This window comes from Triticum urartu, chromosome 2 (assembly GCF_003073215.2).
Source record: "Triticum urartu cultivar G1812 chromosome 2, Tu2.1, whole genome shotgun sequence".
Classification (NCBI taxonomy): domain Eukaryota; kingdom Viridiplantae; phylum Streptophyta; class Magnoliopsida; order Poales; family Poaceae; genus Triticum; species Triticum urartu.
In genome coordinates, this window is record NC_053023.1 from 2,993,564 (window position 1) to 3,058,969 (window position 65,406).

A 65,406-nucleotide genomic window follows, 5' to 3' on the forward strand; every position below is an offset into this window, starting at 1 on the left:
GGTTCATGTCAATCCTTAGTAGAAAACTTCGTCTTCAACATCTTCTTGTAATTTTGTAAACCATCGTGACATCATCTTCTCAGATCGTGGTGAACCGGCGTGATGTCATCTGTTATAAAGAAACTGTATATGACCTATCCTCATTAATGAGTCTCCAACAATCGAGGCGACAGTTGTGCCTCACTTCCAAATTCGCGGCCCCTCGATTTTCGCGCCTGACACATATCCACTGTCCTTATAAATAGGGCCGAGGGGTCATTTTATTTTCCCCTTCGTGCCCTTCCACGTCGTCCTCCTTGTGCCGCTCAGCTTTCGGAGCTCCGCCACCGCCGTCGACTTCTGCTCCGACCTTGGCCGCTGCATCACCCTGAACGTACCAGAACACCGCGGCAGCCTTCCGCTTCTTCCTCAGCTCCGGTAAGCCTTCGGCCCTTTCCGCCATAGATCTGTTCTAGGGTTTCCAGGTTCTTCAGAGTTCATCATTCATTTTTTTATTCATATGATGGTTCTCAGATGAACTCCTGAATCCTTGCTCTGTTGTAGTGGTAGCCTTTAACCTCCGTTTTCACTTGCGCATCTCAAAACCATAGATCTTATTTGCATCCTTGCTCATTGGCTCGGTACTGCTTCGTTAAGCCTTGAATATTTTTCCCTTTTCTGACCTGCCCCAGATCCAAAACTGTAACATAACCTTGTGAAATCTGTTTTTGATTACTTACTCATCTGCAATCTTGACTCTTCAATGCTTGACTCGGCGGTTTAACGTTGTAGAGGAAATGACAATCCGGTATATACCATTAGTCCCCTTGTTGAACCGCCAAAATCCTTTATTAGGACATTGTTGCATTGTAGAACTCCGGTTTATAGATAGCTACCTTCGGTTTAGCAAATATGCATCAGTACATATCTTTCCAACATATTCTTGAACCGGCAATTACTGGATTGTAGATCTTGCCATGGCCAAACAAGTGTATGAGTGCAACTGGGTCCCTTCTCGGGTGACCGAAAACCAACTGAACAATCTGGTCAAAACGGGCGCTTTAAATAAGAAAGACGATATTCACTGGAGGGTCCCTGGCCCGGAATGTCCTCCCACGCCCAAAGACAGCGAAGTTGTTGTTTTTGCTGATCACTTAGCCCGGGGCTTCAAGCCTCCCGGTTCAAAATTTTACCGGGATGTCCTAGCCAACTTCCAACTGCGTCCACAAGATACCGGTCCCAACTCCGTAACCAACATCTGTCACTTTCAAGTGTTCTGTGAGGTGTACTTTCAAGAGGAACCAACAGTGGACCTATTCCGGGATTGCTTTCACTTGAACCGCCGTACTGAGTTCATAGACGGACCCAATACAGAACTGGGTGGTATGACGATTCAAAAAAGGAAAGAAGTCACCTTTCCCCACACCAAGCTTCATAGCCACCCCAAAGAGTGGAACCAAACCTGGTTTTACTGCAAGGACACCTCTCCTTCTGAAGAAAATCCCCTGCTGGGTTATCGTCCGGAACGTCTGAGCAAGAAACACCCTTTTCCTCAAAGGCTGACTCCTAAGGAGAGAAGCAAATATGCTCCTCAATATTCCAAGCTTAGGGCCTTCATGGCAAACGGGTTGACAGGGGTTGACTTTGCTCGCTGCTAGATCTCTTGGAGCATACTGCCCCTAAGCCAGCGCCCCGGTTTGATGTGCGACTATACAGGAGATGTAACAGATGCTCAACGGCACATTGATATCCAGCTTACAGATGACGAAGTTACTGAGGCTGTGAAGAAGATATTGAATCAACCGGAATGCGTTTGTGCTCAAACCGGCCTACCCCCTTTCTGTGCCATTAATAAACCGCCAGCTGTAAGATTCACACCTGATGCTTTTTTGAAACTGCCTTTGTCCCAATACTCTCTGAAAATGCTGTTATTATTCTTAACAGGGCGATGACCCGTTCTGGAGCAGGAAGCCTCCGCAAGATAAACCGGAGAAGCCAACCCGGCCAAAAACCAGAGTTGTAAAGAAACCTGCTATTAGGAAAAGAACCACCGCATCCTCCGATCCACCAGTTGACGATGATGTGGGTAACCCGGATCTTGAGGTAGAACTTGACTCACTTGGTTTATTTTTAATACGCCTTATTGAAGATGATCATTGCCAGGACGACGCCGAAGTCAGTCACGCTGATGTTGTAGAGGTAATCGCTCTTTCCTCTCATTCAAATCCTTTGCCTTTGATGTCTACTACGCAACCTTCTCCTTGTAGACGTTGTTGGGCCTCAAAGTGCAGAGGTTTGTAGGACAGTAGCAAATTTCCCTCAAGTGGATGACCTAAGGTTTATCAATCCGTGGGAGGCGTAGGTTGAAGATGGTCTCTCTCAAACAACCCTACAACCAAATAACAAAGAGTCTCTTGTGTCCCCAACACACCCAATACAATGGTAAATTGTATAGGTGCACTAGTTCGGCGAAGAGATGGTGATACAAGTGCAATATGGATGGTAGATATAGGTTTTTGTAAACTGAAAATATAAAAACAGCAAGGTAACAAGTGGTAAAAGTGAGCGTAAACGGTATTGCAATGATAGGAAACAAGGCCTAGGGTTCATACTTTCACTAGTGCAAGTTCTCTCAACAATAATAACATAATTGGATCACATAACTATCCCTCAACATGCAAGAAAGAGTCACTCCAAAGTCACTAATAGCGGAGAACAAATGAAGAGATTATGGTAGGGTACGAAACCACCTCAAAGTTATTCTTTCCAATCAATCCGTTGGGCTATTCCTATAAGTGTCACAAACAACCCTAGAGTTTGTACTAGAATAACACCTTAAGACACAAATCAACCAAAACCCTAATGTCACCTAGATACTCCATTGTCACCTCAAGTATCCGTGGGTATGATTATACGATATGCATCACACAATCTCAGATTCATCTATTCAACCAACACATAGAACCTCAAAGAGTGCCCCAAAGTTTCTACCGGAGAATCACGACGAAAACGTGTGCCAACCCCTATGCATAGGTTCATGGACGGAACCCGCAAGTTGATCACCAAAACATACAACAACTGAATCACGTGATATCCCATTGTCACCACAGATACGCACGGCAAGACATACATCAAGTGTTCTCAAATCTTTAAAGACTCAATCTGATAAGATTACTTCAAGGGGAAAACTCAATCCATTACAAGAGAGCAGAGGGGCAGAAGAAACATAAGATCCAACTATAATAGCAAAGCTTGCGATACATCAAGATCGTGCCAAATCAAGAACACAAGAGAGAGAGAGAGATCAAACACATAGCTACTGGTACATACCCTCAACCTCGAGGGTGAACTACTCCCTCCTCGTCATGGAGAGCGCCGGGATGATGAAGATGTCCACCGGTGAGGGATCCCCCCTCCGGCAGGGTGCCGAAACAGGGTCCCGAGAGGTTTTTGGTGGCTACAGAGGCTTGCGGCGGCGGAACTCCCGATCTAATCTCTGTTCTGGAAGTTTTAGGGTACGTGTAGTTATATAGGCGGAAGAAGTACGTCAGGGGAGCCACGAGGGCCCCACAAGGCAGGGGGCGCGCTCTAGGGGGGTGGGCGGCCCCCCACCCTCATGGCTTCCTTGTTCCTTCCTTGATGTGGGGTCCAAGTCCATCGGGTGGCTTTCGTTCCAAAAATAACTTCTCTAGTTGATTTCGTTCCGTTTCGACTCCGTCTGATATTCCTTTTCTTCAAAACACTGAAATAGGCATAAAACAGCAAATCTGGGCTGGGCCTCCGGTTAATAAAGCCCAATATTGCCCAAAACAATAGATAATATAGCATGGAGCAATCAAAAATTATAGATACGTTGGAGATGTATCAAGCATCCCAAGCTTAATTCATGCTCGTCCTCGAGTAGGTAAATGATAAAAAAGATAATTTTTTATGTGGAATGCTAGTTGGCATAATTTCATTGTAATTCTTCTTAACTGTGGTATGAATATTCAAATTCGAAAGATTCAAGGCAAAAGTTCATATTGACATAAAAAATAATAATACTTCAAGCATACTAACAAAGCAATCATGTCTTTTCAAAATAACATGGCCAAAGAAAGTTATCCCTACAAAATCATATAGTCTGGCTATGCTCTATCTTCACCACACAAAGTATTTAAATCATGCACAACCCCGATGACAAGCCAAGCAATTGTTTCATACTTTAACATTTTCAATACTTTTTCGATCTTCACGCAATACATGAGCGTGAGCCATGGATATAGCACTATATGTGGAATAGAATGGTGGTTGTGGAGAAGACAAAAAGGAGAAGATAGTCTCACATCAACTAGGCGTATCAACGGGCTATGGAGATGCCCATCAATAGATATCAATGTGAGTGAGTAGGGATTGCCATGCAACGGATGCACTAGAGCTATAAGTATATGAAAGCTCGATAAAAGAAACTAAGTGGGTGTGCATCCAACTCTCTTGCTCACGAAGACCTAGGGCATTTTGAGGAAGCCCATCATTGGAATATACAAGCCAAGTTCTACAATCTAAAATTCCCACTAGTATATGAAAGTGACATCATAGGAGACTCTCTATCATGAAGATCATGGTGCTACTTTGAAGCACAAGTGTGGTAAAAGGATAGTAGCATTGTCCCTTCTCTCTTTTTCTCTCTTTTTTTATTTTCTTTTATATTTTTTTGTTTGGGCCTTTTCTCTTTTTTTATGGCCTCTTTTTTTCTTTTTTTCTTTTTTTTCGTCCGGAGTCTCATCCCGACTTGTGGGGGAATCATAGTCTCCATCATCCTTTCCTCACTTGGGACAATGCTCTAAAAATGATGATCATCACACTTTTATTTTTCTTACAACTCAATAATTACAACTCGATACTTAGAACAAAATATGACTCTATATGAATGCCTCCGGCGGTGTACCGGGATATGCAATGAATCAAGAGTGACATGTATGAAAGAATTATGAATGGTGGCTTTGCCACAAATACGATGTCAACTACATGATCATGCTAGCAATATGACAATTATGGAGCGTGTCATAATAAACGGGACGGTGGAAAGTTGCATGGCAATATATCTCGGAATGGCTATGGAAATGCCATGATAGGTAGGTATGGTGGCTGTTTTGAGGAAGGTATACGATGGGTGTATGATACCGGCGAAAAGTGTGCGGTATTAGAGAGGCTAGCAATGGTGGAAGGAAGAAAGTGCGTATAATCCATGGCCTCAACATTAGTCATAAAGAACTCATATACTTATTGCAAAAATCTATAAGTTATCAAAGCAAAGTATTACGTGCATGCTCCTAGGGGGGTAGACTGGTAGGAAAAGACCATCGCTCGTCCCCGACCGCCACTCATAAGGAAGACAATCAATAAATAAATCATGCTCTGACTTCATCACATAACGGTTCACCATACGTGCATGCTACGGGAATCACAAACTTTAACTCAAGTATTTCTCAAATTCACAACTACTCAACTAGCATGACTCTAATATTATTACCTCCATATCTCAAAACAATCATCAAGTATCAAACTTCTCTTAGTATTCAACACACTCATAAGAAAGTTTTTACTAGTCTTGAATACCTAGCATATTAGAATTAAGCTCATTACCATGCTATTTAAGACTATCAAAATAATCTAAGTGAAGCATGAGAGTTCATCTATTTCTTCAAAATAAAACTACCACCATGCTCTAAAAGATATAAGTGAAGTACTAGAGCAAATGACAAACTACTCCGAAAGATATAAGTGAAGATCAATGAGTAGTCGAGTAATTATGCAACTATGTGAAGACTCTCCCATTTAAGAATTTCAGATCTTGGTACTTTATTCAAACAGCAAGCAAAGCTAAAGAAAACGGCATTTCAAGGATAGCACACAACATGTGAAGAAGCAAAAACTTAGGTTCAACCGATACTAACTGATAATTGTTGAAGAACAAAGGTGGGATGCCTACCAGGGCATCCCCAAGCTTAGATGCTTGAGACTTCTTGAAATATTATCTTGGGGTGCCTTGTGCATCCCCAAGCTTGAGCTTTTGTGTCTCCTTAATTCCTCTCATATCATGGTTTCCTAAATCTCAAAAGCTTCCTCCACACCAAACTCAACAAGAACTCGTGAGATAGGTTAGTATAAACCAATGCAAAACCTTATCATTTTCTACTGTAACAAATCACTAAAATTATTATTCAACATTGCATACTAAATGCCTCTACATATTTAATACTCATATCATCAAATAGAATCATTAAACAAGCAAACATATGCAAACAATGCAAACATAACAGCAATCTGCCAAAACAGTACAGTCTATAAAGAATGCAAGATTCGTCATACTTCACTAACTCCAAAAATTATAAAAGAAAATTCCCACTATAGTAAATTTATCAGAGCTTATTATGCAAAAGGTTTCAACATTTTATCACATTCTGACTTTTCTAGGGAATTTTTTGCAACAGCGGTAAACTTTCTGTTTTCAAACAGCAACATGCATACTTGCAAAATAAGCATGGCAAAAGCTATCCTAGACACTTTTATTGAAACTAGAGATGCAAAACACTAATATAAAAGACAGCAAGCAAAAACTAACAAAAGGAAATGACGCTCCAAGAAAAACACATATCATGTGGTGAATAAAAATATAGCTCCAAGTAAAGTTACCGATGAACGAAGACGAAAGAGGGGATGCCACCAGGGGCATCCCAAGCTTAGACGCTTGGTTGTCCTTGAATATTACCTTGGGGTGCCTTGGGAATCCCCAAGCTTAGGCTCTTGCCACTCCTTATTCCATAGTCAATCGAATCTTTACCCAAAACTTGAAAACTTCACAACACAAAACTTAACAGAAAATTCGTGAGCTCCGTTAGCGAAAGAATACAAAATACCACTTCAAGGTACTGTAATGAACTCATTCTTTATTTATATTGGTGTTAAACCTACTGTATTCCAACTTCTCTATGGTTTATAAACTATTTTACTAGCCATAGAGTCATCAAAATAAGCAAACAACACACGAAAAACAGAATCTGTCAAAAACAGAACAGTCTGTAGTAATCTGTAACTAACGCAGACTTCTGGAACTCAAAAAAATTCTACCAAAATAGGAAGTCCTAGATAATTTGTTTATTGATCAGCAGCAATTGGAATCACTATTTTATTACATTCTGGTGATTTTTAACAGTTCGGGCACTGAGCGCAAAGTTTCTGGAAATTACAGCAAGATCAAATAACTATCATCCAAGAAGATCCTATAGGTCTAACTTGGCACAAACACTAATTAAAACATAAAACCACATCTAAACAGAATCTAGATGGATTATTTATTCCTAAACATAACCAAAAAGAAAGAAACTAAAATAAAATTGGGTTGCCTCCCAACAAGCGCTATCGTTTAATGCCCCTAGCTAGGCATGGTGATTTCAATGATGCTCACATAAAGGATAAGAATTGAAACATAAAGAGAGCATCATGAAGAATATGACTAGCACATTTAAGTCTAACCCACTTCCTATGCATAGGGATTTTGTGAGCAAACAACTTATGGGAACAAGAATCAACTTGCATAGGAAGGTAGAACAAGCATAACTTCAAGATTTTAAGCACATAGAGAGGAAACTTGATATTATTGCAATATGTAGAAGCATATGATCCTCTCTCATAATAATTTTCAGTAGCATCATGAATGAATTCAACAATATAACCAACATCTAAAGCATTCTTTTCATGATCTACTAGCATAGAGATTTTATTACTCTCCACATAAGCAAAATTCTTCTCATTCAGAATAGTGGGAGTATAGGAGACTTGAATACTATAAATTGTTTCCACATTAAAGGAGTAATGTTCAGAGAAAGGGTACTCACAATCATGACAAATTTTATAAATATAATTATCACTACTCTTTATAGCATAAGTGTTATCACAATAATCATCATAAGTAGCAACTTTGTTCTCATCATAATCGATTGAAACCTCTTCCGAAATAGTGGATACAACACTAAATAAAGTCCCAAATCCACTTTCATAAATATTATTATCATAGGTAGAAGGAATGCTATCATCATAACAACTTTGCATATCGAAACTTGGGAGGCTAAAAATATCATCATTATTAAACATAGCATCCCCGAGCTTGGGACAAACATTAATTGCAGCAAATATATTCTCAAATATGTCATCCTCATCAAACATAGCTTCCCCAAGCTTGGGCCTTTTCATATCATAAGCATACTCACTCTCATCATTAATAGTATGGATAGCACCAATATTATAGCAAACATTATTATCATATTCTTCCAAGCAAGTGCCAAAAAGATTTTCAATATCATAAGGAGTATCATTATCTTCCCAATCATAATCATCACAACAAGCAATAGGCATAACGAGATCATCATCAAGTGAATCATCTTCATTTTCATGAGGCACAGCAATAATAGGAGCAACTTTATTTGGGAGAGATACCTTTTTACCTCTCTTCCTTTTTCTTTTCTTATTCTTCACCACATCATGTGTGGGTTCAATCCTCTTTTTGGAGCTCCTTATTAATGAGATTGGTTGAATAGAAGGCTCCTCCTCATTACCTGATTCATTATAATAAATAATAGGAGAATATTGGGAAGTCTCTTCCCTTTCGTTAATATTCGCTTCATCCTCTATTTGTTTTCTTTTCTTTATGTAATTGGCAATATAAGGATTTTCAATGCAATTCACCGCACAATACATATAAATCTTCTCTAGATCAAAATCAAGAATTTTATCAAGATTAAATTTTGGAATACCCTCAGTTATATGTTTCATTTCTTCATAGCCCAAAAGAAGGCTAAGCTCTTTATGATGCTCAAGGGTAATCAAATCATCACTATATTTGGACACAACTTGATCATGAAACAAATAGCATTGGAGATTTAAATGACCATGTTCATTGAAAAGTTCACATGGGGTACTGTAAATATTGAATCTTTCAGCGCATTCATCTAGCTCTTCTTGCAACAATTTGGTTTCTAAGCACTTATGCCTCTTGCAATATCTATCTTCCCTATTTGGTGTGTACTTACAAACCCAATGCACTCCACAAAAATTGACATGTTTATAGGAGACATTTTCATCATAACTAGTGCAATCATCATTAGCATCATGGATATTCATAGAATTCGTACTAACAACGTTGCAATCATGCTCATCATTCAAAGATTTAGTGCCAAACATTTTAATGCATTCTTCTTCTAACACTTTGGCACAATTTTCCTTTCCATCATACTCACGAAAGATATTAAAAAGATGAAGCGTATGAGACAAAGTCAATTCCATTTTTTTGGTAGTTTTCTTTTATAAACTAAACTAGTGCTAAAACAAGAAACAAAAAGATTCGATTGCAAGATCTAAAGATATACCTTCAAGCACTAACCTCCCCGGCAACGGCGCCAGAAAAGAGCTTGATGTCTACTACGCAACCTTCTCCTTGTAGACGTTGTTGGGCCTCCAAGTGCAGAGGTTTGTAGGACAGTAGCAAATTTCCCTCAAGTGGATGACCTAAGGTTTATCAATCCATGGGAGGCGTAGGTTGAAGATGGTCTCTCTCAAACAACCCTGCAACCAAATAACAAAGAGTTTCTTGTGTCCCCAACACACCCAATACAATGGTAAATTGTATAGGTGCACTAGTTCGGCGAAGAGATGGTGATACAAGTGCAATATGGATGGTAGATATAGGTTTTTGTAAACTGAAAATATAAAAACAGCAAGGTAACAAGTGGTAAAAGTGAGCGTAAACGGTATTGCAATGATAGGAAACAAGGCCTAGGGTTCATACTTTCACTAGTGCAAGTTCTCTCAACAATAATAACATAATTGGATCACATAACTATCCCTCAACATGCAACAAAGAGTCACTCCAAAGTCACTAATAGCGGAGAACAAACGAAGAGATTATGGTAGGATACGAAACCACCTCAAAGTTATTCTTTCCAATCAATCCGTTGGGCTATTCCTATAAGTGTCACAAAGAGCCTAGAGTTCGTACTAGAAAAACACCTTAAGACACAAATCAACCAAAACCCTAATGTCACCTAGATACTCCATTGTCACCTCAAGTATCCGTGGGTATGATTATACGATATGCATCACACAATCTCAGATTCATCTATTCAACCCACACATAGAACCTCAAAGAGTGCCCCAAAGTTTCTACCGGAGAATCACGACAAAAACGTGTGCCAACCCCTATGCATAGGTTCATGGGCGGAACCCGCAAGTTGATCACCAAAACATACATCAAGTGAATCATGTGATATCCCATTGTCACCACAGATACGCACGGCAAGACATACATCAAGTGTTCTCAAATCATTAAAGACTCAATTCGATAAGATTACTTCAACGGGAAAACTCAATCCATTACAAGAGAGTAGAGGGGGAGAAGAAACATAAGATCCAACTATAATAGCAAAGCTCGCGATACATCAAGATCGTGCCAAATCAAGAACACGAGAGAGAGAGAGATCAAACACATAGCTACTGGTAGATACCCTCAGCCCCGAGGGTGAACTACTCCCTCCTCGTCATGGAGAGCGTCGGGATGATGAAGATGGCCACCGGTGAGGTATCCCCCTCCGACAGGGTGCCGAAACAGGGTCCCGAGAGGTTTTTGGTGGCTACAGAGGCTTGCGGCGGCGGAACTCCCGATCTAATCTCCGTTCTGGAAGTTTTAGGGTATGTGGAGTTATATAGGCGGAAGAAGTACGTCAGGGGAGCCACGAGGCCCCCACGAGGCAGGGGGCGCGCCCCCCACCCTCGTGGCTTCCTCATTCCTTCCTTGACATGGGGTCCAAGTCCATCGGGTGGCTTTCGTTCAAAAAATAACTTCTCTAGTTGATTTCGTTCCGTTTCGACTCCGTCTGATATTCCTTTTCTTCAAAACACTGAAATAGGCATAAAACAGCAAATCTGGGCTGGGCCTCTGGTTAATAGGTTAGTCCCAAAAATAATATAAAAGTGGATAATAAAGCCCAATATTGCCCAAAATAGTAGATAATATAGCATGGAGCAATCAAAAATTATAGATACCTTGGAGACGTATCAGCCTTCTCTAAAAATCCGTCGGGCAAACCGGAAAGTTAAATTTTCTCATCCTCTTGCTTATTTGGACCCAAACTTTCTTGTGAAGACACAACAGCACGAGGCTCGCCGCACAACCCGGCATAGCGGCCAGGTAGTTACCTCCGCCGGTTTACCGAACAGTCCGGTTCGGAAACGCCGTTCAGAGGTCTCTAACTCTCTTGTCACTGCATGCCCTAAAGCGGGTTGTTTTCGTCAACCTCTTAATCCGTCTGACTCCAATTATCAGGGCACTTCTCATTCATCCTCCGGCGAGTCATCAGCCACCGAGCTTCCACCGCTTAAAACGGTCATTGGGTAAGTCATATTCCTTCTTATATCTTTGATATATTACTTTAACATATGATGTACTTATCCTTCTTAATTTTTCCTCAGGGCCAAACCCAGACCAAGCAAAAAGCTCGCCTGAACAAACCGGCAGAGGAAAACACCGCTGCTGAACCAGAAGAAATACCAGATCCTAAAGCGGCCAACCTTGATGATGTGCTGAATGACCTGCCGCCACAAGACCATGACATTATCGTTGAACAGGCAGATGTTGATACCATAGGCCCTGTTGATCAGCCGACAAGCCCTATCCGGACTGATAAACCGGCTAGTCCTGCAAAAAATACTGACAAACCGGCGACCCCAATACGTGCCGTGGACGAAAAAGATGACGATGTGCTTATCACTGGCTTTGGCCGTACTGAACCGAGCAACCCTGTTGCCTTGTCAAAACATACTGCTAAGGAAGAATTCTCTGCATTGGCAGAGGCAAGTGGAATGCCGATTTGTCAACATATGCTGCTCTGAACGCTCAAGATCTCCATTCTGGCTATCTGAACCGGCTATACACCAGCCGTGACTATGAAGCCGGTCTGGTCAATATGATGAAGGACAAATATGAGGTAACTTCTTATATGTTTCTCTGCTTTTATTTCATAACTTATCAACTCCAATAGCCCCCAAGTGACGGTTTAAGATATCAACTGAAACCGGGACTTGAGTAAATAGTCAATGTGAACCTCAATTCATCTGAACTTTGCTGAAGTAGCCCCCAAGGGCCGGTTCAACTTTACGTAGTTAAACCGGGACTTCAGAGAATAAAAATTCATGTATTAGTGGTCCTTGAACAAATAGCCATTAGCCCCCAAGTGCCAAGTTGAATACTTGTATTGAGCTTAGGACTTTGTAGAAACTGTTCGATGAAGAGCAAATATGCATTAGACCCAAGTACCAAGGGCATAACTTGTTATGTGATTGGTACTTCAAATTTGTACTGTCAATTCATCATATAAATATCTCTGTGCAGGCTGAGCTGAGCAAAAGGGAAAGTCAAACCGCCGACTTGCAAGAGAACCTTAAGTCGCAACAGGCGGAAACCTCCAAGGCAAAAGAGGAGCTGAACAGTGCATTAAGTGCCATGGAAAAGCTGAAAGAGGGCTTCAACAAAGAGCGGGCGGATTGGGCGATTGAGAAAGCCGCTTTAACGCAAAGAGCTGAAAAAGCAGAAGCTGCCCTTAAACCGGTAGTTGACGAATTAACCAGCGTGAAGCGACAAGTTCATGCCATGACCGCCGCTGTCTTTGGTAAGCATCCCTGTTTTCTGAATTAAAAAGGCCTTTTCATGTAGCTGCCGGTTTACTAACCCTTGCCATGACACAGGAACTCACATTGGTCACTTGGGGTCGGATGTGCGGAAGAAGTTGAAAGCTGCCTATACTTTGATAGAGCAATTGTACACGGGTGCACAACGGATCATCTTCACTGCTTCCCACAACAATCTGCCACCCACCTTGATCCAAGACACTATTAAAAGGTTGTCGATGCTCCCTGCCCGGGTTGAAGAGCTGAAGAAATCCGCTGCTAGAACCGGTGCTTTGAACGCCTTAATCCGGGCCAAAGTGTGGGTGCCTGACTTTGATCCCATTGAAGCGGCCCAAGGTTATCCGAGCTTGAAGGAATACGGGACAGAATTTGATGAAGAGGATCTCCGAACTATAAACCGGGAAGTGCGCCCTCTGGCTTGTCAATTGGTTGAAGAGGCAGATCTGTCCTACTATCAAGCCCAATATGACGCTCAAAACAAGCGGGTTGCTGCCCCAATTCCTGAAGCAGAGAACCTTATACCCCCAATCCATAAGCATACTTACGCTCCTGACATTGACCCATCGTTGCTGATCAGTGATGAAGCTGTGTTTCAAGCGTTAACTGGAATCGACTGGGCAACTGTTGATTTCCAGCCACTGGGTAGGGAGGAAGAAGCTGAACCGGTGCGCGATGATCCACAACCATCAGGTCAAGCTGGTGACCAAGCGTGAACCGGAAGCCGGTTTGGACCACTGCATGTTGTGACATGTAAAAAACAATGATCCTTTTTTGGGCACTGTAATGCCTTGTAATAGGCTAGTTGATACACTTGGTCTTGGTATGCCTTCGTGCATATTTATCTTCAACTGACGCTTGTTTGAATCATATTTTTCCAAACTGTTTTCTGCAGTAAAGAAGCTTAAAAGGCCCTGGCGGTTTACCGCCGGGCGGGTCATGGTATCCATGTATGTAAAACCAAAGATGATAACTGAGGTTAGAATATAGAACCAAATATGGAAATATATAATACCTGCCACCCTTAGGCATGATGTTGGCTGGCCAACCTTGAAGCGGGGTTGATAACCCAAACTTTGGAGGAGAAAAATAGCTCCTGTTAATATAAGGTTGGTTTACAATGTAAACCGTTCCGGGTTATGATAAACACCGGTTTACTCCATAATAGGATGGTAACAAAAAATCAAACCGGGCAAATAGTCTCCGGATTTAAGATTGGACCGTGTTCCGTCAATTTGCAACTGACAGTCGAACCGGTTTAAGAATATCGGTTTGAAAATGCAACAAGAAAATTGTTTAAAAAAAAAAGAAAACAGAATTCAAGCAAAGGCAGAGGTAAAACCAGTGCAAATGAGGCTTTGAGCCGATCAAGAGGTATTACCATGGTCGGACAAGACCATGCCCCCGAAAGGCGTAGCTATGGTTCAAGTCAGCCAGGTCCCCAAATGATGCTTTGGCATTACGCCGATCAAGAGGTGTAGCTATGGTTCGGGTTCGACCAAGCCCCCAAGTGATGCTATGGCACTAGGCCGATCAAGAGGTGTGACTGGTTCAGACGTGACCAAGTCCCGAAGTGATGCTATGGCTTTTCGCCTATCAAAAGGTGTTGCTATGGTTCGGACACGACCAAGCCCCCAAGTGATATAATATAAATCTTTTTAGAAGCTAACTCAAGGGGTAAACCGCACGCCGCTTTAAGGGCAGAAGCTCCGTGTAACCACACATGATGTAAAAATAACAGATACCCCGCTTTAGCTGAGGTTCCGGTTTATTGTATTGATCATATACATTGTCATAATATGTACATAACTAGAGCCTATGGCTCAAGTATAGTAAGGCCGAAGATGAGCTATGTTCCATGGCCGGTTGGCCTCTTCCTCCGATGTACGTGAGTCTTTGCGCTCCCGAATATCGATTAGGTAGTATGACCCGTTGTGCAGATTCTTGCTGACCACAAAAGGTCCTTCCCAAGGTGGGGATAACTTGTGCATATCCGTCTGATCTTGGATGAGCCGAAGCACCAAATCTCCTTCTTGAAAGGTTCTGGTTCTAACTCGGCGACTGTGATAGCGACGTAGATCTTGCTGATAAATCGCCGAACGGGCAGCCGCTATGTCACGCTCCTCATCCAACAGGTCCAGAGCGTCTTGTCGTGCTATCTCGTTGTCCGCTTCAACATATGCCGCTACACGAGGCGAGTCATGACGGATGTCGCTGGGGAGAACCGCCTCCGCTCCATAAACCATGAAGAACGGGGTGTAGCCTGTCGATCTGTTGGGTGTGGTGTTGATGATCCATAATACATACGGTAGCTCCTCAACCCAACAACCCGGCGTCCGCTGCAAAGGAACCATAAGCCGGGGCTTGATACCTTGCAAGATCTCTTGATTGGCCCTCTCCGCTTGACCATTGGACTGTGGGTGAGCCACTGATGATATGTCAAGTCGGATGTGCTCACGTTGACAGAACTCCTTCATGGCACCCTTGGACAGATTGGTACCATTGTCAGTGATAATGATATGTGGAAAGCCAAACCGGAAAATCACCTTTTTGATGAATTGAACCGCCGTGGCTGCGTCACACTTGCTAACAGGTTCTGCCTCTACCCACTTTGTAAACTTATCAACCGCCACCAAGAGGCGGGTCTTCTTGTCTTTGTACCTCGTGAAAGGCCCAACCATATCCAGCCCCCAAGTCGCAAACGGCCAAGTAATTGGAATCATCCTCAATTCTTGAGCCGGCACATGAGCACGTCTTGAGAACTTCTGACAGCCATCACATCGTCTAACCAGGTCCTCTGCATCAGCATGAGCAGTCAACCAATAAAAACCATGGCAAAATGCCTTAGCCACCAAAGACTTTGAACCGGCATGGTGACCACAATCTCCTTCGTGGATCTCGCGCAAAATTTCACAGCCTTCCTCAGGAGACACACAGCATTGAAACGCTCCTGACACACTGCAATGATGCAGCTCTCCATTGACAATAGTCATGGACTTGGATCTCTAGATTATCTGCCTGGCCAGAGTCTCGTCCTCTGGTAACTCGCCCCGGTTCATGTATGCGAGATAAGGCACCGTCCAATCCGGGATAACATGAAGAGCCACCACCAATTGAGCTTCCGAATCAGGAATAGCCAGATCCTGAGCTTGACAGATGGATTATGCAGAATATCCAAGAAAACATTAGGCAGGACCGGTTTACGTTGAGAACCCAATCGGCTCAAAGTGTCCGCCGCTTCGTTCTTCCGTCGGTCCACGTGATCCACCTGATAACCTTTGAAGTGACCTGCAACATTATCCACCTCACGACGATATGCTGCCATGAGCAAATCCTTGGAATCCCAAGTGCCAGACACTTGTTGAGCCACCAAGTCCGAGTCACCGAAGCACTTAACTCGGCTCAGATTCATCTCCTTAGCCACCCGAAGACCATGGAGTAAAGCTTCATACTCAGCTGCATTGTTAGTACACGGGAACATTAAATGGAGAACATAACAAAACTTGTCACCTCATGGGGAAGTTAATACGACTCCAGCCCCCGATCCCTCCAATTGCCTGGACCCATCAAAATGAATAGTCCAATAAGTGTGATCCGGCTTCTCTTCAGGTGCTTGTAATTCTGTCCAATCATTGATGAAATCCACAAGTGCCTGAGATTTGATCGCCGTTCGAGGTATGTATTGCAACCCATGAGGCCCAAGCTCTATAGCCCACTTGGCAATCCGGCCAGTTACTTCCCTGTTCTGGATTATATCCCCCAAAGGAGCAGAACTGACCACTATGATAGGATGACCTTGGAAGTATTGCTTGAGCTTCCGGCTTGCCATGAACACCCCATATACCAGCTTCTGCCAATGTGGGTACCTTTGCTTGGACTCAATAAGTACCTCGCTGATATAGTAAACCGGACGTTGAACCGGATATTCCTTGCCTGCCTCTTTGCGCTCCACCACAATAGCCACACGGACAGCCCGAGCATTAGCTGCCACGTATAACAACAATGGTTCCTTGTCAACCGGAGCAGCGAGAACGGGCGGATTAGCCAGTTGCCGCTTTAAGTCCTCAAATGCCTCGTCCGCAGCCTTACTCCAGACGAAGTTGTCGGTCTTCTTCAGCATCTGATACAAAGGAATCGCCTTCTCACCGAGGTGGCTGATAAACCGGCTCAACGCGGCAATCCGGCCTGCCAAGCGTTGAACGTCATTGATACACTTCGGTTTAGCCAAGGAGGTGATAGCTGTGATCTTATCCGGATTAGCCTCAATGCCCCTGTTAGATACCAGAAAGCCCAATAACTTGCCTGCCGGTACACCAAAAACGCACTTGGCCGGATTGAGCATCATCTTGTATGTCCGCAAGTTATCAAAGGTTTCCCTCAAATCGTCAACCAGGGTCTCCTTCTTCCTTGACTTAACCACAATATCATCCACATAGGCATGAACATTACGGCCAATTTGCTTATGAAGACAATTCTGCACACACCGTTGATAAGTCGCCTGGGCACTCTTGAGCCCAAAGCGCATAGACACATAGCAGAAGGCTCCAAAGGGAGTTATGAAGGCCGTCTTCTCCTGGTCCTTAACTGCCATTTTGATCTAATGATAACCAGAATATGCATCCAGAAAGCTCAAACGCTCACAACCCGCCGTAGCATCAATAATTTGATCGATATGGGGGAGGGCAAAAGGATCTGCTGGACAAGCTTTGTTGAGATCTATATAATCCACACACATACGCCATGTGCCATTTTTCTTAAGGACCAGCACCGGATTAGCTAACCATTCAGGATGGAAAACTTCAACGATAAACCCAGCCGCTAAGAGCCTGGCCACTTCTTCTCCAATAGCTTTACGTCTTTCTTCATTGAACCGGCGGAGAAACTGCTTCACCGGTTTGTACTTGGGATCAACATTAAGAGTGTGCTCAGCGAGTTCCCTCGGTACACCTGGCATGACAGAAGGCTTCCACGCAAAGATGTCCCGATTCTCACGGATGAACTCGATGAGCGCGCTTTCCTATTTCAGATCCAGGTTTGCACTGATACTGAACTGCTTGGACGAATCACCAGGCACGAAGTCAACAAGCTTAGTCTCAGCAGCCGATTTAAATTTTAGGGCCGGATCATGCTCCGTAGTTGGCTTTTTCAACGGAGTCATGTCTGCCGGATCAACATTATCCTTGAAAAATTTCAACTCCTCCGTGGCACAAACCGACTCAGCATAGGCCGCATCACCTTCTTCACACTCCAAAGCGATCTTGCGGCTTCCATGGACCGTTATTGTTCCCTTGTGACCCGGCATCTTGAGTTGCAAATAGACATAGCAGGGCCGTGCCATAAACTTGGCATAAGCCGGCCGCCCAAACAAGGCGTGATACAGACTCTGGATTTTCACCACCTCAAAGGTCAATATCTCTGATCTGGAGTCATGATAATCTCCAAAAGCCACCTCCAGAGCTATTTTGCCAACAGGATATGCTGACTTGCCCGGTACCACGCCGTGGAACACCGTATTGGACGGTTTAAGATTTTTATCTGTTAACCCCATACGACGGAAGGTTTCATAATAGAGGATGTTGATGCTGCTTCCTCCATCCATGAGTACCTTGGTGAAATTATAACCTCCCACCTGAGGTGCCACCACCAAAGCCAGTTGACCCGGATTGTCAACCCGGGGGGGGGGATGATCCTCTCTGCTCCACATGATTGGCTGCTCAGACCAACGTAAGTAACGGGGCACTGCCGGTTCAACAGAGTTCACTGCCCACTTATGAACCTTTCTGTCACGCTTGTCCAAACTAGTGGTGAAGACATGATATTGCCCACTATTTAACTGCTTCGGGTTGCTCTGATAACCCGATTGCTGCTGCGGATGATTGTAACCCCCCTGGCTACTCTGATTACCTTGATTGTTATGTCCGCCCTGATTACCATTGAAGCCTGAACCGGAATTTCCTCCACCATAACCCGGCCCATGAGATCCGGATCCTGAACCGCCACCTGATCCATGATCATACCGGAAAGCGTTAGAATTTTTGAACTCCTGCATGACGTAACAGTCCTTCCAAAGGTGGTTGGCCGGGTTTTGGGCAGGGCTGGTTCAACAGGTAAGACAGGCGGTCAGGGTTAGGATTAGGTGCTCCGCTGCGATTCGGCGGTTTACCCTTTCGTCGCTGGCCCTTGTCCTGTGCGCTGGTATTAGCCACGAAGTCCATGCTGCTATCCGCTTTACGCTTGCCGCCGTTCCCTTGACCTGCCGAGTTGTGGTGCTGCCCCTTGGCGTTGCCGCTCTTCTTTCCCTTCCCTGTCTTGTCATCATCAGACTCGGGATCCTTGGTACTATTAGAGTCAGCATATTTCACTAAAGCAGCCATGAGGGTTCCCATATCGTTGCAATGGCGCTCTAGCCGTCCCAATTTCAACTTCAGAGGTTCAAACCGGCAGTTGCCTTCCAAAGTTATAACTGTTGATGCGATCTGACGAATGCAAAATTTTCGAAACCCGGCGTACCCAGCGGGTCGTCGACTCTCCTTCCTCCTAGACACAGGCCGCTAAGTCCACTATCGACATAGGCTGCTTGCATGTATCCTTAAAATTCTGGATAAACCGGGCTCTCAACTCGGCCCATGAACTAATAGAGTTGGCCGGTAAACTTTTTAACCAAGTACGGGTCGTCCCTTCTGTCGTGGTTTTTTCACAGCAGATGTCCTCATGAAAGGACTTAGTCGTGGAGCCATCGCTACGGGTTAGCTTGAAGGGGTTAAAGCGGACAAGGGACGCAAGAGAGTTTATACTAATTCGGCCCCTTCTAGCATCATGGTGAAATACTTCGCACACGCCGCATCATCCACATCAAGCATCTCCATGGCCATCTCATAGCTCTCCACCCATGTTTCTGGAGACAAATCGGCAGTGTAATTCGGCACCCTGCGCGGGCCCTTGAAGTCCTTGGGCAGGCGCACATTACGTAAAGTGGGGACAAGGCATGGTACCCCCAAAGAACTAGAGGTAACTCCTGGCTCAACTGAGGTGGTCGGACGAACCGGCGTAAGCTGACGACCTTCATACTGCGTCGCTAACTCGGCCTCCCTGCGCGCTCGGCCCCGGTCTACCACTTCCTGAGCATCACCAACACCACCTACCGGGTTGTTGCCACAGGGCACTTCACGGTTTTGTGCATTGCTTGACACGGCTGGCTCCTCCATACGCCTGCTGTAACTCCGGCTCGGACGAGGAGTGGAGTGAATTCGATCACGGCTATATGAATATGCTTCCTGTTGAATCAAGGCTGTCCGAAGAAGCTCCTTAACCCGGCGCGTTTCCACCGCTGCCGGAGAATCACCTTCAATTGGGATGGCCTCCAGTCGTGAAGCGGCAGCAACAAGATTGTCCATCGGATTAGAATAATGACCCGGAGGCGTCGGGACGGGCTGAGGTACAACATTTTTCTGACGAGGTGGATCCATCAAACGTGGCTGAACCGGCGCGCCTGCTCCAGGTGCTTCCGCCCGGTTTACCACCGGCGGGTTACTTGTCCCTGCTCCTAGGGTGTTAAAGAGGTCCCTAGCTTCGTATACCGGATGTAGGCGAGACCGGTGTTTCCTCTTCAGGACTTCATGCGATGCGTTCTGATCCAGCATAAGCCGATAAGCCTGTGCGTCCAAAGCGGCCCGTTCTGCGGTCATCCTGGCATTCTCAGCCGCTAGATCGGCCTTGGCCTGAGTAATCTGATCCTTCACCTTCGCGATTTCCGCATTGTGGGTATCCTGATCTGCCGAGTTAGCCTCTGCCATGAGCGTGGCCAACGCATCGAATAGATCGGATAAAACTTGAGCCTGCGGGCGCACAGGGCCTCCTGCCCCGGCTGCCATCGCCGTTACTGACCCGGAGATCATTGCTGCTGCATTCGAAGAGTGGATCGCCGCCTGTGTAACGGCCATGAATATTCCAACCCGGTTTGGCAGATCAGAGGGGTCAGGAATACTGTCGCCATCGGGACAGCCCCCAATCCGGCCATCTTGTAATTGATATAACGACTCGGTGTCTCCGGTCGATGACTCGTCGCCGGAATAAACGACGGTCTCACCACTAGATTCTGATCCATCCTCGTATTCCCCTTCATGGATGACTCCCATGAAGGCACGCTTCATGGCCGGTTTGACCCGGGCAGATCATGCACACTGAGCCGTTTCGACGAGGTTGGTGCAAATGTCCGGCTCAGGGCCCGTTTCACCGATCTTGCCGATGAAGATGTGTATGCCACCAAAGGGGACCTGGTACCCGTACTCAATTGAGCCGGCCTCGGGGCCATATCCTGCATCGTCAATGTAGAGCTTGCCGCGACGACTCTTGGTCATCCGGCCCATGGCGTAACCCTTGAGTCCTTCGAAGTTGCCCTCCAAGAACTCGAAACCATCGTGCGATAGCCCCACGGTGGGCGCCAACTGTCGTGGTTTTGTCATGGCAGATGTCCTCATGAAAGGACTTAGTCGTGGAGCCATCGCTGCGGGTTAGCTTGAAGGGGTTAAAGTGGACAAGGGACGCAAGAGACTTTATACTAGTTCGGCCCCTTCGATGAAGGTAAAAGCCTACGTCTAGTTGTGATGGAATTGATGGGGTTTCGATGACCAGGGAGCGAATATACTTCGCCTAGTCCTCGAGTTGTTGTCTGTTGTCCATGAACCGCCGCCGGGTTGTCCCCTTATATACATGGGTGACGCCCGTCGGTTTACAGAATCCCGATACCGGCTCATAAACGTGTCTGGTTCGGTCTCCACTATTTCTATCTTACAATACAAGTTACATACCGACGCCGGTTTACGGCTATAGGCCTTAACCCGATACTAGGCCTTGGGCCTTTATATATCATCCTCATCTGTCATCATGGGCTTTAAGCATACTTAACTACTGATGAAGTTAATCCGGCCTATCCTGGCCGATTTACGCCCAGTAGTAATATCCCCAACAGTAGGCTTGTAGTTTTTTTTCAACCGGGCTCGCACCCCTTTCCATTAATTGCTTAACGGAAATACATCAGTCTCGGTTGTTTTTTAGCCACAGCACACTGAACTACTAGAGAACGACTAAGCAAAAGGAGACCGAAAGGGGAGAGCGAGTTGGGGCATCAACAGGAAACCCGCATCAAATGACTCTAAAACGAGTCATCCACCACGGGGCAAAAACCTGTTGAGACCAACCACCCCATCCTCGAAACAAACAACACAACGAACACCCCGCGCACCAGGAGTAAAGTACGAGACGCTAACACCAAAAGGAGCCACAGAACATCTCAGCAGGCATCAAACCCCAGTGAGATCATAGACATCTAATACTACTAGCCAGAACAACTTCAAGCTTCCGCACCACTCCCCAGCATAAGCCTCCCCCTGGGAGCAGAGCGATCCACCAATGACGCAGCCACGCGCACCATCTTCTGCACTCCAGCCTGGACGCTTTCCTTGTCAATCCATTTCAGAAGACCTAACCAATACATCATAAAGGAGCATGCAGTGAAAACAGCCTCCAACGGAGAGTGAATGACACATTTTTCAAAGGTTGCCTTATTGCGAGTGCACCAAATATCCCAACAGATAGCAGCAACAATAGTCATGTAATGTTTTTTACCCCCAGAAAGATATTTATAAAGTCATGCCCAACTCTGCCAAATAGTTTTAGGACTATAGGATGCTCCCAAGGCTGCCCCAATCGCCCCCCAAACAGAGCGAGCAAACACACACCCAAAGAAAAGATGATCAGCAGTTTCAATATTATGGCAAAATGAGCAAGTTGGATTCCCAGGCCAGTTTCTCTTGCACAGGTTGTCCCTAGTAGGGATGGCATTCTGGAACAGTTGCCAAAGGAAGATTTTTATCTTCAGGGGAATTTTAGCTTTCCAGATCAACTTATAATTAGGTCCCAATAAATCTTTTTCTAACCACTCATAAACAGATTTTGTGGTGAAACCCCCTTTGCTTAAGCTTCCAAATAACTTGATCAGGTGAACCATTCAAAGAAAGCTTTTTAGCCCCATCTACCACATTAGCCCACTAATCAGAAAGCTCAGCAAAGAGATTACGCTGGAATGTCATCACGAAATTATTAGTAGCAAAATTCGCTAAGGTGCAATTTTTCTCTTGACAGATATCAAACGGAGCAGGGTAACAGGCTTTCAAAGGAGTCTCAGATAGCCAGGGGTCGTGCCAGACCCGAGCCAGGTCACCCATATTAATGCGAATTCCTCTGCCCTCCATATACACCTCTTTAACCTTCATAATAGCTTTCCAACAAGGGGAGTCATTAAATCGGATCTGTACATTAGCCACCGTCTTGCGTTTTAAGTACCGGGCCCGTACAATCTTTTACCACAGCCCATCACCAGACTCCAATTTCCACCACCATTTAACAAGGAGACTAATATTCTGCTTATGAAGATCCTCAACACCCAATCCCCCTTTTTTCTTGGAGCGACAGACCCTAGACCACTTAACCCAATGGTAAGCCCGTTTATCTTTCTTCTTCCTCCAAAAGAAATGTCTGCGATGTTTATTCATCTTCTCAATGAACGTTTTGTTAAGGAGGGACATAGACAGGAAATAAGATGGGATCCCATCTAGGCTAGAATTAACCAAAGTTAATCTAGCACCAGACGAAGCAACATAACTAATCCAAGTAGCTAAACTTTTCAGGAGCTTAGCATCTAGGAAATCCCAGTCCACAGTTTTAAGCATAGCATACGTCACTGGGACCCCCCAAATATCTCATAGCAAGCTTGTCAACCTGACAACCAAACATCTCAGCATAAATTTGGTCAATATCATTATCCCCACCAATCAAAAAAACCTCACTTTTGTCAAAGTTAATTTTTAGCCCAGACATCAGTTCAAACAAATATAGTAACAGCTTAGCATTCACTGCCATGTCCACATCATGGGAGAAGCATATAACTGTATCATCTGCATACTACAAAATCCCCACTCCCCCCTCAATAAGATCAGGAGCTAGCCCCTCAAACAACTTATTTTTTGGGAAGCCAGGACCATCTTGGTCAAACACTCAGCGGCCATATTGAACAGGAAAGGGGAATGAGGGTCACCCTGACGCACCCCTTTGGCACTTTTAATATAGGGCCCAATTCCATCATTAATATTGACACTAACCGTGCCATCACGAAGAATCTAAGATACCCACCCAAACCACTTAGAATTAAAACCTTTCTTATTATGACAGTAAAGAAGGAAATCCCAATTGACTTTGTCGTAAGCTTTTTCGAAATCAAGCTTAAGAATGATCCCAGTCCTTTTTTTTACATGAGTATAATGCATGACTTCATGTAATGATAGGATCCCATCCATAATGTTTCTCCCTTCTATGAAGGCATTCTGTTGAATGCTGAACAGTTTGGGGGCATACACACTAGCTCTCCTATCCATGACCTTGGTGATCAGCTTATAAGGGCAGCACAACAAGCAAATAGGCCTGTACTGTTGGATTTTATTAGCCACAGAAGTTTTGGGCAAAAGGGTGATAATGCCATAATTCAAACGCTGCACATCTAGTTTACCTTCGTGAAACCACTCAAATAGTCTAAAAAGATCCATGCAAACAACATGTAGTCAGTTCGTGTGGGTGTCAGTGTGGTTCGGAAATGCCATCATGAGCCGTGAAGGTCAATGTTGGCTTTCAGAGTGGCGAGCGCGGTGTGAGAGAACGTCGTACCCTACCTAGGGCGACGGCTTCATGTTATATAGGAGCAGGGCCCGACTCCCGTATAGCGTACAGAGAGGATTTACATCGTTAGGATCCTTGACTTGAGATCCAAGGGATAGACTAGAGAGATAGAGATTACAATAGATAAGAGAATATCTCAACTACCCTAGTCTACGGTTTCGGTTCAGATGGACTCCTGGTCGATCCTGGTCGAACCCCTGGTTGAACCTGTACGCGCCTGAACTCAGTCGCTTAACACGCGGGTGTCGTGCGTGATGCGCAACCACCATGGTGGTGTTGTGTATTCCATTGCCAAGGGACAGAAGCTCTGTCAGTGCACAGATGTGTAGGAGGCAAGGGCTTCTGAATTTGGCGATTCAGTTCTCTGCAGATTAACAAGCTTTGCCTAGTTTATTTGATTTTTATTCAAGCGATGAACAAGATGTGTGAAGATGTAGGTTTCCTGACGTTCGGAAACCAGGCCTGAAGAAGACATTTTATCACAATTCCCTGATTAACAACCCACATACCCAATTAGTGATCCTGCCTTCTTCTTTTGGGAATTTGCCCTGTTTCTTATTCCGGAGAAATGTTATATATAATAAAAAGGTATTTATAATATTATCTGGAAACTAAAAATGCTCATGAATTTTAAAGGTAACATTCATGAATTTACAAAAATGTAAAAAATAACTAAGACAGGTTCCAAAATTTAAAAATAATTTCGGTTTAAAAACATGTTCAAGAATTTAAAAAGAAATCACAAAAATTAGAAAATGTTCCTGAAACTTAAAAAATGTTGTGATTTATTAAAAAATAAATTCAAGGATCTTTTTCTGCATGGGTTCTATCATGCTTGGGCATGGACTTAGTTAGACCTATTTTTTTTCTCGAACACGCAACAGATTTACGCATCATTGCATTGATAGAAGGAGGGTTTTAGGAAATTCTCGCACACAAACCACGTTCACACATAGAATCGTGTTGGTGTGCACCGTAGAGCGGCCATAAGCTACATTGGGAGAGGGTCAAAAGTTCAATGGAGTGATTGTTGGCCATTGGCTGCTCTCAAGGTTTTCCATGTTAATCAGATATTGCAACCGGAAAAAACATTGGATGGCCCCTGTATCGTCCTCCCAAACAACAATTCGTGCGATGGCACTTCCAAAAAAACATGTTGCTCGTTCTCTGACTCGACCATCGCTTGGAATCAGGTCATGTAGTTGCTCTCTTCACGGCCCATGGAAGGGGCGTGCGAGCAACCAGGGAAAATCCAACTGCGGCTCACCGCGAGTAAATGTTGCAGCTTTTCTCTACCGTTGTTACTTGTTTTCCTATTTCTTTTTTTTGGTTTTTCTTTTCATTTTTCTATTATATCTTCTCATAAAAATGCTCCTCAATATTCAAAACAATGTTCACCTTTCTCCAAAAAATTCCAGAATTATTTTTAAAAAAATTCACCAAAGTTTAAAAGGATGTTTCTAATTTCTTAAAAATAATCATGTTGGGGGCCGGTCGGACAGCCATGTACAAAATCGGCCCTGCAACGAGCTAAAGAAAAACATCGGCCCTGCAACACAGTTGCAGCACCGGCCCACCATGGATCCAACCCACCGTTCCTCGTCCTCCTTTTTTTCTCTGCTCTATGCTCTCTGCTCTGCTCCTGACAAGTCCGACGGCGACGGCGAGGAGACTCCAAACCGAGCGGCGGGCAAGGACGAAGAGGCGTCGTCTTCCAGGCCAGGCCAGCATGGTCGCCCTCTCCTCCGCCATCGGGAAGCAAGCGACATCGGGTCGGTTCTCACCCCCCCCCCCCCCCCCCCAGGGGGTTGGGTTTATTCCCATGAGGTTCGTTCCACTGCGACCTTCCTAGCTAGTACTTCCTCCGTCCGAAAATACTTTTCATTAAAATGAATAAAAAAAATGTATCTAGAACTGACAAGTATTCCCGGACGGAGGGAGTAGCTCTGTATACTCTAGTCTGTAGTCTCTAGTGACCAACCAACAACTCAGTCGTCCTTCTCGGTGCATCCCTGGAAACTGGAGTACCATACATGCACTGTATACAACTCTGTATACTCTCTAAATCGGTTAGTAGCTATCGACGACAAGTCAGGAAAGATATCAGCCATATGTTCGTCAGCTGTCCACCCATTGCTGATTTGCTGTTGGCAGCAATTCTTGGTATACCTTCAATTCTTGCCATGCTTATCCTCAATCAGCCATAGGGTTCCTAAGGTTTCACATATAGAGATGATACAAGTAATGGCCATTCTAGATGCGCGCAAATCACGCGTTCAGACTAGTGTAAGAAAATTATTTTGCCTAGTCCTACATGTAGCTATCAAGGCAAGAGTCAAGAAATTCATAATGGCCATACATGTAGCTAGCATTTGGACAAGTACGGCCAGCCATACATCTACCAATCTACGACGAATTGTTGTGGTCCAAAAATCTAGCTTATCTTAAGCAATCTGAAAGTAACCAAGGGAGCTGCATGTGAGTTTCGCCAAGTCAAGTCAAGCAAAAATATCCCCACATCCCCTTACACAGCAGCTACTGGAAAAATACCACTGATCGACTATTACCAGGCAAGGCAACGGCAGGTCCCGCGTCCGATCCAGATCAAGGGGTTGTAAGAGCACTGTCTAAAAATTCACTCGCAGCCATTCTCTCAAGCTGGTTGGCTGCCTTATCACCTCCCCTGCTCTGCTCTGCTATCCACTCCCTGCCCCTGCTGCTCTTCACCTTCGCCTCCTCCCTGGCACGCCCACGGCAGCTCCCCGGATCAGCCGTCCTCTTTTCTGGCTTTCTTCTCTTATTTATCTTTTGATCACATGCAAACTTGACCAGTTAAACCGGCCGAACTCTATGCCACGACCCACCAGATTCGTGCCATCCCACGATAGTGCATCGTGGCTCAACTAACTCACGTACTAATAGCCGCAACGTAAACTCGTACGCTTCTGGCTAATGATCCTATTTACATGCATCGACTCAATTCACGTGTACACATCCATCCATCGGCGTACACACGTACATGCAAGGACTCAACTAGCTAACAAACCAGCTAGCATGCAACTTCGTAACTAAACATGCATGCATGACACGATAAAAAAAATCTACTAATGCATGTAACAAGATTAAAGCTAATACTGATGCCTTAATTTTAGTTTCCCTGTGATTGAAAATTCTCACGGTACACTTCCCTAGCCTGCTGCGACTCAAACCCCCATTTGAATCAGCATCCGTCACCGCCAGGAAGTCAGGCAGCCGACATCCACCACCGGTGCGCCTGCGCTAACGTACGTACTATACACACACCCCTCTCCTTTCTTTTGCACCTTAGAGCAGCCTACTAACGAACAAACTGCTTTTGATTCCTGGACACAGGCGCTGCACGTTGTCCATCCCTCCGTCCGACCAAGGAATGGCCTACGCGGCCCTCAGTGTGGCGCAATGGGTGGTGGGCAAGGCGCTGGCCCCCGTTGTGGATGGCGTGCTGGGGGCTTGGGCTGCCACCAAGAACTTTGGTCCCAGCATCGAGTCCTTCAGGATGGAGTTGCTGCTCGTGCAGGCCGTGCTCGAAAATGCTGGCCGCAAACAGCTTGGCGGCCCGGCCATGGAGAAGTTGTTGCAGAAGCTGCGGGACTCGGCGCACAACGCCGAGGACTTGTTGGACGAGCTGGACTACTTCCGCATCCACGACGAGCTCCACGGCACGTACAATGCTGCCGACCAGCACAGCAAGGGTGGCGTCCACGACCTCGCCCTTAACGCTCGCCACACCGCCAAAGCTGTTGGCAAACTAGTCAGCTGTTGCCCTTGGCAATATGCTAAGCGCCGGCAGAGGTCACCCGGCGAATCCTCCTCACCACAAGACACCAATCAAGAAGTCAGTGGATGCATGCCCAAGCTGATTGGTAAACTCCTCCCTTGCTCATCTTCCCGGGATCCACATATTCGTGAGAAAGATTGTGGCAGTGTGCAAGAAATGCCAAAGTTTGAGTTTAATAGGGTTGATTTCTCTCGAAAGACGAAGGACATCATAGAGAAATTGCAGCTTGTGCGGAAGGATGTTAATGGCCTTTTGCAGAGTTGTGACCCTAGAAGTGTCTCAAACATTGCCCAGTGTCGTCCTATCACCAAGGGGCGAATTGATGAGCCAAAACTGTATGGGAGGGACCGTGTCATGGATAGCATCATACGGGACATCACCAAGGGTCAATACTGTGACAAAGGTATAACCGTGCTTCCGGTTGTTGGTTCGGGGGGAATGGGGAAGACAACTCTCATACAACACATATATCGCAACCAACAAGTGATGAAGCATTTTCCAGTCATGATTTGGATATGTGTGTCACTCCATTTTAATCTGGATAAGGTGCTAGAACAGATTAAAACATACACCCCTCGAGTTGAAAGTGAAAAAGAGTGTAGTACAACAGAAGAGTTGATTGAACAAAGATTGAAATCTAAAAGGTTCTTACTTGTATTGGATGATATATGGAAGATTAATAATGGGGATGACTGGGGAAAATTATTGTCGACACTCAATAAATCAGAGGAAAAGGGTTCCATGATTCTCTTCACAACTCGGTTTGAAGCAATAGCACAAAAGGTTGAAACACCTTCCCAGTCAATAAAGCTGAATGGTTTAGAATCTGGAGAGTTTAGAAAGTTGTTCCTTGCATTTGTCTTTGGTGATGAGCAATATCCAAGGGATAAACAATTTTTGCTTGAGACTGGAGATAAGATAATGGAAAAACTAAAGGGCTCCCCTCTTGCAGCAAAAACGGTTGGTAGATTACTGAGTAAAGACCTTAGTTTGTGTCAGTGGAAAAGGGTCCTAAAAAGTAAAGGATGGGAGAAGCAGACCGATGACAATGAAATTATGCCTGCCTTGATGCTTAGCTATGACTTTCTTCCTTTCCTTCTACAACAATGTTTTGCCTATCCTGGATTGTTTCCTGAAGATTACAATTTTAGAAGTGACGAGCTGATCTGTCTATGGATCGGACTAGATATTTTGATACCCAATGGGCAAGACCAAATATTTGAAGACATAGGTATGAGCAATTTAAATGAGTTAGTCATCCATGGATTTTTCAGAGAAGAGAAAACTAAGTATGGTCTGCGTTATGTTATGCATGATCTGCTGCATGATTTGGCATTGAAGGTTGCATCTCATGATTGTCTTAGTTTAAGTCTCCCTAGTGCTGGATCAGTAGAGATTCAGCCAACCACCCGTCACTTGTCAATAAGCACATATGGTTTAGGTAAATATGATGCGGTGTCTGGTAAAAAATTGAAGAGTGAATTGGAAGAACTAAAGACAAGATTTAAAGTTAAAGAATTGCAAACATTGATGTTATTTGGAAAAATGGATGAAGGCTTTGTCAAGATATTTGGTGATTTTATCGGGGAAGCAAATACTCTTCGTGTTCTTCATTTGCCTAGCATGCTTTGTCCTGTGGAGTCCATGTTACATAACTTTGCAGGACTTGTCCATCTACGATATCTATGTCTAGGGACAAAGGTGAGCGAGATGCTTTTACCACTTAGCATCCCTAAATTTTATCATTTAAGGATTCTAAATCTTGAGTTGTGGAATGGCAGCCATGATTTGCCTGAAGACATGAGTAACCTTGCCAAATTGTGCCATTTTTATGTCCCAAGTGACGATCAGCTTCATTCTGATACTTATAATGTGGGGAAACTTAAACTCTTAGAAGAGTTAAAGGTATTTCAAGTCAATAAAAAAAGTGAAGGGTTTGAACCAAAGCAACTAGAGCATTTGACCAAGCTAAGGGAGCTCGGCATCTACAAACTTGAGCAGATAGATACAGCAGAAGAAGCAGCTCAAGCAAAATTGATGGAGAAAAGATACTTGAGGAGGTTAACATTGAGCTGGGATAGTAAGCGGTCTAGTGTTGAGCCTGGTGTGGAAGCAGCGGTTCTTGAGAGCCTTCAACCTCATGGAGATCTTCAAGTGTTGTGCATTAGAGGGCATGGAGGTCCTTCTTGTCCAACATGGCTGGGTGATGAGTTCGCTGTTGAAGGTCTACAATCTCTTTTTCTGGATGGTGTTTCTTGGGAAGTTTTCCCTTCTTTAGGGAAGGCGCGGGATCTTCATGAATTAAGGTTGGAGAATATTGCCAAAATGAAGGATTTTATCATAGAGAAAAGCTTTTGCAGGCTAATAAAGCTTACACTCAGTGGCCTAGGAAGTTTTGAAAAAATGGGTTTACACAGGTGAACAAGAGTCTTCCGTTGGTGGAGACTTGTTGCCACCGACTGCTCATATGTTCCTTGTTTTGCATGTTCTGATTATTAGGATGTGTCCGAAACTGTTAGGGTTGCCTTTCCCAAACCACATTGTTTCCCCAGATTGGTTTCCCAAGCTACAAGAGCTTGAGGTATGCGACTGTCCCGAATTCTTGCCAGTGATTCCCATCTCCTGGATCAAAAGCCTGCATTCTGTCACGATGAAATGTGTAAAGATGCTAAAGGAGTTGGCATACTCAAAATCATCCGGTGGAGCAGAATTGAGAATTACCGGAGAGAGTGATCTGCTTAGCTTAGACCAAGTGCTGGTTTTTGATAAAGAAACAGGTCTAGAGACGCTGACACTCGAGAGGTGCCCACCTCTGGAGTTGAAGCACCTTCTGATGCTAACATCGTTGAAGACATTGCTTGTAATAAATTCAGTTGGTCTAGTTGGACCACTAGGAGGAGGTCAGAGTGATGTGGAATGGGAGCTCCCTGTTGAGTATATCATGATCAACGACTTAACTGGTAATACCGGCGCGGAACTGACAGAGCTCCTCCCCCACCTCCCAAAGCTCTCCAAATTGGAAATATGGAAGTGTAACAACATAAAAAAGCTGGTAGTGGGGTTGGATGTGCAACAAAAAACACAAGAAGCATCAGAGATGGGGGGAGGTGAAATAGCAGCAGCAGCAGAGGAAGAGGATGATGGAGTGCTGCTCTTCCCAGCTCATCTCTGTGACTCACTACAGGAATTGAAGTTCCGTAGCTGCAAAGAGCTGGTCCTGGTGGACCCGCCAACTCTTGTTCCTGGTGGAGGAGGATGGCTCCAAGCCTTGCGATCCCTCCGGGGATTAACAATACGGTGGTCCCCAAAGTTTCTATCCACCTTCTCTTTTTCCCGTCACATTTTCCCTTCCTCCCTGCAGTCTCTGGAGCTTTGGGATGTGAAAGAGGATATGAAATGTGAGGGCTTGTGGCCTCTCCTTACCACCGGGGGCCAGCTCAACGAATTAAAGGTCAGGGGTAGCCCTAGATTCTTTGCTGATTTGGATCCCAATCCCAGACGGACTTTGGAGGATGCCAAGGGAGGTGAAGAGCAGCAGACACATCTTCCTTCATCCACACTGCGTGACCTCGGGACAGATGACATAGCAGGATTTCTTGCTGCACCCGTCTGCAGATTCCTCTCTTCCTCCCTCACCAAGCTGAAACTTAGTGGGAATAGGTGTGAAGGGATGGAGTGGTTCAGCAAGGAGCAAGAGGACGCCCTTCAACTCCTCTCCTCTCTCCAGGAACTAGAGTTTTGGAAACTCCACAATCTTCAACAACTCCCTGCAGGGCTGTGTCACCTTACCAACCTCAAGATATTATCAGTCAATCTCTGTCCAGCCATCTTGTCGTTGCCCAACGAGGCCCTCTCGGATTCGCTGGAAATGCTAGATGTCTACTGCTGCAGCGAGGAGCTAAAACAGCAGTGCAGGGGGTTGGAGGGAACCATCCCAAGAGTCAAAATACTCTGATCCAAGGTAACACAAACATCATTTCTTGTGTTTTTCCTCTTTGCTCTTTTCCGCCAATCCTGCTTAATAGCTTTATGTTTTTCCCATCCCAGTAACTCCAAGGGAATGCCTTGGAGTTCCATTGTACATTCTTCTAGCCTTGTAGAGCTCTTCCCTTCCCATTCAAACACATGCATGACACAAGGGCCTTGTGGCTGTGGTCTTCCTTCATGTACTTAAATCTGGTAAGTACATCTAAATTGGAACTTTACTCCTGCTGTACTATATCTGATAAGACACAATACGTGCTGATCTTTCACCACACAATAATAACAGCAATATTTGGGGATTTTTGGTGGAGAAGTGTATGAACTAGGAGAAGTTGATCACATGGCAACGAGAAATTTGATAGAATAGATAATTTAGTTGAAGCAAAGTAGATGTCAGAGGAGAAGCAGAAAATAAGATGGGGTTAAGCACATGAGGGTGCACCCAAAATACCTTTCTGATTGAGACTTCTCAGCACCTTTCTTTGATGCAAAGCAGGAACAACACATTTCTGAACTGGGCTCCCTCTTGGTCCTAATTTCAGGCGGAGCCATTACATGCAAATTAGCTGCAGGAACATTCATTCGGGGGGCCCACATCAATATCAATTATATACACTTCAACTGCTTTTACTCCTGCCATATCAGATTTCCATTTTCTTCTCAATGGTAGTGAAACTATTTGAGATTTGTTTCTCAATGCCCCTTTTCTTTCCACAAATCGATAAAATCGACATCATTATCAGCCAATGCCTTCTGCAAGTCTATCTTCTTTTCTTCCAACAAAACCTGTTATCACCATTTGTTTTTGTTATCTGTGCAGGTGTTTGCAAGCTTCTTCATATTTTGCATTTCAATTCGGGTTATTGTCATTCGTCAAGACATGGTAGTCGACAACCCCAGGACAGTGTCGTTTAACAAGACTTCAGAAGATTTCTTCTTTCCAACTGCTACATGTCACCAACAGACTGGCAGAGCTGCACAGTAAGTTTACGAATTGACCAGAATTTTTACATACTATGGCGTCATATAATCGTTATCTCTGTCTACTATTTGGGTCTGCAGTTTTGAATTGTCTAAGACTGAAATTTGTAGTACGGTGTTAATTAGAATGTGCATTGCAATTGTACATTCTGTTTTTTCCTACATGAACACTCTGTTTTTTCAGCTCTAACTAGCTATTATAAGAGGGCAGGAGTTATACCTCGAAATCCTTCACCAATTGCTCAACATCACCAATGTGTGTTCTAAACCTTTAGTACTGCTCACTGTAAAAAAAATTAGTACTTCTGATAAATTTTATTTCTTTTTAAGGCACCAAAAATATGCTGCCAACCTGGCTTTTAGCAGGGGCAATTCCCGTTATGTTGTTGTACAAAAACACTTCTGCAAACTAGGCTGGTCTGTGTCTGGCATTTCAGTGCTCTTTATTCATATGTAAGCAATATAGTTTTTTTGGTAGAACTAATCGAGCATACTACTGAATGATCGAAGCCAACAATATGATTTGCAGATCTAATCAATTTGTTATCTTGGTGAAAATTGCAGTGCAATCTTGGGAGTCTTGTATGCTTATGAAGCAACATGGGCCACTGCAACTTCGAATCGTTCGCTAATTGGTCTTCAGATGGATTCCCCCTCTGAAGTGTCTCATGTATATACAGCAGCGTAAGTGTTTCCTCTAATTCTGGAAAGTACTCTTTGCTCTCTTGTATCACACTCTAACCAAAAGAGCTCTCTTTTACTCTGCAAATTTAAGCTTCTTTTCATGGTCTTTTATCTATTTCAGTCAGACATGCTCTTCATTGCTCCAGGAAACTACATATGTTCAGCTAACAGTCTCAAAACTGGTACTGCGAAGGTAAGGAGGAGATTATGGATGCCTGTCTACTCTGAGTAAGAGGGACATCATGTATAGCCAGCTAATGAATCACTGGTCGATGTTTGCAGGTGTGACTGCAATGGAGAAGGGTGCCGCTGAACGGTTCGGGGCACCAAAAGGAACACCCTACTCATGGCTCCTGCCAAGAACGGTACACAAGGAACTGCAGATGTTCGTTCATGCGATCGAGGTAAATAGGCTCCACTGAAGTGCAACTATGCAAGATAGCTACATGTTCTTACCAATTTAACCGACTTGAAAACATTTCAGAACCGGCTACCAGTCCGCGGAAGATCTGAAGCCATGCTAAGAAAGAAGCAGCACCACTGCATAGGCTAGCAAAAACATAGCCTGCAGCTAGGTGGTATATCTGAAGCCTGTTAGCCTTGTGATGTCACTCAGAAATTTCTGCATTGAGTAGGTACATCCCCTTATTCACATTCATACGGTGTAGTACAAAATCGTCTGAACCCTGACTGGCAGAGGCAGAACCATGCCATTTACTTACACATCTCCCTGCTTGTCAGGAACCAGGCTGCATCTTCTGAAGAAATCGACACCTGCATGTTGTTAACTGAAGAACTGGACACTTGTCATGCTGTTAACTGAAGAAATCGACAGCCAGCGGTTGGCACCAAACCGGGCTCATCGTCGAGAGCCCTGGAGCTCATTTTCCTGTACTTGGGGTAAACCCTAGCCACCATGTCCTGGCTGTCCTTATTTTCTATATTTGTCTCGTGATCATCCTATGAATTCACCTACTTGGTCTCTACAGATGTACTCCCTCCGTTCCTTTTTTTTCGAAAAGGGAGGCTCCCCGGCCTCTGCATCAGAACGATGCATACGGCCATCTTATTAACCAAATAACACCCTCCGTTCCTAAATATAAGTCTTTGTAGAGATTCCACTATGAACCACATACGGATGTATATAGATGCATTTTAAGTGTAGATTCATTCATTTTGCTCCGTGTGTAGTCCACCTAGTGGAATCACTACAAAGACTTATATTTAGGAACGGAGGGAGTACCATGGAACTGAGGGTACGTACCTGCCTGATCGTCAAATAAATGACGAGCTTGTGTTCCTATCAGCAGAAGAAAGAACGGTGCTCATCTCATCTCGCTTGCTTCAAGTCCTGGCCTTCAGTTGTATTCCAGAAATCCTGTTCCGTGCGCCTGCTTACTGGAGCACGCACCGTTGATCATCACCGGAGACAGAGAGGAGAGGAGCTCAAAATGCTCGTCAAATGACTCCATCAGCTGCAGGGTTTTGTGACACAGACTTGGTAGCAGTATCTTTCGATCACTTCTGGTAAGATGACCACGGTCCAAGGTGGTAGGGTTCGGACCTTTCGTGAATGGGTCCAGAAGCAGAACCATCCAATCAAATTTTTCCATCATCTGATAAACTTGTGAGTTGTGACGTTGTACAGATTGAAGTTTCTCTCTTGGAAGTGTATTTTCAACAAAAACAAGGAGATGATTGATGTTTCACCACATCTTAGACATGCTATACATGTATTACCGAAAAAGGCTTTCGCCCCGCTTTATAGATAAAGCAAACCGACAAGAGCAAACATACATAGACTAGTTCAACACACACACACCCAAGTCACATAACGAGGAGTACAAAGGTTCTGCTGAGGGCACAGCTCAACAAGCCCATAAAAAACACAAAGAGGACGCGGCCAAGGCAAGGCGTCTAATCCGGCTCCGGGGGTGGCGGAGGGGGCGGCGGCGATAGACGGACGGCCATCGAGCGAAGGTCGGCGATGAAGGCGGTGATGGCGTCGCGGTCCAGCGGGCGGCTAAGCGGCCGCCATAGTTGCAAGTAACCAGACAGTTTGAATAGAGCGTCAGTAGCCCGTTGAAGAGGAATACGCTGGATCACAAGCTTATTGCGAATCGTCCAAAGGGTCCACGCAAGAACCCCAATCTCGAGCCACCTAATGTGGCGAGAAGGGGAAGGGGAGTTTTGGAGTTCGGCAAAGAGGTCGGGGAAGTTGGTGTGACACCAATCACCTCCCACAGTCTCCCTAAAGCAGCTCCACAAGAATTGAGCTGAGACACAGGTGAAGAAGATGTGATTCGAGTCTTCAGGGGTACCGCACAGGGGGCAGAGGCCGGACCCAGGGCCATTGCGTTTGCGGACCTCCACCCCAGACGGAATCCTACCGCGGATCCATTGCCACACAAAGATCCGAATTTTCAGTGGCAAGCGGATGGGCCAAACCGCCGTAAGGGGGGGAGGGGCGGAGGAGGGGGCAATGGCCGAGTAGATGGACTTGGTGGAGAATTGGCCCGAAGGCTCAAGGCGCCACCGAACCTCGTACGGGCCCGCAACCAACTCCGGTTCATGGAGAGCGATGCAATCCAGCAGCTCCAGCCATGCGGCGGCCTCCGGAGGCCCAAATGGCCTCCGGAAGGCGAGGCGCCCTAAGTCAATAAGGGCCCTCTCAACGGAGATTAGGGGGACGACGGCAATGGAGAAGAGGTCGGGGAAACGGGCCGCCAAGGGGGAGTCTCCCGCCCACCGGTAGACTTCAATGCGGTAGAGTAGACGTTTTGTTTCTAATTTTTCTGGACCAAACCTCCGCTCCGACCCAACGATACAATGAATTTTTTCTGTTCATATTCATAAATAAAAAAGATTCGGAATCGCAATGCTACTATATGCGTCCAGAGGAGTATTTGGAATAATATTCTTCTATAATCCATTATTGCGGGGGGTCTTACTAACAGGGCTTCGCTGCACGGGACAGGTCTTCGTCTCTGGTTCAAGTCCAGGATGGCCCAGCTGCGCCAGGGAAAAGAATAGAAGAAGCATCTGACTCTTTCATGCATACTCCACTTGGCTCGGGGGGGATATAGCTCAGTTGGTAGAGCTCCGCTCTTGCAATTGGGTCGTTGCGATTACGGGTTGGCTGTCTAATTTTTCCTTTCCAATATTTTTCTATTGGGGGTTCTCTCATTCCTTTTATTGAGCACAATGATGCGAATCGGGCTTTAATGAGTTCTAATATGCAGCGCATCAGTTACATACTTCAGCGCCGTAGCGCCTGGTATGAGCCTCGTGGAGAAGCAATCGCTAGTCCACGGTATCATTCGTGGGCGCTGCTAATTCCCCATGGGGTAACTCTATAATTTTCCAAGGTAAAAGAGCACCCGACCAATTCGAAACAAAAATAAAAAGGAACATAGTTCCAATAAAGGGAACCCAGGGACCATATTCTTCAGAACAACGTCGCAGTACCCGATCCAACCGAGATGGAGGTGCCAATGCGAAGGACGGGAAGCAGTTGGACAACCGATTGCCAGAACCGGGAGCCGCCGGATCTCTGACAGAAGGTGAGAGGTTGTCCGCGCAGGTACTTGTTCCGGATAATGGCAAGCCAGAGACCACCGTGGCCCTGCGAAATGCGCCAGAGCCAGCGGGTGAGGAGGGAAATGTTCATGCGTTTAGAACACATGATACCAAGGCCTCCCTGTTCACGGGGCTTGCAGATGTCCGGCCAGCTAACCATATGGTATTTCTGCTTATTGTTGTCACCTGCCCAAAAGAGCGAGACAGGATTTTGGCGATCTCATGATGAAGGGTCTCGTGGAGACTGTAAGCTCATAAGAAATAGGAGGAGGCTAGTGAGGGAAGAGTTAATGAGGATCGTCCGAGCAGCCTTTGACAGCCACTGGCCCTGCCACGGCTCCATGCGCGTTTGAAGCTTGGCCACAGTGGGCCGAGAGTCACTGATGGGGTTCCCAAGTAGGTCGTGGGAAAGGAGCCGAGGCGGCAATTGAGGCGGTTGGCGATATCCAAGGCGTCAGCCGGAGAGTAGCCCATAACCATCACATCACTCTTATCGAAGTTGATCTTGAGGCCAGACATTTGTTGGAAGCAGAGAAGAAGGAACTTAAGGTTAGCGATGTCCATGTCCGAGCCCTCGACCATGATGATGGTGTCGTCGGCGTACTGGAGCATGGAGATCCCGGAGCCGCCCGCTAGATGAGGGGTAATCCCACGAATGTGGCCAGCGGCTTTGGCCTTATCGAGGATGGCGGCAAGTGCATCCACCACCATGTTGAACAGGAACGGGGAGAAAGAGTCGCCTTGTCTAACCCCACGAAGGGTGGGGAAGTAGGGTCCAATCTCTCCATTGATGTTCACGGCAGTGCGACCGCAGGACACCATCTGCATCACCCGGGTAACCCAACGATCATCGAAGCCCTTCCGGAGCAAAACTTCCCGAAGGAAGGACCAACTAGCAGTATCGTAGGCCTTATGAAAATCAATCATTAGGAAAACCGCCTTAAGGTGTTTCGATCGGACCTCATGAAGAACTTCATGGAGAACTAAAACCCCATCCAGGATATACCGCCCCTTCACGAAGGCGTACTGGTTGGGGTGGGTAATGAGGTCCGCTAGCAGGGTCACCCTATTGGCGTACCCTTTAGCCAGAATCCGGAAGATCACATTGATCACCGTGATCGGGCGGAACTGGCGGATGTCGGAGGCCCCCGGCACTTTGGGAATGAGCGAAATGATCCCATAGTTGAGGCGACCAAGGTCAGCAGTCCCATATATGTATTATCATTGTCATTGTCTGATAAAACATACGATGTTGCTCGATCACAAAGATAGAGCTTAAATTAATGTCAAGGATGCAAAGGTTGGCTGGGGTTTTCTTTCTTTCTATGCATCCAGGCAGAAGAAATTTACCAGAGCCAGAGTTTGGAATATACCTGACTGGCTTGTATATATTGCTGCTACTGTCCTGCCTTTGAGCCGAGTCAGGTTCAGACAGCGATTCCGAGCCGAGCCATCCTGCCATCGAGCAGTTCAGTTCTCTGAAGAACATTCTGCCCTTGAGAGCAGCGATTCTGCGACTGTGAGCAAGCAGCTTTGCGTAGGGGCACACGCACGAGATAGCAAAATCTTCCCAACTCAAATGTTGTGGATGCTACTGCACCTCGCAAGATGCTACTGTTCTTTCACATAAAATAAATGTAATTTATTTAATATATTTTTATTTCTCAATTATCTTTCTTTTCCCTTTTATTTTCTATTCTTCCCTTCAAAAAAATAAGTACAGGCAATTTCAATATAACATATTATTTATTTATCAAAATGGGTGGACAAACCATTCGCAGATAATATATCTCGCTTTTTTTTCGAGCGCGACCTAGCATCCGCTCGCCTACAACACACCAGTCTGGGCCTGCACAATATGCTCGGTCGCTCCAGCGTAGACTGGTTTTCTTTTGTTTCCTACGCGGCTAGATCGCTCCCGGGAGTACATCAGTTTTTTCTGTTTTCGGCTTTTTGCCTTTTCAAGTGTCTATTTCTGTTTAATTTTTCATTTCCTTCTTTTTGCATTTTCATTGTTCTTTCCCTTTTTTACGTTCTTTTGAAATAAAATAAAATAAATTTATTTAATATTCTATGAATTCCTCAAAGAAATATATGTTTCCCTTTTCTTTTATATTTCCTCCTTTTTAAACAAAGTGCCACCATTTAAAAACATATTTATTTTAGTTTCAAAATTCTTGAACATTTTTTTGAATTTACACTAATATTTTATAGGCACGTGAACATTTTATAAATTTATAAGAATATTTTATAAATACATAAAAACATTCATGGACGTTTTTCAGAATGCTTAAAAAAAATCCTGATGGCGTGCACTTTTTTACAAAAATGAATGAATACTTAATTAAATTATATGAATGTTTTTCAATATGTGATGAATATTTTTTTCAACACACCATAAACAACATTGAAATAAATGATGAATATTTTACTAATATGTGAGGATTACACAATAATCTTTAAAAAAATTATGTACATTCTTTAAAACATGATGAGTATTTTGTAAATAATTGATGGACAATTTGAAATATGATGAAAAACATTTAACACACGATGAATAAATTTTTAAATACACTATACCAATTTGTTCTTACAGGATGAACATTTTTAAGTACATGACGAACAGATTTTTATTACATAAACATTGAACAATTTTTCAATATACGATGAAGAATTTTTAATACAATATAATCATTGTTTTGAAATACATGATAATTTTTTAAAACACCACAATTAGTTAAAGAAACAGAGTGATCATTTTTAGGATAATTTATTTTCTTATTCTTGACTATTATTTTTCCATATGATGATATTGTTTCTCACAAAAAATTCGGATCAAAGGAAAATTTAATTGAGTAGTGTGAACATTTTCTGTATGTCCTAGAACATATTTTAAACGAAGTGGTGCATATTTGTAATTTAATTTTTTGTACAATATAAAGTCATGTGTCATCAAAACAATAATCTCAAAGCACTCGAGCTTTTATTTTTAAACATATTTACATTTTCCTCTGATTTTGGCTGAATGGAGAAAATAGTTTATGTCATTTTTTATTTTTAAACTCCAAGTGGATGATATCATTTTATCTAAATTACATTTCGAACAGAAGGCCACATACTCAAAAGACTTTTTTCCGTGCACTCACGTACACAAAGATAGCTACTCTATTACCTGTTGCTATTTGGCGGAACAAACTAAGTTACCTCGATCGTCGGTGATGCGGGTGGTCGCCGGATCCACACGCGTGGATCATTTTTAGGTTTTAGTCATTTTAGTTTTTTGGGTTGTTCATCCTCTTGGCTTCGGCGGCGGCGACAAATAAAGATTCTTCAAGTCCTACCCTGACGTGGCGATCTGTCCTATGATTGGGGATGGATTTGGAAACCAGTTTGTCCAAGCAAGGATGGCGTGATGACGACATCCTCATGATGGACTTGTATCCATGGGCTCCACCGTTGCGACAACGTTTGCTCCAGCGCCGACATGGAGCCTGGGAGGTAGTCGAGGAGCCTTGTAGTAGCCGAGGACAATCAGTTGTCCTAGTAGGCGGGAAGCTAGCTAGAACCTGATCTAGGCCATAGTTTGGGGCTCCATCCTACATGATTCTATTTAAGAAAAGCAATATGTATTGGGCCAGCTGGCGAGGCCCAAGCACAATATATATGGGCCCTAAATAGGTTATGTATTATATATAAAAAAAACACCCATTGCCTTCCTTTGCTCTGCTTCCGACGAGTTCAACAGGCGACGACGACGATGAGGAGGCACGAACAGCGGCAAGGACGAAGTAGCGTTGGTTCACGCCGGCTTTCCGCTCCTCAAGTGTGTCCCCGGCCGGCATGCCCTCTACTCCATCCGGCGCTGAAAGATTTTTGGAGCATGTATTCTGTTTCGGTTTTCAAGAGCATTTAGGGATATTTTCTCTTCACCAAAAATTGTATGCGTTGCTGGTGATACATAGACATTTTGTTTTTGGATCAGTGATACACATTATTAATTTTGAGAAATAGATCAGTGATATATACACATTATTTTAGGGGCAGTGATACATACACATGCACACAGCTGTTTTTACAGAGAAAAAAAAAAAGAACAAGGGGCGAGCCGGCCCATGTAGTCGGGCCTGCTGCAGTGAGTTACAAGACCCCCAACCCAAGTGTCCTCTGTTCCTCTCTGCTCGCCCAAACCGCTGTTTCCTCTGCTCTGCTCGCCGGCGACTGGAACGGCAGGCGGCGGCGAACGGGCATTTTCACGTCGTATTGGAGCTGCTCCGGTGTGTTCCGGCCGGCGGCCTCTCCTCCGTCCATTGGAACTGCAACAGTAAGCAAGCGCAGTGCCACCACGGCACCCACAAGGTCAGCTCCCGCCTGTTAACGTACATGGAATAGTATCAGTCATATCTCATGTAATTATGATGGAGATATTATATAGCAATTGTAATCTGCTGTGTATGGTAGTCTACGATCTGATTAGTATCAGATTGATTGTATCCTTGTTGTACAAGGTCTATCAGATTAAATAGAGGTGCAGCCCATGGGGCAATTCACGGCAAACATATTGTTGTCTAACGTGGTAACAGAGCCTCGATCCCATCTCTCCACGACATGGCTGGCACCACCTCCGGCGCACTCGTCACCACCACCGCCGGCCCGCTCGTCTCCGGCCACACCGCTACCATGCCGTCGCTCGCTGGCCTCATCACCGTCCGGCTCACCCGCGCCAACTTCCTGCTATGGAAGGCGCAGGTTGTCCCAAACCTCACCGGCGCCGGTCTGTTCGGCTACCTCGACGGCTCCGTTCCAGCGCCGCCGAAGACGATCACCGAGGGCACCGGCGATGCTGCGCGCTCCGTGCCCAACCCTGAGTACGAGCCATGGAGGAGGACCGACCAGGCCGTGCTCGGCGTGCTCCTGTCCTCCATGACGGAGGAAGTGCTCGCCCAGATGACGCGAGCGACCTCTGCGGCGGCCGTTTGGACTGCCCTCGGCGCTATGTTCGCTGCCCAGAATCGGGCCAGTGTGCGCCAACTCCGTACGCAGCTGTCGCAGACGAAGAAGAAGGACATGTCAGCGGCAGAATTCTTCCACAAGATGACAGGCTATGCCGACGCACTGGCCACCGTCGGCGAGGTACTGTCCGATGACGAGATCATCGGGCACATAATCGGTGGGCTGGGTCAGGAATATGACCCCCTCATGACTGCGCTCTCCATCTTCACAGGAGAAGTAAGCCTCTCCGATTTTTATGCCTACCTTCTCAGCTTCGAGGCGCGTCAGGAGCAGCATGCCGCGAACAGCGGCGACTTCTCTTCATCAGCCAACAACGTCGTGCGCCACGGCAATGGCTCCGGTTCCCGCGACGGCAACCGGAACAGCAATGATGGCCACGGTGGCCATGGAAACAGGAGTGGTGGCAATGGTGGCCGCTATGGTTCCAATGGCAACCGTGGCAACAACGGTGGCCGTCACAACGGCGGCGGCGGCAGGAACCGTCGTCCTCCAAGGTGCCAAATATGCCGCGAGGAGGGGCACTACGCCACCGATTGTCGCGATCGCTACAACGACCGCAGCGGCAACATGGCTACATACGGCCACCGCGACAACAATTGGTACCTCGACACCGGTGCCACTGACCACCTCACCAGCGACCTCGACCGCTTGACGGTGCACGAGCGCTATGGTGGAAAGGAGCGAGTTCAAGTTGCAAATGGTGCAGGTTTGGAAATTTCTCATATTGGTCATACTAAACTTGCTGGCTCTAGTGATCCCATCCACCTTAAAAATGTTCTGCACGTCCCTGAAATTCATAAACATCTTCTTTCTGTTTATCGTCTTGTTTCGGATAACCAAGTGTTTGTGGAATTTCACCGTTTTTTCTTTTGTGCGAGGAGGGTCCTTCTTCTCGGTAGAAGTCGCAATGGCCTCTACCCCATCCCATATGGTCGGCCGTCGTCGTCATCATCACGTCGAGCTCTCTCCGGAGTCCGTTCTTCATCGAGTCAGTGGCATCATCGTTTGGGTCACCCATCAAATAATGTAGTTGAGTCTGTCGTTCGGTCAAATAAACTCCCTTGTTCGTCGAGTCATGATACTTTCGTTTGTGACGCATGTCAACACGCCAAAAGTCATCAATTACCTTACAATAATTCATCCCGTGTTTCTTCGAAACCACTTGAGCTTATTCATACCGATGTGTGGGGTCCTGCCCTCGCCTCCTCTGGAGGTTTTAAGTTTTATGTTAGCTTTGTTGATGACTTTAGCCGTTTTACGTGGATTTATCTTCTTAAACATAAATCTGATGTCGAACAAGTTTTCTATAATTTTCAGGCCCATGTCGAACGACTTCTCAATGCAAAAATCCGTGCGGTTCAATCTGATTGGGGGGGTGAATACCACCGCTTGCATAAATTTTTTCAGCGTGTCGGTATTTCTCATCGCATATCCTGTCCACATACATCCCAACAAAATGGTATAGCTGAACGGAAGCACCAGCACTTGGTTGAAACCGGGCTTGCCCTCCTCGCTCACTCCAATCTTCCTTTGCGTTATTGGGATGAAGCTTTTCTTACCGCATGTTATTTGATTAACCACATGCCCAGCCGGACCCTTCAAAATATGCCACCACTCACACGTCTTCTTCACATCACGCCCGATTACTCTTTTCTTCGTGTATTTGGATGTGCATGTTGGCCTAGTCTTCGTAAATACAACTCCCGAAAACTTGAGTTCCGCTCCAAGATGTGCGTTTTTCTCGGATATAGTCCGTTTCATAAAGGTTATAAGTGTCTTGACAAGTCCACTGGTCGCATCTATATCTCCCGCAATGTCGTCTTTGATGAAAATGTTTTTCCCTTTGCAACTAGTGCGTGTCCCGACTTGTCTCGCTTAAATCCTCCTGTATCCTTTCCTTCCAATGAGCCAGTAGTTCAGGATGCTAATGTGAGAAACTACAACTTGTCTTTTTTGTTTCCTGACTTGTGTCCTGCAGATACAGAGGAACGACATGTATCTACGAGCGCTGTACAGGGCCATAGCGACGTGCATGCTACAACGCCATGCACCCAGCCATCATGTGCCACACGTCCAGCAGCAGGCCCCGGCTGTGGTGCTTCTCCATCAGGTGGGCCGACTCCGGCCTCTACCACGTCTACGCCATGTACTGACCAGATAGACGAGCCGGCCTCACCATCAGCGCGTAGATCGCCTGCACTTGACGCCTCTGCGCGCGTCGATGCCGGACCAGACGCGCCGGCGTCTTCAGCGGGCGCTCCTCCATCACCACCAGCCTCGCCAACGGCTTCTCCGACGAGTGCCTCTGCATCACCACCGGCCTCGCCGTCGGTCTCTCCGGCGGCCGCTCCTCCATCACCTCCTGCCTTGCAGCCGGCTCGGTCTGCGGCTCCCCCCGTTGAGCGGACACGCACGCGTCTTCAGAACAACATACAACGTCCGAAAATCCCCACTGATGGCACTGTCCGGTACAACCCGTATCGTCGTGGTTTCAGTGCTGTTGTGGCCGCTCCAGCTACGTACCGACAGGCGCTCGTTGGTCCTGCATGGAAAGCCGCTATGCAAGAGGAGTTTTCAGCCCTTCAGCACACCGCGACGTGGTTGCTTGTTCCACGTCCTTCCGGCACCAACATTGTCAGCTGTAAGTGGATTTTCAAAGTCAAGCAACATTCTGATGGCTCTCTTGACAAGTACAAAGCCCGCCTGGTCGCTCGCGGGTTCACTCAGCAGTATGGTGTTGACTATCTCGACACGTTTAGTCTAGTTGTCAAACCAGCTACTATTCGCCTTGTGCTCTCACTCGCTGTTTCGCAGGGTTGGTGTTTGCGACAACTTGATGTGAGCAATGCATTCCTCCATGGTCTTCTTGATGAGGAGGTGTATATGCAGCAGCCACCGGGCTTTGAGGATCCTCGCTACCCTCATCATGTGTGCAAGCTTCGGAAGTCAATCTATGGGCTGAAACAGTCTCCCCGAGCTTGTTATTCCCGCCTCAGTGATCGACTACATCAACTTGGTTTTCAGTCCTCTAAGGCTGACACTTCCCTCTTCATTTTTCGGAAAGGGCGTGTGGTCATTTACATGCTTGTTTATGTTGATGATATTGTCATTGCTAGCTCCTGTTCTAAAGCGGTGGATCGACTGCTTCGCACTCTTGCCGGGTCTTTTCCTATCAAGGATCTAGGTCGTCTCGCTTACTTCCTTGGGATTGAAGCCACCTACAATTCAGGGGGAATGGTGCTCTCTCAGCGTAAGTATGCCGATGACCTACTTCACCGTGCACATATGGAGAATTGCAAGGCGGTTTCTACTCCCATGTCCGTCACTGATAAGTTGGCAGCAGCTCTTGGCACTCCTCTCAATGGTGATGACGCCTTCAGCTATCGCAGTATTGTCGGAGGGTTGTAGTATCTCACGCTTACCCGCCCAGATATTTCTTTTGCTGTAAACAAAGTGTGCCAATATCTGTCCAAACCCACTGATGTGCATTGGGAGGCTGTCAAGCGCATACTAAGATATGTTAAAGGTACTGTGGCTACTGGTCTCCAGATTCGTCAATCACACTCCACACTTCTGAGTGTTTTCACTGATGCTGACTGGGCGGGATGTGCCGATGATAGACGCTCCACAGGTGGTTTTGTGGTCTTCCTAGGACCCAATCTGATTTCTTGGAGTGCTAGAAAACAGCCAACAGTGTCACGATCTAGTACCGAGGCGGAGTACAAGGCCCTTGCAAATGGTGCAGCTGAAGTCACATGGGTGCAGTCTGTGCTTAGAGACCTGGGAGTACCTCTGCCGTGACCACTAGTTTTATGGTGTGATAATTTAGGTGCCACATACTTAACTGCAAATCCAGTGTTCCATGCAAGGACGAAGCATATTGAGGTGGATTTCCACTTCGTCAGAGAAAAGGTGGCACAAGGAGCATTGAATGTACGTTTGTGTCTTCTGGTGATCAAGTAGCAGATGCCTTCACTAAACCTGCTACAAAGATCATGCTGGAGAAATTACGACACAATCTCAACCTTGTGGCCGGTTGAGATTGAGGGGGAATGTTAACGTACATGGAATAGTATCAGTCATATCTCATGTAATTATGATGGAGATATTATGTAGCAATTGTAATCTGCTGTGTATGGTAGTCTACGATCTGATTAGTATCAGATTGATTGTATCCTTATTGTACAAGGTCTATCAGATTAAATAGAGGTGCAGCCCATGGGGCAATTCACGGCAAACATATTGTTGTCTAACGCCGCCCGCCCGCCCGCAAGCTGCTTGTGGATTCATTGCTGAAGATGAGCACAAACATAGTAGTAAGTATTATGATCAAGTCAAGCCATTATATTAGTAGATGATAATAATAACAATAATCCTAGAGGTTAAGACTTTGGTCGGTCAAGTCTTATGATCAAGTCAAGCCATTATATTATGATCAAGTCAAGCCATTATATTAGTAGATGATAATAATAACAATAATCCTAGAGGTGCAGCAGCATCCGTCACCGGCAGGAAGGCAGGCACGCAGCATCCCATCACCAGCGCGCTTGCGCCAACGTACGTCCTATACACACACTCGTCTCCTTTCATTTACAGCTTAAAGCAGCCTACTAACGAACGAATTCCTTTTGATTCCTGGATGGATGCAGGTGCCGCACGTCGTCCATCCCTGCATCCCACCAGGGAATGGCCTACGCGGCCCTTGGCGCGGCACAATGGGTGGTGGGCAAGGCGCTAGCCCTCGCCGCGGATGGCGTGCTGGAGGCTTGGGCGGCCACCAGCAACTTTGGGCCCAACATCGAGGCCCTCAGTACAGAACTGCTGCTCGTGAAGGCTACGCTCGAAACAGCTGCCCGCAGGGATATCTGCGGTATGGCCATTGAGGAGCTGCTGCAGAGGCTGCGGGACTCGGCACACAATGCCGAAGACTTGCTGGACGAGCTGGACTACTTCCGCATCCACGACGAGCTCCAGGGCACGTACGATGCTGCCGACCATCACGGCAGGACTGGCATTCACAACCTCGTCCTCAGTGCTCACCACACCGTCAAAGCTCTTGGGAGACAGCTGGTATCTTTGTCCACGTACTGGTTTGGTGCCAACTCTTGTGCTTGGCAGCGTCAGCGTGGTAGGAAGAGGTTACGCGGCGATTCCTCCTCAGCGTGTATGGGAGGGACCGTGCCATGAATAACATCATACATGATATCACTGAGGGTCAATATTGTGACAAGAGTCTAACCGTGCTTCCAGTTGTTGGTCCAGGGGGAGTGGGAAAGACAACTCTGATACAACACATATATCACAACCAACAAGTGTGGAATCATTTTCCAGTCAGGATTTGGATATGTGTGTCGTTCAATTTCAACCTGGATAAGGTGCTTGAAGAGATTAAAAGATATACCCCTGCAGTTGAAGATGAAAAGGAGAGTATGAGAATAGAAGAGCTGATTGAAAAAAGATTGAAATATGGCAGTTTACTAATGTGGATGACTGGAATAGATTATTGTTGATACTTGGCCATTCAGAAGAAAAAAGTTGCATGATTCTAGTCACAACTCGATTTCAGGCAATAGCACAGAAGGTTAAAACAACTGACCATCCAAAAGAACTGAACGGTTTAGAATCTGAAGAGTTTAGGAAGTTATTCCTTGTATTTGTCTTTGATGATGGGCAATGTCCAGGGAATAAACTTCATTTGCTAGATAAGGTAATGGAAAAACTAAAAGGTTCCCCTCTTGCAGCAAAGACTGTTGGTAGATTACTGAGGACAGACCCTAGTATGGGTCATTGGAGAAGGGTCCTAAACAGTGAAGAATGGGAGACCGATAACAATGGAATTATGTCTGCCTTGAAGCTTAGCTATGACTTTCTCCTTTTCAATCTGCAGCGGTGTTTTTTCTATTCTGCATTGTTTCCTGAAGATTACCGTTTCAGAAGACATGAGCTCATCAGCCTGTGGGTTGGACTAGATATTTTGACACCTTATGGTCAAAACCCAACCTTTGAAGGTGGTATGAGTTTTCTAAATTATTTAGTCATCCATGGATTTTTCAGAGAAGAGGAAACTGATGGTGATCCACGATATGTCATGCATGACCTACTGCATGAGTTGGCATTGAAGGTTGCATCGCATGATTGTCTTAGTTTACGTCTCCCTAATGTTGGATCAGTAAAAATTCAGCCAACAACTCGACATTTGTCTATAAGCACAGAGAACTTGTACATGTATGATGAAGTGTCTGGTGAAAAATTAAAGAGTAAATTGGAAAAACTGAAGACAATATTGAAGGTTGAACATTTGCAAACACTTGTTATTTGGAGAAATAAATGAAGGTTTTGCCAGGATATTTGCTGAATTTTTGGGGGATGCAAACGCTCTTCGTGTTCTTCATCTTCTCAGCATGCGTTGTCCTGTGGAGTCCATGTTACGTAACTTTTCAGGACTTGTCCACCTACGATACCTATGTCTAGGAATAAATAGGTGGCTGCATCCACCACTTAACATCTCCAGATTTTATCATTTAAGGATTCTGGATCTTGAGTTGTGGAAGGACAGTTGTAATTTGCCCAAAGACATGAGCAACCTTGCCAAATTGTGCCATTTTTATACCCCAAGTGATGGTGAGCTTCATTCTGATATTTGTAGTGTGGGAAAACTCAAACTCTTAGAAGAGTTAAAGGCATTTCGAGTCAATAAAAGGGAAGAAGGGTTTGGACCAAAGCAGCTAGAGCATTTGACCAAGCTAAGGGAGCTTGGCATCTACAACCTTGAGAAAATACCTACAGAACAAGAAGCAGCTCAAGCAAAACTGATGGAGAAAAAATACTTGAGGAGGTTAACATTGGACTGGGATCGTAAGCTATCTATTGTTGAGCCTGGTGTGGAAGCAGCGGTTCTTGAGAGCCTTCAACCACATGAAGATCTTGAAGTGTTGTGCATTAGAGGACATGGAGGCTCTTCTTGTCCAACATGGCTGGGTGATGAGTTCGCTGTTGAAGCTCTACAATCTCTTTGGCTTGATGGTGTTTCCTGGGAAGTTTTCCCTTCTTTAGGGAAGGCATTGGATCTTCGTGAGCTCAGGTTGGAGCGTATTGCTGGACCGAAGGAGTTTATCATCGAGAGAAGCTTTTGCAAGCTAATAAAGCTCAAACTCATGTGGCTAGGAGGTTTTGAAAAATGTGGTTTCCCGTCTGAACAAGAGTCTTCCCTTGTTAGGGACTTGTTGCCACCGGATGCTCATATGTTCCTACTTTTGCAAGTTCTGGTTATTAGGAACTGCTCGAAACTGTTGGGGTTTCCTTTCTCAAACCACATTGTTTCCCCAGATTGGTTCCCCAAACTACAAGAGCTTGAGATATGTGACTGTCCAGAATTCTTGTCAATGATCCCCATGTCTTTGATTGAAAGCATGCGTCAAGTCCTGATACTGCGGGTCAAGCTAGTAGAGGAGCTTCAGTACTCAAAATCGTCAGATGGAGTAGAATTGATAATTGAAGGAAAGGGTGATCTGCATAGCATAGACCAAGTCTTGGTTTTTGATAAAGAAACAGGTCTTGAGAAGTTGACACTCAAGAGGTGCCCACCTCTGGAGTTGAAGCACCTTCAGATGCTAGCCTCGCTGAAGATATTGATTGTGCATCGCTCAGAAGGTCTGGTTGGACCACTAGGAGGCGAGGGTGATGCGGAATGGCAGCTCCCTGTTGAGGATATCTGGATCAAGGACTTAAGTGGTAATAGTGGGAAGGAATTGACAGAGCTCCTCCCCCACCTCCCAAAGCTCTCCAAATTGACAATATCGGTTTGTAAAAACATAAAAAAGCTGGTAGTCGGGGTGAATGTGCAACGAACAACATTAGAAGCATCAGATATTTTTTTTTGACGAGAATAGCAGGAGCTATGCTTTTGCATTATAGTGAAGGGAAAAAGTAAAAAGTATAGGGGAGGGGTGTTAAGCACCCCGAGCATAAAACGAACACAAACATATACAGTTGCCTATCGGAAAGCACTCCTGAAGAACATGCACTACCCCTCTGCCGTATGGGTAGGTCTCAAAGCCTCACTGAGCAATGTAACGTCATCACGAATCATGTTTACCAACGCCCTCGGTGTCAGGTCCTTATCCTCAAAAACTCGACGGTTTCTCTCCTTCCATAGATGCCAGACGATGTACGCCGACAGAGTTATCTCTTCCTCCGTCCTTGCTGGTGCTCCTCTTTGCGTACAAAGCATCTTCCACCAATCTGAAACTGAACTTGCCGAAGACACACCATTGTACATCCTGCTGTTGGCACCAAGGGAGAGATGCCAGACCTCTCTCGCATAACAGCATTGAAGCGTGAGATGCATCGCGGTCTCCTGCTCCTGGTCACAAAATTTGCAAGAGGCGTTATGTGGCCATCCTCTCGCCTGTAGCCGGTCGGCAGTCCAGTTTCTGTTCTGCAGCAGAAGCCACATGTAGAATTTCACCTTCCCTTCTAGCTTGCTTCTCCACACCCGGGCAATCTCAGGCTGCTCAATCCTGGCAGAGAATTGGACCCCATAAGCAGAACTCGCCGAGTATATTCCATTGGCAGAGATATTCCAGTTGATTTTGTCCCTTTGAGTTGACAAGTTCACCGGCTGCAATTTTTCCCACAGGCCAACAAATTGACATAGCTGCTCGTGGCTGTCCATTCGCTGTATACCTTGCATCCATCGCCCAGTGCTTATAGCCTCTTTGACCGTGAGCCGTTTACACCTAGCCAGCTTGAAGATATCCGGTGCTAGGTGCTGTGGGGCCTCGCCATTGAGCCACCGATCTTTCCAGAAGGTTGCAACACTACCATCTCCAAACTCGATGCAAGTGCAGCTGGAGAAGAGTTGCCGATCAGTGTCATCACATGGAGTCGCTGTACCCTTCCATGGCCTATCCTCTTCAGCCCACCTGAACCATTCCCATCGAATGCGCAAGGCCCTACTGAAACAATCTATATCCTTCACTCCTAGGCCACCAAAACGCTTGGGGGCACACACTCGTTTCCAATTTACAAGGCTTTTCCTCCCTACTGATTCATCCTCCGCACACCATAGGAAATTTCTCCTCAGCTTGTCCACCTTTTTGGTGAGCCACTTGTCAGGCGGGAAGACCGTCAAGAAGAAAGTGGCGGTTGCCGTAACCACAGAATTGATGTACACCAGCCTTCCCATCCTGTTTAATAACCTTCCCTTCCTAGGAGCAAGCTTCCCCGCAACTTTGTCGAGGACCGGTTGAAGCTCTGCCCTCCGCGGTTTACGAAACCCAAGTGGTAGTCCCAAATATTGACATGGGAGAGAGCCCAGTATCCCACCAAAATCATACAATATATTCTCAACATTAATTTCAGCGCAGGAGATAGGATATGCCACGGTCTTGCCGATGTTGGCCCGCAGCCCAGAAGCGTCCCCAAAGACTTTTAGGATGGCATGAACAGCAGCAAAATCTTGGGCAACCGGGTTGATGAACAAAGCTGCATCATCGGCGTAGAAACTGGATCGCAAACGAGCAGCCCTGATTCTCAAAGGTGTAAGCACCGCCCTCTCTGTGGCCATCGAAAGCATCCGTTGCAGGGGCTCCATGGCAAGAATAAAAAGCAGAGGCGACATGGAGTCTCCCTGCCGCAGCCCTCGTCTATGCACAAATGGAGAACCTTGTGATCCATTCAGCAGCACTCTAGAGGAAGAAGACGCAAATATTATAGATATCATATCCCTCCATCTCTGACCAAAGCCCATTGCCTCCATTACCTCCAGCAGGTAGCTCCAACACACTGAGTCAAAAGCTTTGGCCATGTCAAGCTTCAAAAACACCAGCGGAGAATTCCCGGAATGAGCAGCCTTAATCACATTCTTGACATACAAAAAATTATCCTGAATCGATCGCCCTCTGATGAAAGCACTTTGGTTGTGGGAGACAAGTTTGTGAATCACCGGTGCTAGCCTTGCCGCCAACATCTTACTCAGGAGCTTCGGAACACTGTGCATCAAACTAATAGGGCGGAAATCACATGCATCTCGGGCTTCATCTTTCTTGGGCAGGAGAGCCATATTTGCCGTATTCATGATCTTCCAATTTTGAGCAGGCAAAGAGTGCACGCAATTTACTGCAGCAAGCAAATCTCCCTTAATTACCGGCCAACATCTCTTATAAAAAGCACCGGTAAAACCATCTGGCCCGGGTGCCTTCTCCCCATGTATCTCTGTCACCGCAGCCCGTAGTTCTTGTTCAGTAAAAGGTATCTCCAGCTGTGTCAAATCTAGTCGTGGCAGGCCCAGGGAGTTCCAATTAAGTGTGGTAGTGCGCGAGAAGGGGGTGCCCATTTGCTGTTTGAAACGATCCAGTAGAATCTTGGCCTTTCCCTCATGATCAGACACCGGGCCATTCGTCCCATTTAGCACCGGGATATGGTTTTTCCTGCGTCGGCCATTTGCCCGGAGATGAAAAAATCTTGTGTTGGCATCCCCCTCCTTAATCTGAGTCACCCTCGATTTCTGCCTCCATCGTGCTCTGTCAATGGCCGCAATACCCAATAGCTTTATCTTGAGCAAGCTCCTCAGATTTCTCTCGGCCTCGGTCAGCTCTCGGTCCTCTTGAGCCAGGTCCAGGCGAAAAATGACTTCATTTGCAATACCAGATATGAAAGTGGCCCACCTCACCTTTTTCTTGTTCCAATTTTTTAAGGCCGCCGCCGATCTGGAAAGTTTCGTATGTAACACTCGAACTGGGTCTCCAGATTGGACCTCTCTATTCCAAGCTTGAGCAACAACCCCATCAAACTCCTGGGATTTTAACTAATGATTCTCGAACCGGAAAGCCTTATAATGAGAGGGCTGCATTTTTTTCAAAATCAACGGGCAATGATCAGATATGTTGGTCGATGCGGGAGTTAGTTGAAATTGTGGGAAAGCAGCCTCCCACTCGCCGGAGACTAAAACCCTGTCAATTCTGGTCAGGGTGACGTTTTGACGCTCGTTTGACCAAGTAAATCTTCTCCCCAGCAAGGGAAAATCGATTAATTCCAAATCCTCAATGAGTGCCCTAAATCTGCCCATCATCCTCAGATTGCAGTTATTGTTGCTCTTGTCAACAGCCCTACTGATCATGTTGAAATCCCCCAACACCATCCATCTCGACAACATGTGATGCTGGATCCTTCTCAATTCAGACATGAACTCCATCTTATCGGCCTCTAACTGTGGGCCGTAGACCCCTGTGATTGACCAACAATTGCCATCAGATTTGTCCCTGATAGTACCTGAAATCGAATGAGCTCCCGCTGCCAAGGGAATATCAGACACCTCAAAATCATCGGTGCAAGCAATGAGGATCCCTCCTCGAGACCCGATAGCAGGCAAACTGATAAAATTGTCAGCAAATCTTGACCCCAAAGATTCCAGCACCAGGTTCCTAGACATGTCATTGATCTTTGTCTCTTGTAAACAAACCACATTGCACTTTAATTCAGCCACAAAAATTTGCACAGCTCTCCTCTTAGCTGGACTATTCAGACCCCGGACATTCCAATTCAGAATAGTGAAATCCATAAAACAAACCAATCACTCTGACAGTACATCGACTCTCCGATATCCAACCATATCCTCCTCCCGATCCCGCAGAGGGGATCACAGCAGGAAACCACACACATCTTCCGACACACGCCAAACTCCACTAACCAGCATACAACATTAAGAAACAGAAGGCAGACTAACATTGGAAACTGACTGAAACACGCACACCTAACTGAATATTAAGTGACAGTTCAGGTGGCTGCCACTAGTGCCTGCTCCAGTTCAACGTGTCCAGTCTTCTTGCCGTGGCCGCCCGTTGAGTTCACCAGCTCAGTGACCGCGGCGACGAACTTGTCGGGCAGCGGCTGCTTGTACAGATCCCTGTACTTCTGCAGGTCCGCCGCCGTTGCATCCACCACCGGCGAATCCCCCGCCCAGACATCCCCTTTCTTCATGAGGACGAGCTGCACCTTATCCATGGTGGACCACTTCGCTGTTGGTTTGGCGGCGAGCCTGCCGCTGCTCCGCCTTGTGAGCTTCCCATCAGCGCCCCCATCCTGCTTGCCGCCATCTACAGGGTTGGGGAGGAGTGCGGCTCGCAGCGGAGATGTGCAGTCGATGAGGAATTGGCCAAGGGGGTCGATTGGCTCCGCCCCTCCACCGGCCTCAGCCTTTTCCGACCCCTCCGAGCCCATCAACTCTAGGCCCAGCACATGTGGCCCCATGTTTGGGCCCTCCCTAGGAGAGTGTGGCCCGAAAACCCCTTCCGTGGAGTCCCTTCCTTCGTTTGACCCGCTATCCTCCCTTGACCGAGTCGGAGCCACAGCACTATCTGACCCCTGCCCCTCTAGCCCCACCTCTGAATAGCCACATGCACCAATGACCAGAGTATCATGAAAAAGGCCATGCACGTCGCTCCCAGACCCGGCTGCCCTAGTCGCTCCAGCCTCTTCTTGGCGGTGGTCACACTTACATGTAGCCTCCTGAACCAGCTCGTGACGGTGCTTCTCTGGATCAGCTGGCGCCTGGGCGGGCACGCTTTCATGGGATAGGGCAAGCACACCCTCCCTGACGCCGGATCGCCCCTCTGCGGCCTTCCCCTTTTGCAGCTCGTTCATGACCGGCGTGCTCCCGTCTTGCTGACCGGGCGATGCAAGTGGCCCAACGGAACCCACGAACGGGTCCCGGCCTGACAACGGGCCGCCTGCCAAGTCAGCGTTGATCAGCGGTAGCAGTTGCTCCTCCTTCCCGCCGGCAGCATGCTGCCGCCCCTCTCCGGCTCGACTTCCCTGCCGCCTGTCACCTTGGCCCGCCCCAGCTTGCCGGAGTCCTGCACTCGCTAGCCGGAACCCCTCGCCATACCCGTAACTGCGCCGGCCTCCATTAGCACCTCCACCGCCTCCAGCCCCGCCCGCGCCCGAGTCCGGGAACCGGAGTCTGGAGTGCGCCGATGCCCGCGGCGGCGGCGGTGGATAGTCTCCGTCTTCATAGCTTAAGAACCATCTATACCCCCATCTGTTGGACCAAGCCGGCATCAGTCCATCCTCCGATGGCATGCCGCTGATGCTACTACGGCTGCAGCATCCACTGTCCGGACTCGACTCCGGTGGGCAGGTAAAATCCACCACATGGTCCAGATGAATGAGGACTGGGTGGCCCAGCAGACCGACCTGCCCCCATCGCGGCGACACCTCCTCCAGTATACCCAGCTCCGGATAGTGACATCCCGGCGAGCCCATCTCCCTCGGCTCCTCCAGTTGGAGAACACCTCTGGTCTTGAGCTTCTCGACGGCGTCCATCCACACCCAGAGGCGGAAGCACCCGGTCTCCTCCTCCCTACGCACCTCCGAGTCGATCCCCTCAATCAGCATTGATGGATCGAACAGGGAAGCCACACTGTGGATGTCCCACGCGTGCTCGGGCACCCCTTCCAGACACACCCTCGCCTTGTACAGCAGCTTCACCGGTGATCCCCGACGGAACCGCGACCAAGGCGCGATCATGAAGGATACGCGCCCAAGGACGAGCGGCCCCTGGATCCCCATCACCTTGTCCCGAATTGCCGCGTCGTCGAAGACGAACAGCAGCTCACCAAGCGCCCTCAGCGACACCTTGACCTGCTCCTCGGGGAAGCGGAACCGCAGAGCCAGGGCCCTCTTGACGTCGACGAGCTCGAACGGCGCCGGTGCACCCACCACAACCGCCACCACCCCACTCCTGGTCAGCTTCCTCTCTGCCTCCGCTAGCCCCGCAGTACGGCGAGCCGTGGCGATGACCAGCCCGCGGCGGACCTGGGGGTCAACAGCAGTCGCTTCCATGGGAACGCGGACAGCAGAGCGCGGCGGCGGACCTGGGGGCGGTGGAGGGAGGTGGACTTGCGGCTTTGCAGCCGGCGGCTGGACTTGCGACGAGCACCACCTAGCTTTGTGGCCAGCCTCACCACACAACAAACACTTGGCGCGGTTGGTGCACACGGCGATCCGGTGATCAGGCTCAAGGCACCTGAAGCGCTTTCCCCTCGCTTTCTTGAACAGGAGCTCCTTGAAAAGGCTCGCTATGGGCTTGGGACGTGGTGGCGGCCTCTGGTGATATGGGGGGCGCCTCCCTCTCCCCACCATCTTCCAACCACCATCATCAATGAGAGCAGGATGGGTGGGCACAGCAAGCGGCGTGGGAGAGGGATCAGCACGCGGGACAGAGATGACGGACATTAGACGCCTCCCCGGCTCCTCCTCCCCCGCAGCCGGCATTGATGGCGCGCCAGAGCCCCCAGATCTTGAAGGCGCCCTCGCTCCACCCGGCGCCAGCAGAGCGTCCAAGAACGAGACAGGAGCGGCTCCACCCGCCGCGAGCCTGGGGGACGCGGTCGACGAGGCCATGGCGGCAAAGATAAGCACTTGCAGAGAACGGTCCGGCCGGCGACGAGGGTGAGCTGCGGCGGCGACCAGGGGCGGTGGCGATAGCTAGCTACCAGGGTGAGCTGCTGTCTGCTGCATGTTTGGTTTAAGCATCAGATATTGGGGGAGGTGAAATAACAGCAGCAGCAGAGGAAGAGGATGATGGGGTGCTGCTCTTCCCAGCTCATCTATGTGACTCACTACGGGAACTGCAGCTCGTGGGCTGCCGAGGGCTGGTCCTGGTGGACCCGCCAACTCTTGTTCCTGGAAGAGGATGGCTCGAAGCCTTGCGATCCCTTCAGAGATTGAGAATACAAAATACCTCCCCATTCTCGTTTTCCTGTCACATGTTTCCTTCGTCTCTGCAATTCCTGACGGTTACGCGTGCGGAAGGCTTCTTTCCTGCTGGTTGGGATCCCAATCCCAGACGGGCTTTGGAGCAGCAGAGACAGCTTGTTTCATCCACACTGCAGGATCTATGCACAGATTATGCAGCGGGGCTCATTTCTGCACCCGTCTGCAGCTTCTTCTCTTCCTCCCTCACAAGGTTGGCACTTGTTGGGAGCGAGTATGAAAGGATACAGCGCTTCAGCAAGGAGCAAGAGGACGCCCTTGAGCTCCTCTCCTCCCTCCAGCAACTAGAGATTGAGGAATTCAACGACCTTCAGACACTTCCTGCAGGGCTGCACAAGCTTACCAGCCTTAAGATATTGTTAGTCCGCACCTGTCCAGCCATCTCTTCGTTGCCCCGATGATGGCCTCCCCGATTCACTGCAAGAGCTAAATGTCAGATACTGCGGTAATGAGGAGCTAAAACAGCAGTGCAGGGGGTTTAGTGGGAACCATCCCTAAAGTCACATTATAGACTGATCCGAGGTAACACAAGCAATATTTTCTTGTGTTTTTCCACTTTGCGCTTTTCCTGCAATCCTGCTTAATAACACTGCGTTCGTTCCCATCCAATGTGCAACCCTTGTACATTCTTCTAGCCTTGTAGAGAACAACTCTGTTCATACAGACACACTTGCCACATGCATGACATGAGGGTCTTGTGGCTGTCGTCTTCCTTCCTGCACATAAATCCGGTAAGCACATCCAAACTGGAACTTTGCTCCTGTTGTACCATATCAATTATCTCCACTTCCACTTATACTCGCTGCAAATAATATATCCACTTATCTTCCTGCTATATTAGATATCCATTTTCTTCTTAATCATGTCAAACGTGATGGTTTAGTTGCGTTGATGCAGGCGTGCACAAGGCGTATACATGAAGGAAGAATCCACACAGCCGGAGGAGTAGTTAGTTAGCTAAAATCTTTTGTATCTTTATCTCCTCTTATCTCTAGTTTTCTTCCTTCACAAGATGTAATCTATCTCAACAACCTGTACGCGTTTATGGGCTCGCAACCCTCCTATATAACACGCAACACGTCGGCCAGGAAGGCTAAGACGTTTACCGCAAGTCGCACATGGTATACAGAGCCTTCTTCTTCCACAAACCCTAGCTAATCCATCTCCATCAAGTGCGCAGCCATGTCTTCCTCCTCCGCCTCCTTCCAGTCGCCGCTCAGCGGTGGAGTCCCGGAGAAGCTCTCCCGCACCAACTACGTTCTGTGGTGAACCCAGATCACGCCGCAGCTGCGGGGCGCTGGCGTCTTCCACTACGTCGACGGCACGGCGACTGAGCCGGCCAAAATCCTCACCAGCAAGGACGCCGCAGGCAAGGAGACCACCGGGCCGAATCCTCTTCATCCACTTTGGGTGAGGGAGGACCAGCAGGTCCTCGGCTACCTGCTCCAGAACCTCTCCAAGGAGGTGCTCGTCACGGTGACCACGATCACCAGGGCGCGCGAACTCTGGGTGGCACTGGCGAGCATGTTCTCGTCACAGTCACTCAGCCGCGTCAACAACATCCGTACAGCGCTGATCAATGCGCAGAAGGGAAATCAATCGGTGGCCTCCTTCTTCGCCGCCATGAGAGGTCTCGCCGATGAACTCGCCGCGGCGGGCAAACCCATCCAAGATGATGAGCTCATGTCCTACATCATCCACGGGCTGGACCAAGACTATCAGCCTCTTGTCTCTGCACTGGATGCACGCGTCACCCCGGTAACTCTTGATGAACTCTTTGCTATGCTCAGTAACTTTGATCAATGCATGGCGCAGTACCAAGGCTCCGGTGGTGGCTTCAAGTCGTCGGCCAACTCTGCGTTCAGAGGCCGCGGCGGTGGCTCTCGCTCACGCTCATCTCCCCGTGGCAAGGGGAGGTTCAGCTCCGGTGGTGGCAGCTACTCCAACAACTCGTGCGGCGGCGGCCGCTCGGGAAACTCCAAAGGGCGTCGCGGTGGTGGCAGTGGTGGTTCCAACAGATCCCGCCCGGACTTGCCCCGCTGTCAAATCTGTGGCAAGCCAGAACATACGGCGAAGGATTGTTGGTACCGCTACAAAGAAGATGATGGTGACTCCTCGCAAGATGAAGAGAAAGTTGCCGCTGCGGCCGATGGCTCCTATGGAGTTGACACAAACTGGTACGTTGACAGCGGCGCCACCAACCACATCACCAACGAGCTCGAGAAAGTCACCATGAAGGAGAAATATCGTGGCAAGGATCAAATTCACACGGCTAGTGGTGAAGGTATGGGCATACGTCACATTGGCCATTCAATTTTTAATACCCCTAGTCGTAAAATTCATCTCAAAAGAATCTTGCATGTTCCTAGTGCTCATAAAAATCTTCTCTCCGTTCATAGAATTGCCATTGACAATCATGTTTTTCTCGAATTTCATCCCTATTTCTTTTTGATCAAGGATCAGGCAACGAGGAAAATTCTCTATCGAGGTAGATGTGTTCGAGGGCTCTACCCGTTGATTCCGGAGTTTAGAAGATTCAATAAACAAGCTTGTGGTGCTATCAAGCTTTCGTATACACGATGGCACGATCGTTTAGGACATGCCTCTTTCTCTTTGGTTGAAAAATTACTTAGGAAAAATAAGCTCCCGTTTGTTGGTGAGCGAAACATTGAAACTATTTGTAATTCATGTCAGTGTGCTAAAAGTCATCAATTACCGTACCCTATATCTACTAGTGTCTCCACCAAACCGTTGCAATTGATCTTTTCTGATGTGTGGGGGCCTGCCCCCTCCTCTGTTGGTAGACACACGTATTATGTGAGTTTCATCGATGACTATAGCAAATTTTCATGGATCTATCTCCTCAAGAGAAGATCAGATGTGTTCCAAGTTTTTCACAACTTTCAAGCACTTGTTGAAAGAAAGTTTGTCAGTAAGATTCTTGCTGTCCAGTCTGATTGGGGAGGGGAATACGAAAAACTAAATTCCTTCTTCCAAAGCATAGGCATATCTCACCATGTATCATGCCCTCACGCTCACCAACAAAATGGGTCGGCCGAACGCAAGCATAGGCACATTGTCGAGGTTGGCTTGGCCCTCCTAGCCGGAGCATCCATGCCCCTCAAGTTCTGGGATGAGGCTTTTCTGACAGCCGTTCATATTATCAACATGTTACCTAGTTGTGTTATCAACAATGAAACACCTATGGAACGTCTCCTCCACACAAAACCAGATTACACCTCTCTCCGTGTTTTTGGCTGTGCTTGTTGGCCCAATCTTCGGCCTTACAACAAACGCAAGCTCATGTTTAGATCAAAACAGTGTGCCTTTCTTGGTTATAGTGCCCAACATAAAGGTGTCAAGTGTCTTGACATCTCCACTGGTCGAGTTTACATCTCTCGCGATGTTGTTTTTGATGAGACCAAATTTCCCTTTGCGGATCTCCACCCCAACGCCGGCGCACTCCTCCGCAAAGAAATTTTGCTACTACCCTCTCATCTTTCTGCCTATGATCAAGGGGGTATTACAAATTGTGATGATCATATGACTAACCCTACTAATAGTCTTCATGAGCCCTGTGATGATGCAGAAAACAGCGATGCAAAAACTGCAGCAAATGGTGAAGAAAATGGACCAACAGGTCCTTATTTCATGTGTCGTAGTCCAGGGGACAGATCCTCCTCGGGATCGGAGCAAGCGCTGCAGACGCGCAGCCAATCTTTCCCGGGATCCGCGCCTGGCAGCGAATCTGCCATGCCAGTCCCGACAGACGACGTAGGCGGGCGTGCAGGCGAGCCCGCGTCAGCCACGTGGCAGAGCCCGGCGGGCCGCACCGCCTCCTCTCGCGCACCCGAACCAACGCCCGACAGGTGGCAGGCTGCCTCTGGTCTGGGCCGGGCCCAGCAAGACGGCCAACTGCGCGTCTACAAGCGGCGCGCCACGACTGGTTCGGCGGATGCGGGGACAGGCCCTGTTGGCGCGGGGTCCAGGCGACAATCATTGGGCCATGATGATGCGCCCTGGCCCAGATCCTCTGTGGCCAAATCATCGCTTGCACCGCGCGCCACGACCACAGAAAATCCTGCCTCGGCATCGACTGCCCACGCTGCCGATCCTGGAGCACTGCACGGATCTTCCTCGGGATCGGGACAGGATCGGCCTGATCCAGACCCTGGATCCTCTGTGCCAGAGTATTCTGCAGAGGCTCCTGTTGCCACTCCGCGACGAACACGTCTTCAACAAGGGGTAATTAAACCTATTGACTATAAGCATGTTACAAAATATGGATTAGTATGTTCAACAAGTGAACCAGGAGAACCCAATACTCTTGAAGATGCTTTGGGTGATGCACGTTGGAGAAAAGTAATGAATGATGAAATCATGGCACTTAGGAAAAACAGAACATGGCATTTGGTTCCTCCACAACGAGGTAAAAATCTTATTGACTGTAAGTGGGTCTTTAGGATAAAAAGGAAAGCTGATGGAACCATTGACCGTTATAAAGCTAGACTCGTTGCAAAGGGCTTTAAACAACGATATGGCATTGACTATGAGGACACGTTTAGTCCAGTTGTGAAAGCTGCTACTATTCGACTTGTTTTGTCTATTGCCGTGTCCAGGGGATGGAGTCTACGTCAGCTAGATGTTCAGAACGCGTTCCTCCATGGTGTTCTGGAAGAAGAGGTTTACATGAAACAACCACCTGGGTTTGTAAATGCACATGCACCACTTCATGTGTGCAAACTTGACAAAGCATTGTATGGACTGAAACAGGCCCCAAGAGCATGGTATTCCCGTCTCAGTAAAAAGATGCAAGCACTTGGATTTGTTCCTTCAAAGTCTGACACCTCTTTGTTTATCTATAACAAGTCAAGTATATCAATATTTGTTCTTATATATGTTGATGATATAATTGTGACAAGTTCATCTGATGAAGCAATAACAACACTGTTGAAGGACTTGAGTGCAGAATTTGCCCTCAAAGATCTAGGTGATCTACATTATTTTCTTGGTATTGAGGTCAAGCAACACAAGGATGGTCTTCACCTCTCTCAAGAAAAGTATGCAACAGACTTAGTAAAAAAGGCTGGTTTGCAAAGCTGTAAGCCTGCACCCACTCCTTTATCTAGTACAGAAAAATTGTCTCTTACTGAAGGAGAGCTTCTAAGTCCAGAAAATGGTACAAAATACAGAAGTCTTGTAGGGGCACTTCAGTACTTAACACTGACCAGACCAGACATTTCTTTTGCTGTTAACAAAGTATGTCAGTTTCTTCATGCACCTACCACTGTTCATATGACTGCTGCAAAACGTATAGTAAGATATGTGAAAAATACATTGAGCATTGGTCTAAATTTCAGCAAGTCATCATCTACACTTATCAGTGCCTTCTCTGACTCAGATTGGGCTGGGTGTCTAGATGACAGACGCTCAACTGGTGGCTTTGCAGTATTCTTTGGACCTAACTTAATATCTTGGAGTGCAAGGAAGCAAGCTACAGTTTCAAGGTCTAGTACAGAGGCAGAATACAAAGCGTTGGCCAATGCAACAACAGAGATCATATGGGTGCAGTCAATTTTAAAGGAACTAGGTATGAGAAGCACTAGAGCTCCATGTTTGTGGTGTGACAATCTAGGTGCTACCTATTTATCAGCAAATCCAGTCTTTCATGCCAGAACTAAACACATTGAAATAGACTTTCACTTTGTTCGAGAAAGAGTTGCGAATAGACTCTTGGACATTCGGTTTATTCACTCTAAAGATCAGGTTGCGGATGGTTTCACCAAGGCTTTACCCACAAAGAGCTTTGAAGACTTCAAACATAATCTCAACTTGATGAAGTTGTGATTAAGGGAGGGTATCAAACGTGATGGTTTAGTTGCGTTGATGCAGGCGTGCACAAGGCGTATACATGAAGGAAGAATCCACACAGCCGGAGGAGTAGTTAGTTAGCTAAAATCTTTTGTATCTTTATCTCCTCTTATCTCTAGTTTTCTTCCTTCACAAGATGTAATCTATCTCAACAACCTGTACGCGTTTATGGGCTCGCAACCCTCCTATATAACACGCAACACGTCGGCCAGGAAGGCTAAGACGTTTACCGCAAGTCGCACAAATCGTAGTGAAAGTACTTAAGATTTGCTCTTCCCACAAATGAGAAAACAAACATCATTATCAGCAAATGCCTTCTACAAGTCTTCTATTCTTCCAACATTGTGCAGGTGTAACTACCAATGAAACCTGTGATTAAGATTTGTTTTTTGTGTGCAGGTGTTTCTTCAATGTTATGGGCTTCTTCCTATTAGCACTTAATTGGGTTATTATCATTCATTAAGACGTGTTAGTCTACTTTCTATTTTGAGTGTCACAATCAAAATATCACTATGACACCAGTATCAAATAAACGAGAGTTTTGGTCAAGCTACTGATATTAAGGTGATCATTTTGTTTCATGCACTGCTATGTTGCTATCAGTACCAGGTGTTCCTGCATTCCTAATTTCTGTTTGCTTGGTGTTCAGATGTTCTAGTGTTTGTTTGGCAGGCTTTGTAGCCACTTGTGTTTGCATTTTGTGTAAAACTCATGAAGACTGATGGTGTACCTGGAAAGTTCAGTTCTAGGGATCAAAGGATCATCTTGGTGTAATTATGGGAATTGTCAGTGTTTTGCTACTGATAGGATTTGCAGTTTTTCCATCCAGGTATACTTGCAATCGATAGGATTCACAGTTTTTCAATTCAGTCTACATTCTATTGGTACAATTCTGAATGCAGGTATTTTTGCATTCGTCATAACTGATGTTGTTTAATTAAATTTAATGGCATATAGATCTTTAGAAGAATAACCGGCAAATCCACCAATCCACCAACAGACTGGCAGAGCTGCACAGTAAGTTTGTGAATTGACCTAGATATTGTACAATTTTTTTTCATGTATGTTTAATCACTTTATCCTTTGCAGCTGTTATCAATCTGTTATCTTGGCGAAAATTGCAACAGAGTCTTGGCAAGCATCAGCATTTTGAGCAGTGAACTCAATGTGAGTTATCGTGTTATTCTTTAGTGAGTTAATCAAGTAGCCAAACATCCAAGCAATCTACTCCCTCCGTCCCAAAATATAAGAACGTTTTTAACACTAGCATAGTGCCAAAAACGTTCTTATATTCTGGGACAGAGGGAGTATTTCACAAGCTACCTATTTTTCAGTTTTCAAGTAGCTTATTTATTATTTTTTAGCAGTGCTCAATGTTTCTAATCTCCTATTTAAAAGTAGACACATGCTATCAGATGCTCACCTCAATTACCAATTAACTCTCGACAGTCTAGTTATCACTGCCAGATTGTGTTTTTGCTCACAACCATAGGCAATGCATCTTAAGAATTCAGAAGGCCTCCATATTATTGCTGGATCTGTGAATTTGTGCAACTTGTAGAAGCTCTGAAGGCATATTCGTGCTGAAACTGTGAAGTTTCTGCAACACCTTACAGTACAGGCAATGCATGTCAGGGGACAAACCATTAAGGCACTAAGATGGATGCATGCATGATCACAACTTATTCATTACCAACACTAGTTTATTATGGTGTTCCATCTTGGTATAAAATTTATAAGCAAATCACCTTTATTAAGTTCTCATTTTCTTTCCTCACTAAGTCACTAGAGTAAACACTTGTAAGTTCTGTGATTAATTTTAGTATGTTCCCATCAGCGTCCAATACAAAGTAAGGCAATTAAAGTTCTGATCAAGTTAACAGTGAATCAGGATGTCGATTAATGCCGGGAATTTACTTGGTGATCCCAACTGTTTACAATGTGGAAACTTGCCTAGCTAGCCAGTGATGGAACTGTAAGTGCCTCTCTCTGATTGATGTTTTATCTACTTCAGTCAGACATGCATGTACTGTTGGTAGCTAATCTGAGTTATGATATTGCCTTGTTTTGTAGATCAATCTCCTAGGGAAGCAACATATTGAGTTGGGGGAAATGTGTGGTTGACTGAGGCAGTCTTCAGCCGCCGCAACAGCCACCACACGAGAATGGTGCTGGTCACCCAGGAATTGCTGCAGTCGCTGCAATAGCATCTCCCAAGGCACATTGTCAAGTTGTTTTCTGAAGGAGGCCCGTGCTGCGGCTGCATCATTGCGGAAGTGAAATAT

General features: G+C 46.4%; 3 pseudogenes; all 3 read left to right on the forward strand.

Moving 5' to 3' along the window:
- Nucleotides 1-27,742: 27,742 nt before the first annotated feature.
- Nucleotides 27,743-34,897, forward strand: LOC125534957 (annotated as a pseudogene).
- Nucleotides 34,898-47,161: 12,264 nt separating this feature from the next.
- On the forward strand, nucleotides 47,162-57,748 carry LOC125534230 (annotated as a pseudogene).
- A 1,164-nt stretch (nucleotides 57,749-58,912) lies between these two features.
- LOC125541927 lies at nucleotides 58,913-59,051 on the forward strand (annotated as a pseudogene).
- The last annotated feature ends 6,355 nt before the right edge of the window (nucleotides 59,052-65,406 follow it).